This window comes from Leptodactylus fuscus, chromosome 7 (genome assembly GCF_031893055.1).
Source record: "Leptodactylus fuscus isolate aLepFus1 chromosome 7, aLepFus1.hap2, whole genome shotgun sequence".
NCBI lineage: Eukaryota > Metazoa > Chordata > Amphibia > Anura > Leptodactylidae > Leptodactylus > Leptodactylus fuscus.
In genome coordinates, this window is record NC_134271.1 from 49,893,314 (window position 1) to 49,965,402 (window position 72,089).

Here is a 72,089-nt window from a genome sequence, read left to right on the forward strand (position 1 = left end):
TCTGCAGCCAGATAAAATGCCTTGTCTCCATGTACATATTTAGTTGGTAGTCAGGCTAGGTTCACACCTGCGCCTGTATTCCATACAGGGTTTCTGTCCCTGAATCCACTTAAAAAATGCAGAGAGAAAAATCTTGCAAGCAGCGTTTTTCGGGCGGAAATACGGAATTACAGTCTATTGGGTCTGCAGATAACCGCTTTTTAAGCTGATTAGATTTCCGTTCTTTGGGTCCCCAAGCAGACCAGAAAAACGGAAACCCAGGTGCAGGTATGAACCTAGCATAATATGTCCCATATTCCCAAAACTGGTGCTTGTCTATTGAAGAGTAAGGTTAGGGTTATAAGGCACCTTAGACGCACAAGATCTCTTTGTCGCACTGTTTACATAGCAAGTAATGAAATTAAATGTGGTCACAGTGCAGGTTTGGATTCCTGGTCAGTGTCACAGTGTCATCTTTAGTTGTGGTGCAGGCGGCGGGATGTCGTCCTGTAGCCCTTGCCTAAAGCTCACAATACTAAGCTGCTTGCATCTGACTTACAAATTGTGGGGCATTTTTATATGGAACATTGCATTACCTGACCAGGTGGCATAATACCAGGGTTTGCTACCGTGTGACTGGCATGTATGGCAGCTGGACCCCTGACATTACCTATGACAGCACTGTAGCATTTGGTCTGTTCTTAGCCTTGCTTGACTTTTTCTGAGTGGCCACAAACTTGAGGGGGTGCAGAAGGTCCCAATATGAAGAGTACCATAATACCGAATATACTGTATACTGAATATATTGTATATACTGAATCAATGACACATTCCTAATATACTAAAATAACTGCAAAGGAAAGTGATCTGATATTAGACACAGCCTGTCCTGAAAAGTATCTGCCCCTCCCCCATATCTCCAGTATGACAACCTCTAGAGACATTTCCATACATATCAGTTGCTCCTTTTTACAGTTTTCACTAGATTTGAGCTCTCTCCTCCATGAATCATTTCCTGACAGTGAATATATTCTCTTCACAGCCATCTGTAGTTCACAGTACATGTTCTAGCCCTGGCCTTCTCTCCTCCATCCCCCGCACTCCCTCCTCCTGCCACTAGGCGGAGCTAAGTGTCACTTTACGGCTGTTCTCTTCAGAACCGGAAGTTTTGCAGCAGCGACCGGGAGAAGAACATAAACAGAGGTGAGAGCTGTGTATTCTGCGGGGCATAGACTGTGTATGTGGCGGCTCCTTACACACGTACACCGGGCAGGGAGGTGACGAGTCACGTAGCCATGAAGACAGCTGACACAGAGGACATAGCAGGCTGCTGCTGCTGCAGTGGTGACATGGACAGGGAGCTCAGGCTATGCCGGAGATGTATTACACAAGAGGCTCCTTCCCATAGGCGGCGAGTCCCATATTGGCGGGGATAGGGCTGGAGGGTGACTACCTGTGGCTGCACACCTGTTGTAGTACTACAAGGCCCAGCCTGAAGTCAGGGCTTTCCTGCTCCTCTGTCTGCTTTGTAAGGACTGTATTGGGGCTTACAGGGGGATGGTGTGTAGACACATCATGGCTCATACAGCTGCCACACTCAGCAATATAAACATTGTGCAACCTCCATCATGTGACCAGACCACCACCATTATTGTCCAGCACTGGCCCTTAGGCCACATCACTTTGTAAGTTAAATAACTGACTAGGACTGAGTTCACATTTGTGCTGAACATCCGGCACTGATCCATCACGAATCGCTGAGCTTTTTCATCTGGTGCTTTCAGTGACAATAGCGGGCGCCTGACACTTCCCATTATAGCCAACGGGTCCCTTGGGATCTGTATGTGTCCATCATTAGAAATTCCATTTTTCCTTTCTTCTGATAGAACAGAAGAATGAATTTCTCAATACAGATGTGACCTTAACACTATTATCTGCATCTCTTAAGGTATGTTCACACAGTGGAATTTGCAGCTGATTCTGATCTCAGCAGGACTCTGTAAAAAAATCAGTGGCGGAAAGCCACGGCAGGTGAAAGGGGATAGACAGTGAACTGGATGACCACCTCAGATTCATCTTCATTTTCTGCTGCATGAACATATCTCTAGGTTTTTAAATTTAGTCTTGTAGGCCGCTAGCAGTCTGCAATGAATTCTGGCCAGGAACAGGCGACAAGATAGCTATCTCATTGAGTGACATACACAATGGTGGGCATCTAATTGAGTGACATTTACAGTGGCGGGCATGGGGTTTTTCCTGCCACTATATCATGTTTTTTTTTTGTTTTTTTTTTTCCTTCTTATTGCATTTTGAAGCACCTTGACACTTTGATTTAGGTTTTGTCCACAGAGGCATTGTTGTGAGGCAGCTGCAGAAATCCTGCTACATCTAATGTCATTGTTCCACGAATCAATAGACATTATTGTAGGTCATAAGACCAGCAATATGCATCAGATTGTAGACAGCCATTTGAACAATCCCACCATTAAAGGGGTTTTCTGGGCAAAAAAAAATATTTTTCAAAAAAGGTCGGTTCAGCCAAATACCTTTAGCAGTGTTTTGAGTTCTCTGGGAGCTCCTGGCATTTTCTGCTTTTGTTTACTTGGTGTAGCTTCCTGTTCTGTTTTCCTACAACTACCATGATGCCTTGTGATTCATTTAGAGCTGACTCCCTCTTTCACTGTACCCCGCCCCTTTCACTCACACACCATCACTGTTTTCCTAGCTAGCCCTAACTAACTCAACCGCATCATTCTTCGGGGCAGGACCTTCTGGGCACGGGACTTCACTTGTTCTGGGTGGCCAGCCACACCTACACAATAGAGCCGGAGTGCCAGTTTGGGCGGTTGGCAGACCTCAAGAAGAGGATGTGTCGGTGCCCACAAGTGATATTCTGTGGCCAGAAGATCCGGACAGGATGACTGGTAAGTATGATGGGGTGGGTTAGATTCACATGATAGCCTATCACTTTTTTATGGCCAAGTGCACACCCGAGGTTAATCCAATTTCACAGATCTCTCAAGGGCATGAGTCTAATGAAGGATCTGTGAACAAAGGCCAGCACACGGCAGAGGAACCCTGTCATGTGTATGAGCCATTACGACTGATCTGGTTTGGGCAGACTAAAGTCTGCCGTTAGTTGGTTGTGAACAAATGTCTGTGACCAACAAAAATATAATGTACATGGCCAATCTAAAGCTCTGTCAGGTGCTGGTGGTATATCTCGTATGATGGATCCAGCACTGCATTGGAAACTAGGATGCATATATGAACAGTTTCCTAGTTTTAGGGTGAGTGCACCAAAGGGATTGTTAAATTAAAGGATATAAAGTTCCAGTCTCTCCGGTAACCTCTATTATTCAATGTCTGATAAGATATTTCTAGGATCAGGATATTCATGACCTATACTTAGTGGTCCAGTGCTGGGCCCCTCCTGGTCTACTTCATGTGTCATGGCCTCTTCCATGTGTACCTCAGTCTGTCTGCCATTTTCTTAGTGCTGACAGTGTAAGGTATTTGTTCATACCTGCGTGCCAGATGGTCCCATAAATACTTAATTGGCTATTAATATGGAGACCAAGCAGGCCAAGGAAGTGTTGCAGATACATTACCTGGAAGCCCTTGCTATATGGGGGTGAGCATTATACTGTTGAAAAATGTCAGATGGAAGCCCTACCATGAGAGACAACATGTGGCCACTGGATGTCCTGCACATAACACTGAGCGGGTAGTCTCCCTTGTATCACTACTAAGGTGACTGGCTGTTGTATGTGATGGCTCTCCAGATCAACACACCAGCAGTTGTGGCAGTGTGTCTCCACATCAAAGGCAGGATTGAAGCTCTCACCATGAGACCTCCAGAATAGAACCTGATCATTGTTGGACCCCAACAGGACCTGGATTCATTGTTAAAGACTCCACAGTTCCAGTCTTTAGCAGTCCAGTTTTCTTATTCACAATGTCAATGGCAGGACTTATCAGCTATGTGATAAAAATTATCTTCTGGTAACTGTCAGGAAAGAATCAAGGCAGAGACAGGAGTATGTAATGAAGATGTCACCGGTGTCTGCAAGGTGGACAAGGAGTTGTGGGAGTTCCTTGTGCTTGTTGCTGGAACAAATGATCTTGTAGTCTGTCTGTGCCATCTGGATTCTCTTTACCATGTGTGCATGAACTCGCATAACCACTGCTCCAGATATGTGCAGAGGGGAAACTGCTGAAAACTGCAGAATGTAAGGGTCCGTTCACACAATGTAACGCGCCGTTGATTCTGACACGTAAACTCATGTCAGTGCTGCAAAATAGAATCCCATTGACTTCAATGGGTTCCGTTTACCGTGCGTAACACATTGAAATCAATGGGAGGCTTTTTAATGTGTTAAGCGCGCTAAACGAAACCCATTGAAGTCAATGGGATTCTGTTTTGCAGCACTGACTCTGACACGAGTTTACGTGTCAGAAGCAACGGCGCGTTACATCGCGTGAACGGAACCTAAGTCCTATAATGATCATTGCTACACGCATAATGACTTTATTCTGTAAAGTCAAATGAAAGGACACGAATGGACAAGTTTGCTTTACGGTGCTGTGTCAGGACAATTGACAATTGACACAGGAAATTGAAATCCTCACATACCTTCAAATGCATTACTAGTATGACTTTTTTAGGTACTTTTCTGCCCTTTCCTTCCCTTTGAAAAGGAACTTGCAGGAGGAGAGACCTGTCTGTCAGTCAGCAAAAATCCTCCAATCGCTGAAGAGCATTGTTAGAGATCGACTTAGCGACAGGACCCCGTCTGAAGTACCGCCAATGCTTTGTTCATTGGTTTATGATATGGTATGCAATATTGAACCATATACTTACTGTATAACAGGACATATGGGGACCATATTCTCTGCAGCTGTAATGTAAACCATTACTAGCGGATGATGTAATCCAAGTATCAAGCAATGGAATATATCCCCACCATATTATTCAGGATCTATGTGAATGGGGTTGTAATAACTTGTGATTTCTGGTGCTGATCAATATCCTGAGGCTCGTGTTGTCCTCTACCACAGACCTTGCTTTAGTCACAATGTCACCTGATACATCAGTGACTTCTATGGAGTGTCATATGATGGGTGCATTGCATAAAAGTTTCAGGTCACAAAACTGTTCACTTCAAAATTCAGTTTATACCCAAAGACTAGGCAGCTCCCAAAATAATATCTCATGTGCGGCTAGAATGGCCAACTTTCTTGCTAACATATGGCACTTTTTGCTTTCATCACAGGACAGTTTCTTTGCACTGAGGACTGTGAGATGTGTCAGGATTATTCCTTACTGAGCCTGAATGTTACATTGGCTGTTTCAACATCTCTCATTCACGTAAATAGACAGTGAATATGTGGCACTCTGGGCAAGAACTGGGCACTTGTATTCAGGATCAGGAGTGAGAGTCAATGTCGCCCTATTGTGCAAATGATTGATTTTGCCTAGGAAAACTGTGGTCACCCAGGCACAGGCGCTGCAGGGGTATCGTAGTATTATATGGGAGACACTCATATGGCATTCTTTGCTGCAGAAGAAGAAAAATCTTCAGCAGAGGCTGAGGCCACACAGTGGAAAGTTGGGGTTTGTTGTAGTTTGTTTGTTTTTTTTTCGTTTTTTTTTTTTTTTTTAAAAATAACCAAAGCTAAGAGTGGCATTAAAAGGATGGAAATTATAAAGGATTCTCTTATCCTTCTTCCTACTGCTAAATTCTCTTCTGGTGATGACAAAAAAAAAACCCCAAAACCCACGGCAGCGTATGACAGGAGGTACGTACCGCTCTTTTTTTGTAACACTTTAGGACCGCATTCAGGCATGGTAAAATGTCTGTGTATTGCACACAGGAGATCTGCAGCATATCACAGTGTAATACACACAAATGGGTTTTAAAAAATCTACTTCACATGTAGCCAAATAAACACTGTACAGATTTCAAGGCATACTGCAGATTTTTTTTGCGTATTGTTTGGATCTTCACCACCGATTTCACACAATAGAGGATGAAATCCCCTCCAGATCTGCATGTAACACATACAAATATGGCCACAGATTCACCTCGCGTATCCTCCTTGAACATTTTGCTATGTATGCAGATGGTGAGAAGGACGGATAAAGAAGCTGACCCTGCAGCCTTCAACTTTCCAGGTCACATCTATATTTGCCAATCATTTAGTGTTGACGTGTAATGTCTGAGAAGACTCAGAGTTTGTGGTCAGATTAGAAGATAAGATAAACCTTAAGCCTGCCTGTGTCCCTTGTTTTGTTTTTTTTTTGTTTTTTTTTTTTAAGTCTATTAACCTTTAGTTAGTTAGTTTCACATCAGCATTCCGGTAGTCTGAATAAACCTAATTTGCTTAAAAAAGCGGTTACCCGCGGACCCCATAGACTATAATGGGGTCTGCGTGGTTTTAATTTGGCTTCCGCCCGAAAAGGGCGATAGATGTGGAGAGAAAAGTGCTGCCGCGGTTCTTCCTGCAGCGCTTTCAACAGAAAGTTCACAGTTTTCCCCCGCAGACTTTCTGTTACAATTATATCTATAGGAAAGCTGCCGACGTTTCCGTAGATATAATTGACATGCCGCGATTCTCAAAACTGCAACGGTTTTGGAAATCACAGCGTGTCCGTGCTGAGATTTATTTTTTTCCGCACATTGGGCATGGGATTCGCATGAATCCCATCCACTTTGCAAGTGCTGTAAAACACCTCAATTTTTACCATGGCGTTTCCGCCGTGGCCAAATCGCGGCATTTCCAGCCAGTGGGGCCCCGGTCTAGCATTGTTGTCAACACGCTAGCTCTACAACCACAGGTGTGAATTGTGTGCTTGACCTACTACTAAGGAACGACTCTACTGTCAGACTGTTTGATAAAGGGGATGCCACTCTATGATTTGCAAATATACAAGGGTGCTGTGAAATGGCATCTCCAGTACTCGCGGTGCGAGGGTCACAGCTAGCGAAGAAGAACACTTAATACAGTTAGGGTGCATCTGCAAAGGAGATATATAATATATTCACAATTTCATCCAATATTCCTGTCTATTTGCACAGCTATTGTTGGTTCTATAGATTTGTCTCATGAAAGTTTACTTTGTCTTGTACTTTTAGACAAGGCTTTTCTAATCTAGAAGACACAGAATTTCCTATGCACAAGGCGTTGTAGTTGCAATCATGGTGTTTGTTGTGGATCCTTATTCCGAAATCACACCTTGTGACTATTGCTTCCGGAGGGGGAATACTTCCATAATGCAGCACATGGGCTTTTGCAGTGGTTTCTGTTTTTGCCACTAATCTCCATTTACACTGCCCCACTGGCAATCTCTTGGGTGATAGTTGTAGAAATGTCACAATGGCTTTTCTATTTGGCCAGTAGGGACCTAAAGCTTTGGCATCAGACATGATGATAATTGCAAATGCTGGAAAGATCTTTTAGCTATACACGCCTATTAAAACATATTTTCATCTTCTGACTTGTGCCATTGAGTAGAGGAGGCTCATCACTAGGATAATGGGTGATAACTGGATTCTGCATGCACTTTGCAGTACCATTAGCTTCAGTGGGAATGTTGTCGACAAAACTCTGAGATAAAGATGTCTCCTTGGTTGTATTGATCCCATCTCCCAGACACCAATGTGCTGCTATGTCTCTATGACAGTGAAGATAAACTGCAGCTATAACTTAAAGGACCACTTAACCCCACAAATAAAGGCAAATCTAAAAAAAATAAGTTCCTATGTGACTCCTCACATCAGGTCTTTTACTTAGTTATTTATTTTTGTCTTTGTATTTTGTTGGATGGAATTCTTCAAATAGCTGACAAATACAATAGTACCAGCAGTAAGTGTGCCAGCCATAGATTTGCCATTTAGGGTTCTGGAAAAGTTGGGTAACATACTAGGAAATGTAGTAATAGGGTTTGTTGAACTATAACTAATTATAACTATACCTAAATAAATCCCCTTGTTTGCTCTAAAATCATGTCAAAGCTTTCTAGCATGCCTTACAAGCTACCAGGAAAGTTGGGTATCAGGCTGTAATGGTGAGTGCTGGATACTAAATATACCTACCTCCTTGTAATTGTTACTTAACAGATATGCCTTTCAGGGTCCCAGGAAATGTAACATACTAACTAGGTGACATACATAACATACCAGTTAGTGATAAGCTACCTGAATAAACACCTCTCTGATATATGACACAATTACCGTATTTTTCGGACTATAAGACGCACCTAGGTTTTAGAGGAGGAAAATAGGGAAAAAAAATTTTGAAGCAAAAACTGGTAAAATATTTAATATATGGGAGTTGTAGTTTTGCAACAGCTGCAAGGCCACATTGACAGGTGACCCTGCAGCTGTACGGGGATGCATAGAGTGTTTTTTTTTTTGCGGGGCCAGAAGTACTTTTTAGTTTATACCATTTTGGGGAATATCTATTTCTTAGATCACCTTTTATTGAAAAAAAAAACGGTGGTTTATGATATATGATTTTCTACTTTTATATATATATTCTAGGGACAGGAGGTGATTTAGAGCTTTTATTTATTTCATATTTTTATTATATATTTTTAAAGCTTTTTTTTTTTTTTTTTTTTTTTTTTTTTTTTTTACTATTTTATTCCCCCCGGGGGCTTGAACCTGCGGTCGCTTGATTGCAAGTCCCATAGACGGCAATACAACTGTATTGCCGTCTATGGGACATTCTGTCTATTCGTATTACGGCTGGTCATAGAGACCAGCCGCAATACTAATACAGCAGTGACAGGCCGGGGAGCCTCATTAGGCTCCCGGCTGTCACCCGAACAGGTCGGCTCCTGCGATATCGCCGCGCAGGAGCCGGCCTGCAACTTTACAGGTACGGGACCGGCCCCGGGGGAGAAGGGGCCACCGATACTGACCCGGCATCCGCTGTACTAGAGAGGCGGATGCCGGGGAGGGATAGACGCCAGGGCCTGAGACATCGCTGCCCTGCCCTGCATGAAGCCAGCGGCGGGGGGACGGAGGCGCGGAATAGCATCACTCCTCCCGCTGCTGGCTTCATGCGGGCAGAGGAGCGCAGCGATGTCGCAGGCCCCGGCACCTGTAATGGCGTCTATCACTTGCCGGCTTCCGCCTCTCTATTACAGCGGATGCCAGGCGGCCACATTCGGACTATAAGACGCACCCTTCTTAGGTAGATAGTTTTGCTTTTCAGAAATCTGGGAAAGCTGGGTGATTTGCCAAAGTAGATGAAATCAACAAGCACATAATCCACGTCTTTCCCTGGTGCAATTCATGCCCTGGAGCTGCACTATTTCTATCATATTCAGTAGCGCTCCATTGTATTATTATAGTGAATGGAGGTTAAGCTTCTTTTCGTTAAGTCCCAAACTTCTCCAGCCAGTAATGGAAAAGCAGTGTCTGCATGATGTCCTCCAAACTCCTCAGAGCATCAACTTAGGCTAGGTTCACACCTGGGCTGGGTTCGCAGAGGCCATCTGGTAAAACCGCGGTTAGATTATAATGGGTCTGTGGAGTTTCTAGTCTTGCAGAAATAACTAGAGATGAGCTACATCAGTCCAAGGAGCACTCAGACCCTAATATCTCCTTGCCTGCTTCATTCCATACAGTAGGAGTTGATCCCTTATTCTTATAAGAGTGCTAAGAGTATTCAGTGGAGACGACTACATGTGAATGAGGCCCTGTTTGGCCACACACTACAGCATTTGCCGCTCGTAGATTTTCCTAGTGATGTTCCTGGGGCAGAATTGGCGGTTCGTTTTGCAACTTGCTTTTGTTTCAAGTTGTTGGTGGACAACAAGCAAAATGGTAGGAAACTGTTTCTTTTAGCAACAACTTTCACAATCCTATCACTTTGCATTCACTGTTGTGACAGATCCCAGGGTTTTGTCAAAAGATTAGTGTGTTATGCAACATTGCATCATGATAGGTGGCCTACTGGTTGTGTAGCTCTTCCCCTACCCAGGTCACATCACACGTGTCTTTGACATGCCGTGACCAGTTCAGGCCATTTTGTTGACAGTTCCCTGAGGATTTATTCACATGATGGAGATGATTTGGAACAACTTTACTAATTTGTTTGTCAGATTTAACAAACGCCCCTTAAAAACATTTTTGACGGTTTTCTCTATGATGTCTGTAAACTTCTGTGCAAGCAAAGTTTGATCCCTTGTCAGAGGTTTACATGAGGATGGTTTCCTGATGACTGCAAAGGACATTAATAACGATAGTGTGAACGCAATCTTAGTCTCTCAGCAGAACTCACTATTGCGTAGGTTTTTATTATCACCTATCATATTTTTGTCTTTTCTTCTGGAACTTCTATGGAGTGAAAAATGCAAAACAAGGTTTTACTCTTAAGCTTAGTTATCTGGCTCACATTAAAGGGTTTTCCACAGATTACAGTTCTGCGCCCGCAAGCCAGGGAAGGTTAAACATAAAAACATAAAGAAAAACCATACACGCCTGTCCCCAACTCTCCACTGTCCCCTGGCATTGTCCGATCCTACATCTCCCAGGGGCTTCTTCCAGCAGAAGTCTTCACCACATGTGACCACTGAGTCGAATCGGTGGCCTCAGGAGTCACCAGAAAGGTCCCCGGATGTCACTTGCATACATCACCTGTGACATCCCGGGTCCTTTCCTGTCACCGCTGAGGCCACTGATTTTCTTTTCATACCTTCTTCAGTCTGCTGTCTCAGTACTGTAGTTCCTGGACAGCCCTTTAAGTGTATAAGAAGTCATTTGGTCTAATCTCAGTATTAATTGCTATCCTGTCTGCCTCCACATCTTCTATTCTAATAAACCCATTAGTGGCTGGAGCTGATCACCGTGCAGACGGATAAGTCGTCCATACAGGAGCCACCATGCTTCCATTACAGACGCTATAATTAGAACTGTGATAGAAATATAACAATATTTAATTACTGACGATAATTAAATCTAATCTCCAGCATGTCAGTAAAAATAATGTAAATCATTAAAGATGAATGAATTGCTTTGTAGCGTACATCAAGCTTTAACAGAATGTAATCTGAGATAAGTGGATACTTTCTCAGTTTTTAGCTGTGTTTCTCTGGATCCTTTTATCTGAACAAGCTTCTGGCTCTACAGAACAATGAGAGAATTTATCAATGTCCACTATAATGATCGCATGATATAAGTATCCTGTTATTCTTCTTATGTCTTCGCAGGTTCAGACGTGGTAACATTCTGGATCTCAGCTGACCTCCAAGAATCTCCCTGCCCTGAGCCAATGCTGGATCTGGAGGTTGTACCAGAGAGATCCCTGGGCAACCAGCAATGGGAATTTACATTAGGTAGGAATTATTGTGAATTTTATTTATTGCGTTAGTGACCAGAATCAGGTTCAGCAGGAATTAGTAACAGTGCCAGTAACAGCAATGTGATCACAACCTGTAAATACACCATTAGGTTTGTCCTGGGTCCTTTATGTCATACTGTAAAGTTGCTGTTGAGGATAAATCCTTTTTTTCTGACAGTAACAGAAAAATTGTTGGTGGATCTAATGAGAATATTTATGGAGATATTAAAGTGACTGTGTAAGTATTCATCTCTCCTCTGTCCCCCGCGGCTCCTCTACTTGTTTGCAGTTTAAGCCTACTACAGTCATCACTCATCACCTTTTATACCCATCATTGCCTTGTATATTGCCGCTGAAGGAATGAAGTTTGAGAGTCACAGCGACATATTTCATCATAAGTATTATTGGTACTAGTGTGATCCTAGAGAAGAAGGGATTTTAGGGTTGAATATCTAAAGTGACTGTCATATTGCACAGTTGCTTCAAAGCAGATCTCTTATCTTAAAATGCTGTCCTGTGTAGAGGTAGCGTCATTTAAACTAGAGATACATAGTACTTGTAGCCAGAAAAGCTCAAAATGTGCTGTGCGTTTTGACTTTTGACAACATTGATAGAATACATGGGTCTCATAGTTTGGTTGTTGTTCTTGCTTCCCTTGCCACTTGGGACATAATAAACAGGCTGCTGTGCCTGTACTTAGATATGGCAGCCTGTTAGTCACTGTCCTGAGAGCCGGGGTCAGAGCTCTGGTCATGACTTCAGTCAAACAAACTGCGAAACCAATATATTTATTCAGTACTGCTCAAAGCCAAACCTAGAACCACACATCAAATTTACTCCTCAGCCCTTTATGTATAGGCTTAGTTATATCATTCTGCATTACTTGAAGTATATACATAACAATTAGGGAAGTAAAATGATAATTACTGCATATATTCAGATGGTGAGGCATGTAGATGTAATGCATAAGGAACATAAGTTATGTATTATTATGTGAACAGGATCCTGATCATGTTTGTTTATGAACTATTTTGGCACGTCTTCTGCCGTCACCTGATTTAAGGACTCTGGCCTCCCATTTCCTGTGTAATTGTGACACTAGGAACATCCTAGACCTAGAGTGAGTCATTTTGGGAGCAGCCATATCCCCTCCCCCCCTTTTTTAACCATTTCATGATTCTAGCGGAATTTTTAGCACCTAAGAAATTCCCCTTTGTAAAAGAATACCTTATCTCATATTTGTGTACTGAATGCAATTACTCTCTGTCCCTCTCTCTAATGCCTAGTCATGTATGTGTGTGTATTGTATATGTACACACATGCTTCATGACTTTCATTGAGCACATTGAGTAAACATCAGCAGTGCAGTGAGGTAAGAAGTAAGAGAACTTCTACGAAAAAGATCAAGTGTTTCAGATAAGGAGTGGAGACTAGAAGTAAGGGTTTCACAAGTATTTTCCCAATAAAGGGATTCTACCATTAAAATCAAATTTTTTCTCATTGACACGTAGGAATAGCCTTAAGAAAGGCGATTCTTCTCCTACCTTTAGATGTCTTCTCCGTGTCGCTGTTCGGTATAAATCTTGGTTTTCGTTGGTATGCAAATGAGTTTTCTTGCAGCACTGGGGGCGGGCCCAATGCTGCAAGAGAACTCTTCAGCGCCGCCTCCATCTTCTTCCGGAACGGCCTCTTCACGTGTCTTCTTCCGGCTTGGGCGGTCAACTTCTAGGCTTTGGGCCTAGGGCAGAGCTGACTGTGCATGCCCACAGGCCACAAGAAAATGGCCCCTTACTGTGTAAGCGGCCATTATACTTGTGGCACCAGCATGCGTAGTCCGCTCTGCCCGAAGTCTAGAAGTTTGACCGCCTGCGCCAGAAGAAGACGCGTGAAGAGGCCGTTCCTGAAGAAGATGGAGGTGGCGTTGGAGAGTTCTCTCGCAGCATTGGGGATGCCACCGGTGCTATTTGAGCACTGGGGCCCGCCCCCAGTGCTGCGAGAGAACTCATTTGCATACAGATGAAAACTGGGATTTCTACCGAATGGCGGCGCGGAAAAGACATCTAAAGGTAGGCGAAGAATAGCCTTTCTTAAGGCTATTCCTGTGTGTCAATGGAAAAAAAAAATTGATTTTAATGGTAGAATCCCTCTAAATAAAAGGACAAACAGTCTAGCTACTGATAAATTTCTTCTTGTCAAGAAAGGTTGTTTAGCCCTAACCACTGTTTCAGACATGCTACTTTTAGAAAATGTAAAAAAAAAAAAAAAAACCTTTTATAAGAGAGACATGCAGCTCAATAGGTTTCAGTAGCATGGCTAAAGACCTGGGTATACAACAATCTATGGTTGGGCATTTTGTCTGACTGGAGTTGTTCAAGGGAGCGTCCTGTTAGGGGCACTCAAAGAAAACAAGCAAGAATGGTGTTCATGGAAGGATATAAAACATTACGGATAATCTCATGGGGTTTTTTGTGTGTGTGTGGCGGCAAACACAATTATAAAATAAGAATAAAGAATAAATGCTTTTTACGGAGTGATACAAACACAGTATGATATGTACAATTTAGGTAGTTATATAAATAGTTACTCTATGAGATGTCGCAATAGAAAAATATGCTGCCATTTATGTATTTAATAAAAGGGAGGATTCCCTACAGGGGATTACATGTAAACCGTAACGTGAAAAAGACAACAAGCTAGAGAACACAATGTTACTAAAGTGGTGTGTACAGTGCGTCTAGTCATACAGAGAAGTACACTTAAGGGTCAATAGCGTCTGAGGACATGACAGAGAAATCTACCCTGGGGCCCCAAATTACAGTGAACATGTCAGGCAAGTCATCAACCATGCCAAAAAGATAAGCATGGGGAGCACTCAAGTGCAACTCCATGAATTCCAGGATGTCATGACAGTAGTCTTGAAGTACCCTGCAGTCCCTGTACATGTGCAGCATTGTTCAATCCTCCACCTAAGGACTCATTCACACAACAGGGTGTGCTAACCATTGTATTAATGGCCAGAAAACAGCCCCGTAGACATTAATGGATCTATTCGCACAACTGTTGTTTTAGCAGTCTGAGTGTAAGATCTGAGAAAAAAAATAGAACTTTCTATTTGTTGAGCTTTCACGGATCCTTCAATAGATTTCTGTGAGATCCATGAAATCATATTAGCCTCGGATGTGCAGTCAGAGCCATGCACTCGACTACCTCTTTTATGGCTATCTTATGACTGTAGCCGAACACCTCAGACACTCTAGGTAGGGGATCTATCCATAGCAAATAACCTAGCAGGGCTATAATAAATGCTGTACAAAATACTGACCTGTATTACTTTGTCTGGGGCACTGGTGAGGGGAGGGCCAGTAGCAGCAAGGATGCCGCTATAATCACCAGGCTCTAGATCTCGGGATAGGCCCTCCAGCAATGGAGGGCCCTATTCTTCAGGGAGACAAGCAAATTCCATCAAGTGTCTGTAGAAATTAGAGAGTAGATTCTTGAGGTTAGCAATCTGTGTAAGACTCTGTAACCTGGTCAGATTGAGCTAAATAGAGTGCTCACCAAGTTGCTCCCTAACATTATGTCACAGCTGGAGATATTGGAACCAAGAATAGTTTGGGAGGTTAAAGATCAGTTATAGCTGTTGAAAAGTACAGAAGGTTCCCTGTTCCAGTAAAATAGTATGCATAGTAATGTCATACAATTTCCAGAAGTCTGATCCTGGAAGACCCTGCAAATGGGAGAGGCATAGATTACTCCAGATGACCATATATGAATTGTAATCTTCATGGGGACAGCGAGGTTAGATCTGTAGACGTTCGGCCCTCTTAGCAAGAGGCCCAACTCTGAATAGGATCCTCTACTTTCCGCTACAAGACTACTGCTGCATTATATTCTGTATAGGACAACCACTAGCCAGCATAAACTAGGTGACTGGCCAGGTAGTAGTAATAGTAGATGTTTGCCAGCCCTCCCCAGTCCACAGGTAGGCAAAGGGTCTCCAACTTTATTCGGGAAGATGGGGGGGGGGGGCAGAGCCTATCAAAGGCATTTAAAGGATCACCCTATGGATCTCGCCAAAGAAGCTCAACAGAATTGTGTAAACCGAAACTTTGGGAGCAGCAGCTTCATTTTAAGCACATTAAAGGGGCTCTATCACTGGAAAAAGTCATTTTTAACTAATCACATTCTTGCATAGCCTTTAGAAAGGCTATTCCACACCTACCTTTTGTATGTAAATTGCTTCAGTAGATTTTTAATAAGTTCGGTGCACCCCGGAAATCTCTTGGTGCACTGTCTCCTGTGTATACAGTACAGGCTGCTGCTGCTGAGTCCTCCTCCCTGCTCTCATACACAGCATAGAGAGGAGAGCTGGTGACATTTTCCTGTGCATGCTGGAGCCTAATTAGCATGTGAATAAACACGGACTTATTCAAGCACTGAGGTAATTTACATACAAAAGGTAGGTGTGGAATAGCCTTTCTAAAGTCTATGTAAGGATGTGATTAGTTAAAAATGACTTTTCCCAGTGATAGAGCCCCTTTAATATGTGTCTGTAGAGCAGTGTTCTGCCCATTTTTGTGCTGCACTTTTAGTCAGACTAAGAAGAGGGGCATTTCAGCACTAAAGATAAGAAAATTGTACAACTTGAAGTAGTCTTTTCTCCAATACTCAATTTGAGGAGCTTCTACCCTCACCTCCAGCTTATCTGCTGTTTTTGCAATGAAACCCTTGTGGTAAGGTTCACTTGTACAGTTCCCTGGAAGTTTATGGCACTTAAATATAAATCCTATTTCTATTCCATGGCTAAATCTTTCATATTTCTGAACACATTTTCTGCCATTTAAGAATAATTTTATCAGAAATGTTTTTGGGTTTGTCATCAGCCAGTCTGATCTAACCTATGAATGATCTATGGTGTGCCACCTACCTTTGTATGTAATGTTTATCAGAAACTTTACTATTTTCCTTGTGTTTTATTACTTAATTACTTATTACTTTATTATAGGTGAAGTGCAGAACTGAGTCTTATGTAATATTTACCTAACACAGACTAATGTAATCTCTCTCTTACAGGAATGCCCCTGGCTCAGGCAGTATCAATCCTCCAGAAGCATTGCAGGACCATTCGGAATGTGCAGAACCTCTATAGCGAGCAGGTAGCTTACTCTGTTTAGGAACTGTTCCTAGTGGGTTGCTTTTACTGAAAATATGGTACCTGGCTAATACTGAAAGAAAATTGTGGCTGGAGCACATTTTACATTTTTCTCAGACTGCAGCAGTCTGTCTTCTCCTAACCATTGCTGCTGCTGCTACTACTACTACTACTACTACTACTACTACTACTACTACTTGTTTTACATGTAATTCTACCAGGAGTAAATGTAAAATAGCAAACAGATGAAAAAAGTCCAAGCGAACGTAGTAAAGGAGTCCAGGACTGGAAACACAGTAGACTTTTCTTACATTTGTAAGGTGTGAGGTCTCGCTCCAGTGTGCATGCAAGGAAAGCTGTTGAAGGTGTGTGTGGAGGCTCTGAGGAAAACTAGCCCCTCTCCTCTACATTCACTATGTGGAGGGAAAACAGACCCCCCCCCCACCTCCTCCACTCAATGTGAGCCCATCTTGTTTTATGTTGATAACTAAGGACAGAAGTTCCCTAGTAGTAGTTAACAGTTACTTTATTATTTAGCTAGCTAAATGAGAGCCACCTAGTGGCAAGAGCTTTAGGATTTATTCACATGCTCCCGAGATTCTGCTCCGAGAATCTGCCTCCCATAGAAAAAAATGAAAGGCAGAGATTGCAGCAGGGCACAGAAAACATAAGCACCCTGCTCAATCTTACTGTGAATTCTAGCCAGAAACAAAGAACAAAAGTAGACGGCACTGCTCACTCCAAAATAACGGCAAAAATAATAATCCACTATGAAGAGTAAAAACTCTTGGGTTGGGAATTTCTTCTGACGAAAAGTGGTGCTCACAACCCTTAGAAAAAACAGTAGCAAAAGTAGAATAGTAAAGATATGGGTGGGCACTCACCAATCAGTAGACGGCAAATCTTTTCTTTGTATAAAAAATAATTCTTTTATTTAGAACATAGTAAAATAAGTCCTCAGGGAGGGAAAGATAACATAATTGGCAAAGAAAAAAAGGCAACAGCCGTTTCGCGTTATCGAACGCTTTTTCAAGCCTAATATGCAATACCATATGTTACACTCCATGTGCTTTAAATATATCACTCAAGTCGAATTAGATTGGAAAACTCCTATGTCAATCACCAGATAGACCAATCACAGAAACGTCCCAATGCCTCAGGACGGACCTGAAGGAGAACTACAACATAAACAGATGGAGAAGTAAGTGACCAATCCGTAACACGCCGACATTTACCTGTACAACACCTCACCTAGCCCAGAAGCAGGAAACCTCCAATCGGCATCCTGCCGACGCGCATAGCTCTCCGTGACCTTGCGCAGATAAGATGTAGGGTAGTGCGTAATCCGTGCCCGCCCGGACAGGGAGATACAGACGGACACCTTATCCAACCCCAATGTAGGGAAAACCAATCAGAGTCCTGCCGACGCGCACACCTCTCCGTGATCTTGCGCATAGAGTGTACCAAATAAACAAGCTGCTCTTTCGCATAACCGCGAGACTCTTTCTGACGCCCACCTAGAAAGAGAAAAGGAAACACCCAGTGGGCGGTGCGTCAATTGCTACTCCCTATTCAATAGCCGGGGGGTGTGTCCAGAGAGACAGATAGAACCTACACCCACCTCAACGTACATGCCCAACTGGAACATATATCAACAAAGGATGTGCGATCATAATCGCGTCACCTACCGGCCGCATTAAAAAGAAAGAGAAGCAACATACAGAACCTATAACAGGTAAGTCAATATGTCCATAAAGCATTCACGAACCTGGCTTGAGGAAAACACAATTTACACTAATAAATAGAGGAATTACCCCTTACATACATGTATTCAACTAGAATAACACCATTCTAATCAAATCGCTTTGAGGTCGGATAGTATAATGGTGAGTAAACATTGAAAAGAAACAAATTTGTGTATAACAATGTGCACAAATATATCTATAATCGGTCAACCAATAGCAAAATAGCCATAATCGCAAGATCTAATAAAAAAGATGATTAGTTGGTGATTGACATAGAAAAATAAAAAAACGTTTTTAAGACAATTTAAGAATTAGATATTGTATATAAGGAGATAAGTATAATATCAATAACTAATGTTAATAAGGACAGACAGAGAAAAAAACCTTATTGCCGATGTAATTACAAAAAAACACTCATGTCTGTTTTGTCATTCAGACCTAAAGGTCCCATTGCTTCTGTTCTTAATATCCATTTGGCCTCTTGTTGGAGTAACAACTTGCCCCTATCACCACCACGCAAAGGCAATTTGACATGTTCAATGCCCGCAAAACGAAGACAATCGGCATTGCCGCCGTGTGCCTCGTGTATATGGTCAATAAGGCGAGGTGAACCCTTCCTAGATGTAATAGATTTATAATGTTCGCGAAAACAAACATATAGGGGACGTATTGTCTTACCAATATAAAAGCGACCACATGGGCAGAAAACCACATAAACCACAAATTGTGTCTTGCAGTTCAAGAACTGTGTGACTCGATGGCTGACCTTGCCCAATGTCAAGACACTACTTTTCTTATTGAATCTACAGAAGTTGCATCTTCCACAGCAAAAATTACCCTTAGGGGAAGAGGAATTCAACCAACTACTATCCCTCTCAGAAAATCTGCTAGAGACCAAAGTGTCCTTTATGGTTCGACTTCGCCTAAAACTGACCAAAGGTTTATTTTTTGCTCTCAGCGAGAGTACCGGATCCGACTCAATAATACCCCAATTTTTAAATATAGCCGTCCTAATCTGATCGGCCATTGGGCCATATCTAAAGGTAAAACTAAACCTTTCGTTGTTATTATCCTGTTTTTCCTGCTTGCTACGACTCCCTGATAGGAGTCTTGCTCTATCAATCGATTTGGCCTTATCATAAGCCTTATCAATGTTATTGATGGGATAACCCCTCTGTAGCAGTCGTTGTCTTAACTGTTCTGCTTGTTCTTCGAACACAGCAGCCTCGCTATTGATCCTTTTTAACCTAATGAATTGGCCATATGGAATAGAGTCCTTCACTGTCTGTGGGTGAAAACTGTCATAGTGTAGAAACGCATTCGTGGCGGTGGGTTTGCGGAAAACTTCTGTAGTTAAACCCCCCTCTCTCTTTCTTATTAGAACATCAAGAAACTCTAGGGATTCCTCATTGATCTTAGCAGTAAATTTCATATTAGAATCATTATGATTCAAATATTCAACAAAACCAAAAAAATCATCATTGGAGCCCGACCACAAAATGAAAATGTCATCGACATAACGTAAGTAAAGGGAAATATGACTAGTAAAATTATTGTTCAGGGAGAAAACATATTTGTCTTCAAAATCAGCAAGGAAAATATTTGCGTAGGTACATGCTAAAGGCGTCCCCATTGCTGTTCCGTCTATTTGGTGGTACCAACGATCGTTAAATACAAAAGCGTTATTACCTAAAACCAACTCAACTCCCCTTGTAATAAAGTTGACCAGACCTTCATCTTTCCCAGCATACTTCAACAAACTCTCTATTGCTCTAACCCCTTGTTTCTGTGGTATCCGCGTATATAAGCTTTCCACATCAATAGATGCCAATTTCATATCCCTACAAGAGGGAACACTATTTATTTGATTAAGGAAATCATTGGTATCTTTTAGGTATGCAGGGATCCTTGGGAGTAGTGGCTGTAACAGCCAGTCGAGATATTGGGATAAAGGCTCAGTAGCTGAGCCAATTCCCGACACAATCGGTCTACCAGGTGGATTCGTCATGCTTTTATGTACCTTGGGAAGAAAATACCAACAAGGTCTTGTTGGTTCATTCACAAAAAGCCTCTCCGCAGTTTTTCTAGATATAACATTACTCTCCACACTTTGTCTTAGGAAGCTTCTGACCTTGTTATTAATAGATACTATCGGATTCTTCTCCAACAATTTATAGGTTTTTCGATCAAAAAGCTGCCTTTCCGCTTCACTAATATAATAGGTTTTACTCATGACAACGGCATTCCCGCCTTTATCGGCCTTCTTTATTACTAAGTGCCGCTGTCTCTTTAGCCAGATTAATGCATTCCTCTCCTTAGGTGTAAGATTACTTCTCTCCCTTCTATACATTAAGGCCTTAACATCCTTTAGCACTTGGTGGTGAAAAAGATCTATTGTACCACCCGGTGCTATAGGCGGGTTAAAAGATGATTTCACACCTCCTTTAAATGTTTCATAAACTATATCATTAGGGTTAATATTTTCTGAGGGTTCATCCAGGAGGTCCAAAAGGGCCTTCTTTTCCTGCTCATTAAAAGAGCTATTGACAAAAAACCCCAAAGGGCCTATATCACAAGGTGTTTCGCCCACCAGCGGCATTTTACCAGTAACCTGTTGGCTACTGAAATGCTTAAAAAGATTAAGTTTTCTGACACCCTTGAAAAGGTCTATTTCAAAATCGACCTCATCAAAAGGGTCAGCCAGGCAAAAACCCAAACCTTTCGACAAAAGAGATATACATGCAGCGTCCAATGGTGTATCGGTGAGATTGATCACCAATTGTTCCTTTTCGGTTTTTAATTCCTCCATGAGACCTGCTTCCTCTTGGTTCCAATCCTTATTTCTTCTTTTTCCTCGTCCTCTTCGGACTTTCGATCTCGATCTAAAGGGATTGGTTGTTCAGAACGTTTTTTTGCCGGTGGATTTCCCCCATTGTTGGAATCCGATTGCTGCTCGTCAGACGTATCAGTATCCGAGGTCCAATATTCCTTTACTTTTTGTTTTTTGGTGTTAGGATCCTTCGACTTGAAGTTTCTATAGGAGCCACTGTTTTTATTCCTTCTTCTACTCTGCTGTTGTTGTCTAGACTTTTCATTCCAGTCGAAGATTTTTCCTTGTTCGAAATCATTCTTATCTCTAATAAATTTATCTCGTTTACGTTCCTTTATTTCAGCCTGAACGGTAATAATCTTTTTCTCCAACCGCTTGGTAGTTGAAGTCAGCTGTTCGTCACTTAGTCTTGTTCTAAGCTCTGTCTTAGCCTTACACAGCTCGGCGGTTACCGCCTCATATTCCTCCTCGTTCCTTTTAAGAACCAATCGTAAGACCTTCTGTGAATGCTCTAGATGTAACTGTTTCCAATCATTCATAAATTTGACGTCGTTTTGAAAGATTGACGGTTCCTTATAAATCCTGAGTCCACGTGGTACTCTTCCACTAACATCATATGACTTCAAAGAATTAACCGTCCAAAAAAGACGAGTTTCGCGTTCCGCCAAACTTTGTATCTTCTGTTCGAGTGTCTTTATACTCAAGACCTGGAGCTCATCTTTTTGGTTACATAAGTTAAAAAATGCCAATGCATCTTCCCTCCCATTCCGAATTACGGATTCATCAAATGCCTCCATAGTTATGCAATATAACCAACCTTTTATAAACGAGTGGATGGTGGAGGATATTATAACATATAGAAAGTCCTGTATTATCCCCTTTATGACAAAAAGGAAAAAACCTCCATAAATAGCCAAAAATTGGAAGAGAAAAAAGCGTGCTCAGTCACAAAGACAACAATTTTAGCCAGAAACAAAGAACAAAAGTAGACGGCACTGCTCACTCCAAAATAACGGCAAAAATAATAATCCACTATGAAGAGTAAAAACTCTTGGGTTGGGAATTTCTTCTGACGAAAAGTGGTGCTCACAACCCTTAGAAAAAACAGTAGCAAAAGTAGAATAGTAAAGATATGGGTGGGCACTCACCAATCAGTAGACGGCAAATCTTTTCTTTGTATAAAAAATAATTCTTTTATTTAGAACATAGTAAAATAAGTCCTCAGGGAGGGAAAGATAACATAATTGGCAAAGAAAAAATCTTACACCTAAGGAGAGGAATGCATTAATCTGGCTAAAGAGACAGCGGCACTTAGTAATAAAGAAGGCCGATAAAGGCGGGAATGCCGTTGTCATGAGTAAAACCTATTATATTAGTGAAGCGGAAAGGCAGCTTTTTGATCGAAAAACCTATAAATTGTTGGAGAAGAATCCGATAGTATCTATTAATAACAAGGTCAGAAGCTTCCTAAGACAAAGTGTGGAGAGTAATGTTATATCTAGAAAAACTGCGGAGAGGCTTTTTGTGAATGAACCAACAAGACCTTGTTGGTATTTTCTTCCCAAGGTACATAAAAGCATGACGAATCCACCTGGTAGACCGATTGTGTCGGGAATTGGCTCAGCTACTGAGCCTTTATCCCAATATCTCGACTGGCTGTTACAGCCACTACTCCCAAGGATCCCTGCATACCTAAAAGATACCAATGATTTCCTTAATCAAATAAATAGTGTTCCCTCTTGTAGGGATATGAAATTGGCATCTATTGATGTGGAAAGCTTATATACGCGGATACCACAGAAACAAGGGGTTAGAGCAATAGAGAGTTTGTTGAAGTATGCTGGGAAAGATGAAGGTCTGGTCAACTTTATTACAAGGGGAGTTGAGTTGGTTTTAGGTAATAACGCTTTTGTATTTAACGATCGTTGGTACCACCAAATAGACGGAACAGCAATGGGGACGCCTTTAGCATGTACCTACGCAAATATTTTCCTTGCTGATTTTGAAGACAAATATGTTTTCTCCCTGAACAATAATTTTACTAGTCATATTTCCCTTTACTTACGTTATGTCGATGACATTTTCATTTTGTGGTCGGGCTCCAATGATGATTTTTTTGGTTTTGTTGAATATTTGAATCATAATGATTCTAATATGAAATTTACTGCTAAGATCAATGAGGAATCCCTAGAGTTTCTTGATGTTCTAATAAGAAAGAGAGAGGGGGGTTTAACTACAGAAGTTTTCCGCAAACCCACCGCCACGAATGCGTTTCTACACTATGACAGTTTTCACCCACAGACAGTGAAGGACTCTATTCCATATGGCCAATTCATTAGGTTAAAAAGGATCAATAGCGAGGCTGCTGTGTTCGAAGAACAAGCAGAACAGTTAAGACAACGACTGCTACAGAGGGGTTATCCCATCAATAACATTGATAAGGCTTATGATAAGGCCAAATCGATTGATAGAGCAAGACTCCTATCAGGGAGTCGTAGCAAGCAGGAAAAACAGGATAATAACAACGAAAGGTTTAGTTTTACCTTTAGATATGGCCCAATGGCCGATCAGATTAGGACGGCTATATTTAAAAATTGGGGTATTATTGAGTCGGATCCGGTACTCTCGCTGAGAGCAAAAAATAAACCTTTGGTCAGTTTTAGGCGAAGTCGAACCATAAAGGACACTTTGGTCTCTAGCAGATTTTCTGAGAGGGATAGTAGTTGGTTGAATTCCTCTTCCCCTAAGGGTAATTTTTGCTGTGGAAGATGCAACTTCTGTAGATTCAATAAGAAAAGTAGTGTCTTGACATTGGGCAAGGTCAGCCATCGAGTCACACAGTTCTTGAACTGCAAGACACAATTTGTGGTTTATGTGGTTTTCTGCCCATGTGGTCGCTTTTATATTGGTAAGACAATACGTCCCCTATATGTTCGTTTTCGCGAACATTATAAATCTATTACATCTAAGAAGGGTTCACCTCGCCTTATTGACCATATACACGAGGCACACGGCGGCAATGCCGATTGTCTTCGTTTTGCGGGCATTGAACATGTCAAATTGCCTTTGCGTGGTGGTGATAGGGGCAAGTTGTTACTCCAACAAGAGGCCAAATGGATATTAAGAACAGAAGCAATGGGACCTTTAGGTCTGAATGACAAAACAGACATGAGTGTTTTTTTGTAATTACATCGGCAATAAGGTTTTTTTCTCTGTCTGTCCTTATTAACATTAGTTATTGATATTATACTTATCTCCTTATATACAATATCTAATTCTTAAATTGTCTTAAAAACGTTTTTTTATTTTTCTATGTCAATCACCAACTAATCATCTTTTTTATTAGATCTTGCGATTATGGCTATTTTGCTATTGGTTGACCGATTATAGATATATTTGTGCACATTGTTATACACAAATTTGTTTCTTTTCAATGTTTACTCACCATTATACTATCCGACCTCAAAGCGATTTGATTAGAATGGTGTTATTCTAGTTGAATACATGTATGTAAGGGGTAATTCCTCTATTTATTAGTGTAAATTGTGTTTTCCTCAAGCCAGGTTCGTGAATGCTTTATGGACATATTGACTTACCTGTTATAGGTTCTGTATGTTGCTTCTCTTTCTTTTTAATGCGGCCGGTAGGTGACGCGATTATGATCGCACATCCTTTGTTGATATATGTTCCAGTTGGGCATGTACGTTGAGGTGGGTGTAGGTTCTATCTGTCTCTCTGGACACACCCCCCGGCTATTGAATAGGGAGTAGCAATTGACGCACCGCCCACTGGGTGTTTCCTTTTCTCTTTCTAGGTGGGCGTCAGAAAGAGTCTCGCGGTTATGCGAAAGAGCAGCTTGTTTATTTGGTACACTCTATGCGCAAGATCACGGAGAGGTGTGCGCGTCGGCAGGACTCTGATTGGTTTTCCCTACATTGGGGTTGGATAAGGTGTCCGTCTGTATCTCCCTGTCCGGGCGGGCACGGATTACGCACTACCCTACATCTTATCTGCGCAAGGTCACGGAGAGCTATGCGCGTCGGCAGGATGCCGATTGGAGGTTTCCTGCTTCTGGGCTAGGTGAGGTGTTGTACAGGTAAATGTCGGCGTGTTACGGATTGGTCACTTACTTCTCCATCTGTTTATGTTGTAGTTCTCCTTCAGGTCCGTCCTGAGGCATTGGGACGTTTCTGTGATTGGTCTATCTGGTGATTGACATAGGAGTTTTCCAATCTAATTCGACTTGAGTGATATATTTAAAGCACATGGAGTGTAACATATGGTATTGCATATTAGGCTTGAAAAAGCGTTCGATAACGCGAAACGGCTGTTGCCTTTTTTTCTTTGCCAATTATGTTATCTTTCCCTCCCTGAGGACTTATTTTACTATGTTCTAAATAAAATAATTATTTTTTATACAAAGAAAAGATTTGCCGTCTACTGATTGGTGAGTGCCCACCCATATCTTTACTATTCTACTTACTGTGAATTCTGCTGCTGCTTGAGACTCCTTGCTGATTGGAGCCATTAATTTGTTTTGTTTTTTCAAGCAGAAAACAGCAGAATTTTAAGATAAAGTATTGTTATTATTTCTTATGCTTACTTGTATAGCGCCATCATATTCTGCAGCACTTTACAGACATTGACAGTCACTGTCCCATATAGGGCTCACAATCTACAGTCCCTATCAGTATGTCTTTGGCGTGTGGGAGGAAACCGGAGGAAACCCACGCAAACACGGCGAGAACATACAAACTCCTTGCAGATGTCATCCTTGGCAGGATTCGAACCCAGGACTCCAGCGCTGCAGTGCTAACCACTGAGCCACCGTGCTGCCCTACATTTCCTTTTAATCCAGAATCACCTGCTTGCTTTATTAAATGTGTTGTCTGAAAAGTTATTGATCATTTTAGTTTGGTTAAAATTCTGTTCAACCCATTGTTAGGTATAAATGTGTTTATAGTAATATTACTAACATGGCATCCATATTTTAATATCAGATATGTGTATAGTTCTTTACTTATACCTTTATTTACAACTTTGTTGATTTATTTCTGAATAAATTGCAGGAAGATATTTTTTATATTTCATTTTATATTCTATTGGGTCTACCCAGAGGATAACCTGTATGATTGTCCTGGTGTCTGAGCATATTGTAAGGTGTCGGAGATTTTGGTTGTCTACTCTCCTGAACTTCTGTCTATTTTTACAGTGTCCTCTTAATCATGACCTCATCCTCAGCCTGACTCAGGACGGGATCAAACTGCTGTTTGATGCTTATAATCAAAGGCTAAAGGTGAGAGGCTTGTGAATATCCATTACTGATGGGAAGAGGCTTCCAGTTCTGGATCACACTGACATCCCCAATCTTTATCTGCCCTTTCAGGTGATAGAAGTCTATGATTTGTCAAAAGTGAAATTAAAATACTGGTGAGTGTTCCAATATTTTCTTTTACTGTGGTTTTTTTGGCATGCTTTGCCCAGTGAACTTTTTCAAAGGATCTTCTTTACAGGGGACAACCTGCATAAGCTCCTGGACATCAGATGGACACTTGCTTTTGTCTTATATAGACTCTTGCCTGTAGAGAGGCAGGTCAGCATTTATAGTATTACTAGCTGGTACCCGCGACTTCGTCTGCGGTGATTGTAGAAGTGGGTATATACAGGCGCGGGTAAGGTTTTCGTAGTGTGTATATGGTATGGGATATGAAATGTAACTTTGTATCTTGTTTTTGCTGTAATTCAGAGAATACGGGAGACTTTTGTGTTGAAGTTAATTTGTATGTGAGCTGCTATACGGTGTTGTGAGAAACTTTACATAGTGACTTTGGGACAGAAGTATTTGAAGTTAACCCTTGGCATTTTTTGATTTTCGTTTTTGACTCCCCTCCTTCTAAACCCCATAACTTTTTTATTTCTCCGCTCCCAGAGCCATATGAGGTCTTAATTTTTCCTGGGACAAATTTTTCTTCATGATGCCACCATTATTTATTCTATATAATGTACTGGGAAGCAGGGAAAAAATTCAGAATGGGGTGGATTTGAAGAAAAAATGCATTTCTGCGACTTTCTTAAGGGCTTTGGTTTTACGGCGTTCACTGTGCAACCAAAATGAAATGTCCCCTGTATTCTGTGCTTCGTTATGATTCCGGGGATACCAAATTTATATGGTTTTATTTACATTTTGACCCCCTAAAAAAAATCCAAAACTGTGTTAAAAAATTATTTTTTGAAAAGTCGCCATATTCCGACAGCCGTAACTTTTTTATACATGCGTGTACGGGGATGTATAGGGCGCCATTTTTTGCGGGAATGGGTGTACTTTGTAGTTCTACCATTTTCGGGAAATGTTATTGCTTTGATCACTTTTTATTAAAATTTTTAGCAGAATCAAAACAGTGAAAAAATGGCAGTTTGGCACTTTTGACCATTTTTCCCGCTACGGTGTTTACCGAACAGGAAAAATATTTGTATAACTTTGTAGAGCGGGCGATTTCGGACGTGGGGATACCTAACATGTATGTGTTTCACAGTTTTTAACTACTTTTATATGTGTTATAGGGAAAGGGGGGTGATTTGAATTTTTTATCCTTTTTATTTATTTTTTATATTTTTTTTTACTTTTTTTAAACTTTTTTTTTTTGCATTTATTAGACCGCCTAGGGGTATTGACATGGGTGGGCGGTGTCGCGGATTGTCAGAGTGGTGGGGGTCGGCAAACATGGCTGCTCCGGAGCATTAAAGAGAGCCTCCTGGAGTATCGTTAAGGTGAGGGGCAAAGTGGTAAAGTATATGTATATGAGATTGTGTGGGGTTAGGGGCGAGGCTGTAGAGGGCAATATGAATTTTGTGGCTTGCTATGGTCCAAAGTGTGTGAGATTGCAGTGTGAGATTGGTGTGAGTTTGGGTTTTGTGGGGGTCCTGGCACAAACGTATGTGCGCTATTGTGACGAAAAGTAGCCTATTGTTTAATCGAGTGTAATGACTATGTTTGTGGAAAATTTCAGCCAAATCGGTGGAGCGGTTTTTCCGTGATTGAGGAACAAACATCCGAACATGCAAACATCCAAACACACAAACCCACAAACTCACAAACTTTCACATTTATAATATTAATAGGATAGAATCTGAAAAAGTTTAATAAAAATGTGAATTGAAAAAAAAAAATTGCCGGTGAGGCCAAATACTGAGACCTAACTATAAAAAAAAAAAAAATCTTTTTTTATTATTATTCTATTTCAGTCTTTGGAGGTATAGCTTAAAAATGTTGTCTGACTTCCAGAAGTACACAGTAATGGTTAGAGAGACAGATAATTTATGCAATTTTTGTAACAGAAAATATATTGTTGGAATTTTTTTTTAATACCATAGGACATATGTACTAATCTTTCATAAAAATGAAACAAATGCATAAATAAATGTGACATTTGGCATTTATTGGTTTATTTAACTTGTTCTGTACAAGCATGAACAGATTTGTGGGCCGCCTTCTTGTACAGTAGGCTTGGTAGTCACAATATTGCAATCTGTAGATCTGTCCGTTACGTTAATTAAATGTTTCCCTGTCTGATGGCAGATCATCACTGCAGCTCAGCTCTCTTTTACTTGAACTGAGCTGCAGTACCTCTGCATTCCCACTGTATGGAGATCAGATCTGTGCTTCATTCTCTGTATTGGTTCCAGCAATGGTGGAACATGTCACCAACACAATTCTGATATTGATGATCTTATCCTATGGGTAGGTTGTCAGTATCTTTCACCCAGGAAACCCCTTTAATGACACAATAAAAAACAAGAACGAACAGAGAAAAAGAACAAGAACAAACAGATGCAGTTCCGTGCTATCTGCCCCTGGTGGGTGAAGCTAAAGCATACATGTTTGTATGTTGTTTGTACACTGATGATGGCTACTGAGGACATCTGGGTAGAACAAAAAAGGACGTATTTCTTTCTAGACCCCAAACATCTACACGCTTTCTTCACTGTCTGGATGTGGTCCAGACGATCTGGGTCTATTTGTCTCTCATGGACCCCTTCCATCATTCGGACACCTTGTTTGTTCTTCCTGAGGGCCGTCGCAAGGGCCTGGCTGCTTCCAAGACTTCTATTTCCAGGTAGATTCGGTCTGCTATCAGGGAGGCTCAAGGGTAGACCGTCGCCTCTCCGGGTGACAGCTCCCTCCAGTGGAGCTTTCGGAGCTTCCTTGGCTGTTTGGCATCAGGCTTCTAACGCCAAGGTCTATAAGGCCGGCACCTGGACACACTTTCATCAAGTTCCACCAGATCCATTCTGTTACCTCTGATTCCAGTTTGTATTGTAAGGTTTTGCAAGCAGCTGTATGCTAGGTTGCTTGCATGGTTGTGTAATTCCCATCCTCTGGGATTACTTTAGGACATCCCACATCCCATGGTGCTGTGTGTCGTCCCCCCCGAATTTTTTTTCTTCCTCTTCCCGCCCAGGCTGTTTTGGTTCGTTTTTGGGTTCAGGACATGTTGTTCACTGTTAGTTCCATGTTTTGCGTTTTTTTTGTTTTGTTTTGTTTTGTTTTTTTAAATCTGTGTCTCTCTCCAACTGCTGTGCTACAAACTGGCTAGCATAGTGTCTGTGGAAAGGGTATAGACCAGAGGCAGAGCGACCATCTTTTGCTATTCCTAGTGTTTGCCTCCTAGTGGCCAGCCCTATACCCATAGTGCTGTGTCCCCCAATGAATACAACAAGAAAAGCAAGTAAAATGAGTAAAAAAAATCCAATATTTGTGTGCATACTGATGGCATCATATCTGTGCTCTAACTGGTATTAAAGAGGTATTCCAACCCCCAGGTGTTTGGTTTTTTTTTATGTAGATTGTGAGCCCCATATAGGGATCACGTACTTTTTTTTTTTTTTTCCTATCAGTATGTCTTTGTAGAATGGGAGGAAATTGAGACTCCTTGCTGATTGGGCCCATTCATTTGTTTGTTTGTTTTTTCAAGCAGAAAACAGAATTTTAAGATAAAGTATTATTATTATTTATTATGCTTGCTTGTATAGCGCCATCACATTCCACAGCGCTTTACAGACATTGACAGTCACTGTCCCATTTAGGGCTCACAATCTACAGTCCCTATCAGTATGCCTTTGGCGTGTGGGAGGAAACCGGAGTACCCGGAGGAAACCCACGCAAACACGGGGAGAACATACAAACTCCTTGCAGATGTTGTTCCTGGCGGGATTCGAACCCAGGACTCCAGCGCTTTAAGGTTGCAGTGCTAACCACTGAGCCACCGTGTTGCCCCTAGGTGGTTTTTAGTACTTCTTATTTCAACTAATGATACTTGTTTGTATTGTTCCAGTGGGGTTCACTTCAACTCGCAGGCCATAGCTCCCACTATAGAGCAAATAGACCAGTCATTCGGAGCAACACATCCAGGAGGTAAAAACACCTTTTATACATGAGGAGCTTTTAGATACATTTCTATAATAGCTGTAGTCTACATGGAGGTAAGACCTGAGTAATCTGTGATTCTATTTATTACAGTTTATAACTCAGCAGAACAACTGTTCCACCTCAACTTCCGTGGTTTATCTTTCTCTTTTCAACTGGATTCTTGGACAGAAGCCCCCAAATATGAGGTAGGAAATCTTATTTCTGATTCCTTTTAATGTATGTTTGACAATAACTAAAGGGAATCTGTCACCCGCATTTTGCCCTCTCCAGAGGTTATGAAGAAAATGACATTCACATTGATTTTACGGTCTCTGTTATATGTGTTTTTTAGGCCGGGGCCCCATGTAGCATAAACACTGGCAAAACGTGCAGGGTTTTACTGCGCCAATCCCACCTACAGATTGCAGAAAAATATCTGTTTCGGACATACTGCATCACTAAATCATAGCATGTCACAGCATGGCGTTTTCCATATACATATAATTGAAGAAGTCTGCAGAGGAAAACTGTGCAGACTTTCTGTGAAAAGCACTGCGTGAAAATTGGCAAAGCGTTTTCCCCCGTGGTGTTTTGGCTACGGCTGCTACGTGAGACCTTAGCCTTAAGGAGATTTTCCTGTGAACATAGCTATATTTAAAGGCTACCTGAATTTTCATCAAAAGTTTACATGTCTGCAGGGTCTAGCTGGGGAGTCTGTTCTATGGCTGTATACATCATCATAAGACTATTCTACTGCTGATAGTTCTATTATGGCTGCAGCACATTTTGTATTTCTAGCTGAGGCAGGAAGCCTTTACAATCAGTGAAGGAACTTTTTATGGTCTGTCAGAAATCCAGCCATGGTTTCCTTATGGTCATCAGGCAGGGACAGTGCATGATGGGCCAAATGATGCCTGGGTTTCAGAGAAGTCCCAGACCATAGGAAGTTTCGGCATACATCGTTGTATCTGTTGTACATCTATCAAGACAAAAGACTGTCACAACTAAGTTGGTTGCAGAAAATGTTTAACATTCTGCAAATTTTTTCATTATATTTGCTAAAATGTTTATCTTTTAATTGTCTACAAATTTAAATATGGTTATATTTATAGGAAAACCCCTTGAAGCTTACCTAAAATGTTTTTTTTTTTTTTTTTTTAATTCCATACATCAATAGTGTAAGTAAGATTAGTAAACTTTAATAAATATAAAATACATATGTAATATATTTTATTAAAGAAAATTACCTGATGCGTCACTCCTTCTGTCCCAGAACAAATCTGTATATGCAAGTCTATTCAGCATTAAGTGGCAGGCAGTAGAAGTCTATGGAGGGGGAGGGCAGCTTCTAGGGACAGAGAGATAACCAGACCTTTTTGCACTATACAGTGACGGTTTTTTCTCAACATATAGCCGGATTAACAGTTGTCCAGCTCTTTTAGGTGTAAACTGAATTTTATTGAAATTTTCAAAATAAAGAAACAGAATCACAGTACATTACAAAATAACAAAAAGAAGACGAACCAAAAGCAAGTTCAATAACAGGAAAACGGCAAAACAGTGCCCTAAACGGGCCAAACAAGAGGCAGAAGTGCCAGAAGAACACAAATCAAAACAAATCAAAAAGAAAATCTGCAGACACAACACGGCCCCAAGAGCGATACCAGAACAACACAGAACTAGGGGAAGACAAGACACCACGGTCCAGCTCTTTTAGATTCTCATTAGATGCTGTAGACAGTCCTCCCTGTCTGCCCTCTATCTCCCTTGTCCTCCCTCTCCATAAACTTCATTGTGTGTATAGGCATAATCACTCAATGCTGTGGGTGATAAGAGGAAGGAAATAATTTAAGAAACCAGCATTTTTCTTTTCTAAAGCGTATTACAAAGAATACTTCTGCTGCACTATTGATTTATGAAAAATAAAAGTTTTGGTGTGGTTTCAAGTACATTCTGCAAACTGCATACCATATGAGTTGTAGCTCTCAGGTTATACTGGGAGGAAATCCATGCTTAGTGTTCAGAATCTTCAGGGCTTGCCCCAGCCACCCCTTTAAGCACATTATAAGGGAGAAAGCTGAAAATCGGAGGGCAGGTGTGGACAGGGCCAACCCCACAGCTCATGGCTCACATTGTGCTCTATTATTTACTCCAAATGCTATGTGAGCACTGCTAATAAAAATACAAGTATTTCTCAGAAAGTACCTTGCTGTCATAATGCTGAAACCAATGTGCCGATAACTATTGACATTGCTCTACATTAATACTATTACTATGACCAGATCTGTGTATATGGTTACATTGAGAATGAAGGCAAATTATTTTCTTTCCTTTAAAGCCCAATTTTGCCCATGGACTTGCATCAATTCAGATACCACACGGAGCCATGGTAAAGCGCATGTACATCTACAGTGGTAACAGCCTCCAAGATACAAAGTAAGGAAGTGTTTTCAACTTTTACTTGCCTTCCTTTTTTTTTACAGCGGATATACCATGTTATACCCTGATTTTTATTCCTGACAGAGCCCCTCCTATGCCCCTGAGCTGTTATCTGGGCAACGTGTATTCAGAAAATGTTGATGTTCTTCGTGATGCATCTGGACCTTTAGGACTGAGACTCCGTCTGATCAGCACAGGTATTCCAGAGTGTAGAATTCATACAGGGATATACACAGTGTTTCCTTGTACTCAGCTGCCTGCAATGCAAAAAAAAAGTAGTGCAAATTCTAAAAAATAAAATCGCCTTTCTAATTTAATTCAAGCCCTATTGTGTATTTTATATTCTAGTTGGGTTATTCTCTGATGGCACTTATGGCAGAGGTGGGGAAGCTTTTTCAGACTCAGTAGAGTCTGGAATATTAGATGAGCGGCAACATCAGCAGCTCTCCCCAGGAGTATCTGTTCCTTGTGCTGATATGTGCTTTAACAACCTGATGCTGGCACATGTGAAAACTTCACTATTTCATAATATAACATAAAAGAATCTCTTATTTATTTACATTGTCACTGAATATATATTGAAGTGGTGTAGAATGTTAACATTGGTATCCTCTGTTTGTTGGCAGAATATAGAGGCCATGAACCTGTATATTCACTTTAAAGTGGGCGGGCATGGTGGCAAATTCTGCTTAATGAAAACATTTTGCAGGCAACAAGGCTGCCATCTTTCCTTGTCTTTGCAGGTTGTGGTCCTGGAGTGATGGCCGAAGCAAAGACACGATTGTCTGAGCGCTGTGTATATTTTGGAGATTCCTGTCAGGATGTGTTGAGCACACTTGGTGCTCCACACAAAGTCTTCTACAAGTCTGAGGACAAAGTAAGTAGTACTTAGATGAATGGGATGTCTTGAACCATGGACTTTGCAGCGAGAACGAGCAGGATGCCCATTTTTTCCATGTCCTCTCCTAATCTGTTCAGGCAGATTCTTCCTGAAATTCCCATTTGGAAGACAGATTTTTGAACTTTTTTTATGCAGATTTTGAAGCAGACTTTCAGAAGCTGCATCTTTCAAATTCCCAAAACAGACTTTTTTTGCCTGACCAAATTTCTCTGGGTACGTTTGAAGATACCCCCAACTTCAACTTCCCTTTTTATATAGGAACCCATACTCCCATGAGAAGCAGTGGGAGAAACAAGAGAAAGCACACAGAAGGGGCAGAAAGTGGATTTCAGTGATGTGTTTCACTGAAAGAAGCAAACATCAGTTAATTAAGTTTATTATAACATTTAATGTAATAAATTCTGACAGAAAATCAAAATTTGTTCAGAACTTTCGGTATGCGTTATATTCAGAGCAGTTACATTCTGTACTTGTAAGCTAAGACTACACCGTACAGCTGAATGTACCAAACCATACCCACATGGGCAGGGAATTGACGGTATGATTTTTTTTTTGTGAATTGTGCACCCATTCTCCACTTGATGTTGCAAAATTATAGGTTGCTGTTAATAATACTGTAGATTTTTTTACAGGCCAAAGCATGATTGGTGTGATAGGAAATCATCTCACTACTTATTATGTTAAAGGAGTTTTCTGGGCTAAAAATATTGATGATGTATACTAAAGATTATGTATTTGACACCAGGCACATACATGAATCAAATGTTCTCATTAGCCGATACACAGACAGTAGAAGAGGAAGCAGACAGCTCTGTTCCCTGTCTAGTGGCCAGACCAGGGTATTGCAGATCAGCTCCCATTCAATGTTAGTTATTGCACAGTGAACAGATCGGTGGGGTGCTGGGCCTTGAACGCTCATCAATCTAATATTGATGTCCTATCCTTGTATATTCCAGTAGTTTGTTTTGTGTCATAGTCAAGTGATGTCACTTGTTTGGTACATTGATTAGATCTCATTATATAAGGTGAAAAATTCTTCAGCATCCCACTGAGCGCCAGGTATCATAGAACTACAGATGGAAGTTATACTGGGCATTGATGAAGACATGGAAAACACAAGCATTTTGCTCATTGATTCTAAATTGTATGTTGTTTTCTTATTGAGATATATATAATCTATATATAATATTTAGTATGACGCTTCCTTTTCCTTCATTGATCTGTGTTAATAAATTTGGTCAGGAAGTAGAGGATGAAGCCGCAGTCATCTTGACAACCTATTCCTTCTCCATTAACTCTAATGGACAGTTTCCAGTTTATTCTCTTTAATGGCCGAAGGGTTTGAGGGTGATTACATTTGGCGTCTTGGATGAGAAAAAGTCTTTGCCTTAGGCAGCTATTCCCTTATTGTCTTTGCTCAGACATTGAACACAAACCTCATGGCTGCTCTACATAGGTTAGAAGCATAAAAGCCATGAGTGTACTAATACTGCATACAGACACTTCTGCCAGCACAAACTAGGTAATGGCTGCTGCATCTTGTCCAATTGTGTGGTCCCACTACCCCCCTTGGCAAAATTGTCTTGGGTCTAATTGGTATAGTGATGAATATTGTTATGCCATATGTTATCTTCTGAATTAATAACATAAATTCCAGCACTTGATTTCTCATGTATTTTCTTTCATGTTTTCAGATGAAGATTCATTCCCCGTCCCCCCACAAACAGGTTCCTGCCAAGTGCAATGATTATTTCTATAACTATTTCACCCTGGGAGTGGTGAGTATTAATACCTGAAGCAAATACTGCCAAGTCTCCAGCTATTTTTATAGGGCCGGTCTGAATTATTGGTAAAGAGACGCGCAGAAGAATGTACAGAAATCCTGTATTCCCGTTATAGGAATAAGGAATAAGATTTATCATCTAGTTTGATCTTTTCTCCTTTTAAAATAGTATCAAGGATTAGCCTGCTGGAGCAGCTTTTATTAGAAATCCATATTGTGATGTTCCTCTATTACTCCTTCTGGAAATGTATGACTATGTAGACACAAGTTTTTACTATTCCCTTTGTCAATAGATTACTTCCCTGTACACCCTGATACTTTCAGCCCATTTTGTGAAGTGCATAGAGACACCCCTTGTTAACAAAATGAAAGGTAACAACCAGTTATCAGTTTGTTTTTACATTTCCAGGAGGAATAACAGAGCAGCAGCACAACAGTAGAAAATATGCTTCAGAATGATTGTTTTATGGGAAATACAAGTATTTACTTAAAAAAAAGTCAGCTTTTTAATATTTTTAACATTGCTTACTTGTTTTTTGTTTTTTATTCTTTGTCTTTATCTGACGTTTCCAGGATATTTTATTTGATGCAAATACACACAGGGCCAAGAAATTTGTATTGCACACAAATTACCCAGGACATTACAATTTTAACATGTGAGTAGACTCATTATTTGTTGTTTTATTATTATTTTTTTGTTTTATTGTGTTTTATCGTTGTCGTCATTCATCGTAATGATGTCATAACCTCCCAGTCAGGTGCAAGGCTGTCAATGTGGTTGTGACCAAATATTCACTCATGACCTGGGAAGCTTTCGCTCCTGCCTTAGTCCAATGTAAATAATTACTGGTCCTCATGGTATCTTGTAAGTGAATGACTGATGCCTAGAAAGGGTTCCTGTCTTTTGATTCACTGAGCTTGTGTGAATTATTTGTACTAGGATGAAAAAAGACAGATGCCTATAGGCAACTATACAGTGACAGGAGATTTAGGCAACACATATCATCATGATTTAGGTACGACATATCAACACAGCACAGGATCTTGTTTATAGACAGAGGTGGGGCCTGCACCTACTAGACCTTTATAGCGTATTTTGTGGATATGCCATTTATGTCCCAAGTGGAAATACCCCTTTATTGTGTTGTGACCAGGGCCTAAATCTGTGGCTATGTGTATCTGATATACAATTCACATACATGCATCTTCTAGCACATTAGAAGCTATGCATTAATTTGCAAAGGGATATTATTTGCTGACTGATATTAATAGCTATTCTGCTATGAACACGTGAGATTTATAAAGATGGAAGTGAAAGAATAAAGTCATGTAGTACTAGTAACAAAGATAATAGAGATGAACTATCTGGCCTATCATTATTGCTTAGTCAGTTTTCAAGATAAAGTATTGTGTCAGTATTCTCAGAAGTATTTCTAATTCATATCACGATTGTCTTCTTTAGTTATCATCGTTGTGATTTCCGGATTCCGTTGATAGTGAAGAAAGGTGAACTGCGTATTCTTTTGTGGTTACAAGTCCATATTCTTTTCCTTTCCTTTTTCTCAGAGCCTCTAATGTTATAACATGACAGTAACATCTGTTTTTTTAATACTTAACACAGACAACTCTGAAACACAGACAGAAATCTGCACCACCTACAGCAAGGTGAGATACATAGATTACTACTTGTAGTGTGATCATTGCAGGTATTCATCCCACTAAGGCTGTATTCACATGACTGTCTTTTTCTCAGCTGTGAACAATGGACAAATTGTTCTGTTTTTTTTTAATGGCTGCTTTGCATCTGTTAAAAAAAAAAAAACAGATGAATTTCATTGTTTTATACATTTTTTGACCCAAACCTCTGCTCTGTTTTGAGTGGGTGTAACTTGGAGCTCAGTCTGTTTTTAATGTTTGTTAAAAACTGACCCATTGCTTTCTATTGGGTCTGTGTCTCCATCAAAATGGACAAATGTAGAACATGCCAGTTTTTTTTAACTGTCCATTAAAAACCACACGTGTGAATACATTCATTCACTTTTGTTGTTCTAAAAGTGGATGTGTACTATTATGGTGGATGTTGGGAAGTGGTTTTGCAGTTAGTTATTATTGATGACCTATTCTCAGGATTGATAATTAGTAATTGAGTTCTGTGACCTCTTCACTTTTTACATTGCATGCATTTATTTCATTCTGACCATCCAATGTAATTACAACCTCTTTGTGTAGAAATTGAATGGAAGTATGCTGTTATTACACTGCATGGCTGCTATGAAACAGATGATATAAACAGTGAAGACGTCACAGAGCTCACCCGAGAACCGCAGGGTCTTTAAACCAGCTGATCATTGGGGCCCCAGATTTTGGTGGGAAATAGTAATGGTTTATCCTTCATAAATAGTGTCCTCTTAACAATATGTATACCTACATATTGTTCATTGGCATTACCACAAATTTCATTCCCCTTTTTGGCTAGAAATACTCCTCAAAAACGATAGGAAAGTGCGGTGAACTATAAGGTGGGGTATGATCTAATGGAATGTTATGTTCCTTCTTGTTCAGTGTCACAAAAATTCTAGTCCAATACTTATCTGTCCATTCCTGTTTAGAATTTTGCGACATCCTCCTCTGTGGCCTCCCAGCTTAGCATCTTACTTCCCTCCAATCTATTCTTTACTCTGCTGCCTGATTAATCCTCACTTCCCCTGGTTATTCATCTTTCTCTCCCCTCTGCCAGCCCTTCGAGTGGCTACCCACTCCCCAACAAAATCAATTCAAGATTTGATTTGACATACAAAGCAGTTCTCAACCTGTCCCCCTCCATACATCTCTGACCTAATCTCCCACTACTTACTCACCTGAAATCCCTGATCCTCACAGGACCTCCTTCTTCACTCTGCTCTGATTCCTTACAAACGCCTCAAAGACTTCTTCCGTACATCTCCTGGACTCTGGAACACACTACCATGATTCATAAGACTGTCCCCACAATCACAACCTTCAAGTGCAACCTGAAGACTTATCTTTTTAGAGAGGCATATAACATACATTATCCCTGCTACCACTATGGCACCCCATGAGTAATTGTGGGTCTCACTATTAGGTTAGATTACCTAATAGATCTTATTGTAAAACTGCATATGATTATAAAACTGGCTACTAGTGTAACACCTTGAAAGTGTTTTGATACTTTTTTTTTATTATTATTGTCTTTTGCAGTGGGACAGTATTCAAGAACACTTGGGGCACCCTATGGAGAAGCCAGTTGTTCTTCACAGGTAAAATAATCTGTATTGACTTGGGCTTACAAAGTTACCTATGAAAATCTTAGTATATATTTATATAAATCTATATAAATATAAGGTGGCAAAAAATACTTGTCCATGAATTGCAACCAGGGTAAAAAGACAGAAGAGTCCTTAGTAATTGTTGGTACAGGCGTGGTTATATCTGTATGATTATCATTTGTCCTAAAAGAGAAAAAAAAAATCTCAACTATCACTAAAAATCAGTCGGGAACCGTTTTTTTTACTTATTTAATAATGAGTACCCTGTATTATAAATAAAGGGGTTGTACCACATTTTTCTGGTGGATAGGTGATACACTTGTAACTGGTGGGGGTTCAACTGCTGGGTTTTTAAACATTTTGAACCTCTGCTAGTTTTTACATCTTTTAAATAAATTTTGTGATCTAAATGAAATAAGAAAAATTCCCATACCACTCAGTACTTTCTAAACAGATACTATAACGCAAGTTTGCCAAAAAATATATATATATATGTGTGTATATATATATGTGTGTGTGTGTGTATATATATATATATATATATATATATATATATATATATATATAGTAAACAAATTAAAAGTTCAAGATGTGCCTAGCCTTTTCATATTACTTATGCCTATGTTCATTTCTATATAAAATCTCCAGAAATAAATAGACCAAAAATATGGTTTTAACCTGGATTTTTTTAATAACAAAGTGCACCTTGAACCCTAAATAGATAGATAGATAGATAGATAGATAGATAGATAGATAGATAGATAGATATTTCCTGAAAGCAGACAACTGACCATTGGACTCTCTTGATGTTCTGTTGACAGCCATCTTCACTTTCACTTTGTATCAAACAGAATATATATATTTTTATATATGTCTACAATATTCACAACCCAAAACTGGGATTGACCATAGTGTAACATTATTGCAAAATTGCATAAAAATAATAAAATAAGCAGTACTTTCCTTCTCGATCTCTTGCTGCTCTTGTGTGAAGATGTAATCACAAAAAGATGGGTTTCCTATTATTTGTACTATATTCAATGATCTTGTGTTCAGAATGAAGTGTAATAATACATTAACCAGTTTTTATTTATTTTTCAGATCTTCCTCGCCAAATAACACAAACCCATTTGGATCAACTTTTTGTTTTGGTCTACAGAGGATGATTTTTGAGGTTAGCATATTGCATTTCTGTTATGGTTAACATTTACAACCTATTAACAAGTGTTCGGTAACAGTTCATAACATCTGTCCGCGACTATGTTGATTGATAGTAGTTATTTGAAGGATATCTGCTATTAAAGGGCTTTTCTGGACCCAAATAATTTCTTCATATTGATGACCTAACTGCAGGATGGGTCTTCAGTATGTGGTCTGTTTGGGTCTGGCTTCACTCCTGCACAAGTCAAAGTAGTGATGCTTCAGTTTCCTGGTAGCACTACTATGCAGTGGATGGGGCCAATGCGCTCCAAGTCCACGAGCAGCTTCTAGCACCCGGAGGCTGCTGCAACACATGGTCTGTGAGGGGTCCAAGTTGGTCTCTCCGAAACGCGGAAGTGATTTTTATACTTATACCATGAAGATTTTTTTAATACAAAATGCTATTATCTTTTTCCTTGTGATATGACCCATTAAAAGTTTAAGTTTTAATATATTTTTGATAACTGGTCTTATTGCTGGATATATACAACAGAAACGTTTTTGTTTTTCTATGCTGGACCACACATGATTTTGGTCTGGAAAACTCCTTTGAGATACACTAGTATGTAAAGGTGTCTATGAGCTAGTACAAAACAGTGTCTGAAAGCAAGTGCCCTCTGCAAATGATACTCCATAACTGTACGTGACATTTCTGGGATTTAGTTTTTATTGCTTTTTGGTTGATAAGATATTTACCACTTTGGCTAGATGTTAAATTATAGTGAATGGTATTAAAGGGAGTTTGTCATGTCCAAAATACCTCTTAAACCAATAGTAGTGCTGTGTATGGGCCTAATATTAGCATACAGATCCACATCATGTCAGACTGCAGATCTGCAGCACGTTTTTGAGATAGGAAAATCATTCATCATTTCCACAAAACTGAATATGCTTAATATACATGTTTTTCCCAGTACAGAGGTGGTGCTACTGATGAATTTATCTTTAGAGGTGGGGAATCCTTGACAAGAAGCCTTCTTGTCAGTTCACACTGGTTGAGATAAGTTATGTGCATATACCATAGGTCTCATTACAACTCTTAAAGGGGTGATGTCGCCAAAGACACATTCCTTAGCTACAGGAAAGGGAAGAGAGTCAGAGCACACAACATCTGAATGTTGGGACTTCCAGTGATCAGGAGAAAGTTCCCCTGAATGTCCCATGGGGCTGCTGGAGATCACCCCATAGCAAGAGCCACCCTAATAAGATTCCCCTTTATACATCCATGTTTTGCTTTAAATATTTGTTTGTGTTTTATGTTTTAGGTCATGCAAAACAACCATATAGCATCAGTTACCCTTTACGGAGCCCCAAGATCCACTGTGCATCAGAAATCATCTGAGCTGAGCCAGTAAGCACGAGAACAGCGGGTGAGGTTGTACAGCCCAGCGTGCCTTCACTTGCTGACAGATACCCACAGTGAATACAGCCGTATGTGCTGTTGGCCATGCAGCAAAGAGTTGCATGGAATTTGGGTGTCTGCGGTCGTCGCCTCGTTTCCAGTTCCTGCCAGGCATCCTTCTTGCAGTCAGCGTGCCCTCTGTGTCCCTGTAACCTCTACTGCAGAATGTCAGGGCCTCTGCTGCGTGTAAAAGCACAAACTGTCTCGAGCCACGTGCAGGAACAGGGCAAAAGAAGCCTTTGTGTTAGTGTTATTGAATTCACGTGGTAGTCACATCTGTATATATTAATATCCATGGGTATGTAAACACATTAATATTTCTGTGGTGAAGGACAGTCTGACATGTAATTGGTGTGTTTGTATATATGCATAGATTTATATATACAGCCACATATTCAGGTACCACACCATGTGACTTTAAAAATTCAATTACACACAAACTACCATCAGAATCTGTGTGTTGTACATATAAGATGTATGCTTTTTTTCCCCTGTATGGCAGAGGTGGTTGGCACTGATGCTGTTGAGATTTTTCAGATCATTGTATTCTGCTCCTGAGTAATTGCTACATTTAAGCAAGTCTGAAAGGGAAGTATTCATTTTTACAAAACATTTTTGTACTGACAGGGTTTCATCCTAAATCCCAGCAATGAAAAATTCCTAATGCACACATACAGGGGTGTCCAATACTATATGTCTCGTAGACAGTTTTGGGAAAGAAATATTGTACTTCCATTATACCATGTTCTATGAAAGTAGCTATACTTGATAAGAATTACAACAGATTTAAAGGGAATCTGTTCGCTACTTTGAGCCTTTACAACTACTTACAATGCTATATGGAGGGCAGAGAGAGCAGTGTTAACATACTTGGGGTGATGTTCATGTATGACAAATCCTCATTGTGCTTCAATGCCGTGTGCTCAGGAGGCTTCTTCTTTAGGTGCATTTTTCCAGGCTCTCTGCACTGAACATTCTCCAGGCCCTCCCTTCTACTCTGAGATGTAGCCGAAACCATCTCCTGATTGGTTTAGAGAAATCGCTTTGCATATAGAGGAGGGAACAGAGGGGGTGTTAGGTGCAATGGTCTGGGCACTGCACATATAGGAGCTGCATCCTGGTCATTTGCTATTCAGAGGGCCTTAAAACATGGATTTCTTTGTGATTGGACGTGCAGGTATGTTTACACTGCTCAAGCTGTTCACTATATAGCTCTGCCAGCAGTTACGCTTTGAGGGGTCAAACATGCTGCAGAATCCTTTTAAAGTGTTTGTCCACCATGGAACTTGATAGTACAGTTCAGAATTAGTTTAAGCAATTTTTTTTGCACTTCTAATTTTTTTACTGATCCTGATTTATTCCATATTATACGCCAGAGTTTCATTCATAGTTCTTCAGAGCTGAAATCTACCAGCATTCCTTATTGGATGATTGTATGCACAGAGCTTGTTCTGGTGATTCGTCCTCTAGGAAGTGTAGTCTTTACACCAGACACTACAGTAATCTTATGTGGGAAGAACTAACTGCCCTCTTGTGTAATAGGATCTCAGCTCAAGATGATAGTGAATGCAGCTCTATAATACAGGCTGTAATCACGGATAAGCACAGGACAAGTAATGAAATGGATTACGTAATTTTTATGTATGTTATAGCTAGATGTTAACAGCTGAAAGTGATGAACAAACATGGACGTGTCCTTTACGGACTGACACTTAGGAGCCTCTCTACATTTGCTGCCAAACAGCATTGCCGATATTTTAGGGAATTGGAATTCTTACATGGGGTATTGGTACCTCTGTACTCTGCACTTTGAAGTGGTTCCATCACCTAGATTCAATGGAGGGAGTGATTCTGTGGGTTTCTGAGACTAGTGGGAACGAGTGATAATGTCCTTGCTTCCTAGTAGGTTTTCTCACAGAATGGCTCTCCCTGTTGTTTCAAGATTTTGGGCGCACTTTAAAAGGGTGTTTTGGGTTTGTATTCACCCTGTGAGCAGTGTGTGACCCACACAAGCCTGCTGTCTGTCAGTGTTTGTGGCCTGCCTCATTGGTGAGGAGAAGCACCCGATATAATGTGCTCTTTGCCTATTTTTTCTTTTTTTTTTTTTTTTTTATAGTTTTTTTTTTTTTTTCTAACCATTTGCACTACATACACTTTACTTGATCAGTCAGTGCGTTCACTGAACAGCATCACTGAGAGATCTTTATGGATGTTCAGACATTGAGCAAAGCAATTATTTATACAGTGGGAATTAACCCTCTCCTCCCCATTTTCCTTCGCTAATAATTACTTGACAAACTAATTCTCTTTTTATAAAATCCAGTTCATCTCTGCTTTTGATTTAGCTTTTGCGTCCATTTAGTTGTTGTTTTTTGTATACTTTTTTTTTTTTTTTTTTTAAAGTAATTTTGTCTTATGATTATGACTAATTGATGTGAAGTTATATATTTTTTCTTAAGGGAAGCCTTGTTATTTTTTGTTAATGGGTACAGCTGCATTAAGACATATTGCCGGATGTAATAAAATATATGGGTAACGTCTTATATACATTGGTACAGTGTTTCAGACTGAGGCCAAACATCCCAGAATGCATTCTTGTAATGTTTTACCCTTTCTTCTAGTCAATAGCCAAAGACTTGTTCAGCATGTGTGTCATATGTTTTGCCTGAAAATTTGCAATGACGTTTGTATCTGTTATGTATTGATCCAGATTTCTTTGACGCAACAATAGATTAATACAGATAAGAAACATAAATAAGATGATAAAAAGGTAAATCAGGTACGGAAGACTTTATAAGGTCTTTGGAGCTTTTTATTTCTATTAAGCCTTCCTTGCCTGTGTCTTCAAGAAATTCTTCAGCATCATGTGTTTTTTTTCCCCAGCATGTTACAGGATGCTTAAGCCCATAGTGTAAGATATTGGGGCATGTAAATTCTATTATGACAAAATCAATGTTTTACAAAGAACTTGGCCCAAATTACCCTAGGAGTAGTGGGAAGGGGGACAGGGGAGAGGTTACGTATAGCTAGCTATCCCATTTATAATATTTTGCTGTAACAACTTGTGATATATGGACAAAATTTTGTGTGTTTTCCACAAAAAAAAAAAAAATAGTGTACAGATTTTTGTATATATGATCTTTTTTGTAAGACTACTTTGTGTGCAGATGAAATCAATTTCAGCGTAAGAACCAGAAAGAAAAAGAGGAGAAAATCCCCAGGACATTGATAGAGTGCAGAAGTTTTCCTATGTGATAGTCTTCCTTTATTCAGGCAACCTATATGCCAGGATCAGGTTTGCATTGATTTTTATGTCACTTGTACCAATGGCTGCCAAAGGCTATATGCCTCTATACAATTCGAATATTCCCTACTCTAGAATGCAAAGTTATACTGACTTATCTTGTGTATCGAATAGGTTTTCACAAAATGTGTTAAATTATGGTTAGGTGACCAGCATTGCTTTCTACTCTTTATTTGTTTTATACATTGGGTATTAATTCTCCTTCAGCCACTGCCACACTCTCAACTCAACAGCTAAATGTGCTGCAAGCAGGTCAGTCATTACCAGAACTACTTTAAAGGGGTTCTCTGGGATTTGGGTTATTTGTGAGGTGTGGACCCCTGTGACCCTCAATGATCAGTATATTATATACTATAATATATATATATATATATATATATATATATATATATATATATATATATATATATTATAATATCATGGTTTGATAAACACTGCTGCCCGTTTGTCCTTCTCATGGGGTCTGGGAGGTGGAACCTACCAATCATACAGAGGTAACTTATCCTAAAATTAAGGCATCAATTGAAATCGTTGAACTACCCCTTTAAGATGGCCTATGCAATTTTGTTGGGTTCTGAGGACAATGTAACGTTTATGATGTGGTTGATGATTATGATAATTTGGTTTTAAATCCCACCAAATTTGGTTCATGGTATATTCTTTTTTTAGTCAGTGCCTATTAAAGTTCTCATACGGGGGTCCCAAAATAATAGCTCCTCCTCTATCCAAAGGACCGCTAGGATCCCCAATAATCAGATTAATGTGGGGAGTCACTTTTTGAACAGAATGATGGTCAGGCATGTATACTTTCATTCTATTTAAAGTAGGATGACTCTCTCTGTCAGTCCCATGTGCAGCTGTTGCTCCCATCAAATAGGCAATAACAGACCATCATTCTGGGGTTCCCATTGGTCAGACCCCATTAACCAGACCTCAGTATTCTGTGGGACAACCCCTATCAATAACTGTATATTAGGTCCTGTTCACTTTAAACTGTAAAAATGGAAGCCATGACACCTTTTTGTTATTATTGAAGAGAGAGATCCTGATGATTATAAGTTAACAGCAGACATTTCCAGTTTTTTGTTGTTGTTGGGTTTGTTTGTTTTTTACTTTAGGGTCTTTGTAGACATATATCAATCGCATCTGAAACCACGGCTGTTTTCATGTATTGAATTTCCTTTTTTACCTTTAAGTTATATCTGCATTGTTTGCCTGAATAATTGGGTGTATATTAGCTGACACATGAGTAAATCTTCCTAACAGATGTCCAATCTTCAAGTGTCTTTTAGGACTGGTAGACACATAGCCAAGGTGTACAATAAGGGCAAAACAAATCTAACTACTTGGACTTTTTCCTACTGAATTCAGTTTTTTCCACCAAGATAAGTGGGGGCCTACTTATCTCTGCCACTAATATGGCTGAGCCAAACCTGCTTACAAATACAGGGGCAGAGGCAGGAGGGATCTTAAAAGTACCTCTTTTATTGTACGTGGAGAGAATAGGAGTAGCTATAGACTCTTGTATCCCCATGATCGGTGGTGTACACTAGATTATGAGGTATGGCAGTCATATCCATACATCGGCATTCATTTAGAAAGTTGTAATATGTCCAGTATGTACCTCAGGATCATTTCTGACCTCCTTGCAGACAGCTGGTCGAAACCTTCTACTCGTCTGCGTTTTCTACAAGGGGTTCTTTACATCTCTAGACTGCTCTTATGGTTTAGGGCTCACAGCTTGGATTCCAGTACGCATTGTTATCCATACTGAACAAGGGGATTTAACCTCCCAAAACTCCCCCTTACTTCTGAACCTCACTGCCCATGACATCACTACCTAGTTGACACACTGGCGAGACTCAGACTTGTAAGAGGTGTTGTGTATATCCTGAATTAATACACATCAGCATCTCTACATGTGACTACAACTATATAAATCTGTTATGTGATCATTGATGTGGATGGTGATCTGGAACTAAAGCCTTTCCGGTATTGTTTCCTATACACTGAAGCCCTTTAATATAACATCAGAGTATTTCAAGGGTTTGTAGCACACCACGTACTGCACACTTCTGGTCCTGGGGCAGTCTCCTCTGGTAGCATATGTGCTGCTCATGTCTGTTTTTGTTTACATTGCTCATCCCTCAAAGTATTATGTCCCGTAGGTCATGGTGACGTCACCTGTCCATGTAAGATAAAGAGACTAATGTACATGGGGGGACGGGGAGCATCTTTTGGGCCAAGAAACAGAATCACTTTGTGGATTTAATAGACATTTAGAAATTATTGTGGGGTTCACAGCCTAAGATTTCATCTTGTACAGGTTTATTTTTCTGTACAGGGTCAGTTCAGGAATTGTTTCATTACAATTGAATATAAGGGTGTTTGTGATCATGCTTTTCTTTGTTTTACGATGATATATAATTTTTTTTTCTTTTTTATAAATACTCTGAAATCTGATCTGTAGCCCCAAACAGCATGTGTATCCACTGGTCAATAAAGGGAGACCCTTGGTCACAATTCCTGCTCTTGCCAGTGATTTTTTTTGTATGTGTGTTGTTGTGAGTGGACAAATATTCTACCAGGTATTCAAGGCACATGTTTTTTTTTAGTTGCATAAGATTTTAGTAGGTCTGCCGACTTCTCCATGATTTTACCCCAAACTCATATATAAGCTACACAGTCCATCACATACAGCCAGTATTTGTAGTCCTGTTTTGGATAAAAAACCTTAACTGCTACAGACAGGAACTGTATCATCTTTTGGGATCCATTGATGGTTGGTGTGAGTATAGAGGCCTTGCGGTGAGCACTTTCATCCTTCCTTTGCTGAGGAGCAACACACCTGCAACTGTTGCTGTGATAATCTGGAGAGCCATTGAGTATGACAGTCAGTCACCCCCTAGCAGCAATACAAGAAGGACTGAGTAATAAGTGGCAAGACGGTGGCTCAGTGGTTAGCACTGCAGCCTTGCTGCACTGGAGTCCTGGGTTCGAATCCTGCCAAGGACAAAACATCTGCAAGGAGTTTGTATGTTCTCCCCATGATTGTGTGGATTTCCTCCCATACTCCAAAGACTTACTGATAGGGAAAAATGTACATTGTGAGCCCTATATGGGGCTCACAATCTACATTTAAAAAAAAAAAAAAAAAAGAGGACTTGGTAATAACTCGAAAAATAACCAAAACCAAATGTCAGCTCAATTAATAGATGTGAACTTTCGTACATGGATTATTACAATTATTTACATCCCATCCTGTCATTAATTGAACCCTATCCAAATGGGATTGCTAATGTGTGAATAACAAAAATTCAGTGGCATATAAATGGAGCGTATATAAAAGTGTCCTAAAAATTGTCTATTAATTATAATTGAGGCAAACTGCTCATTTTGATCACTTGACTGCTCTGTGTCATGTGCAGGACGTCCTGTGGCCATGTGTTGCATCTCATTGAAGGATTTCCAGCTTATTTTTTTTTTTTTGTTTTGTTTTTTAAAGCACCAACACACAGCAAGGGTTTTCCAGGAATGTGCCAGCCACACTGCAACACTTTCTTAGCCTGCCTGATCACCATATTTATCGTCAGTTGATCATTTATGAGACCAGCTGGGTTGACACCTTAGGCAACATATGAATGTGAAGATGGGAAATGTGCCATAGGAATCCACGAATTCCTCCATGATACTGTATCTCATCTTGTATCCAGGCTAAAGTTGGCCTAACAGGGTAATAGAGCTTCCTTTCAATGGTACAGGTTTCCCCAATAACAGATCATGTCACTCTAATATTGTAATCACTTACATACATCATTATATATAAAATCTCATTTGATTCTAACAACACCGTCTTAGTGGGTTATATTTTCTTTTGACATTGAGTGTATTTCCTTCTCTCTCCGGTCATTAAAATTATATTCAGCCACTTGTTTCTGGGACAGAACTATTGTGGATGCAATGTTTCCTCAAATTTTGCATGAATAAATAGTTCAGGTGAATATAAGTAACTTTGTAATATACCTTATGAGAGAAGATGCTTCTTTCTCCTCAGGCTCTTTCCTTGCTCCACCTCCATCTGCTTAATTGACTTAAAATGTACATGTGACTTTTTAAGTTTATGAAGAAGGGAGGGGGAGAAGTGAGCACAAACAGAGTTAGAAGTGGAAACAGATGTATTCTGATGCTGGAGATAAATAGGAACTCTGTGTCACAATTGGTGTACTTTGTCACTTCAGTAGAAGTCAGTACTTCGCTATATGTGTCCTATGAGTTTGTGAGAGACACCATTATAGAATAGATTATTCCCTACTTACTGTGAGAAGTCTCCACTCACCTCAGGTTGGGTCATCAGTATCTGGTCTGTGAGGTCCAACACCCAGACCCCACAGAGATCAGCTGTTCTAGTAGCTTCCAAGTGACAGAAACTAGTGGAGTGGGCAGGGAGTGGAAGTAAAGGTGACTCCTGTTCTAGAAATAGGACCAGAGCTGCAGCTCCACTCCTACTTGAATAGAAGCAGAATTCTTACACCCCTGTCCACTGCAGTAGCTTTCCGCACCTGGAAACTGTCCAATTATGGAGGAAGCCAGCAAAAAAAGGGAAGGTTAAAATACCCCCTGCAGTGGGCCATTATGACCTTATGGGACAGCATGTAAGAAAAAAAATTATACCGACATCAAAGTCTCTAGCCCTGCCCCCAGCAACACAATAATTGTTACCTCCATAAAAATTATCGTAAAAATAGGGGGAAAACTATTTTAACAAATTGACTTAGTGATAAAAAAAAAAAGAAAAAATGTGAGATACCGGAATAATTGACCCCCACCCCCTCTGGATTTATCACTAAAAAAATAAAACCCTCAAAACTGCATTTACAAAAAAAGAAAAATGTGTCCAGTCCTGACCAAGGGAAACTGTCTAGGTCTAGAAATGGTTAAAGGAGTCTTCCCTCAATCCCCATTCATCATATAAGCTATAGGATAGATGATAGATATATAACCTGTTGAGGTGCCATCACTGAAACTCCCACCAATCTACCACTATATTGCCGCTTCAGCTCTTTTATCACCTCAGTCCAGTATGTGCTGAGTGCCCTACTATCTCCATAAGCCTCATGGACTTCTAGCTCCGTGCATATGGTCGGCTACTGCTTCTTTCAACCTCTTCACTGCAGTCGCACAGGAAGGAGGAACAAGCAGCGGAGGACTCTGCAGTGCGCTCCACCAGTCACTACCCAAAATCTCCTAGTGTGCCCTATGAGTGTGGTCTCTGTCACTACACGAATAGTAGATATCCAAAAAGGACTTTATAGGAGAACAATGTTGCTAAATGGCACTTAGTTGTAGGGTCACACATTGAGTTTAGAAATGGTACAAAAACAATTTGACTCAGATATGAAACGGAAAGCCACGAGTCACTGTATTTATTGCATTTTTCTGCCAAACAGAAATGGATTACTGAAAGTGTTAAAGTATATTGTGAAGCCTGCTTGTATGGCTTGGACTACACATACACATCTATGTAGTAAGACACACAGTGAAGGGTCTCTGTGTAGTCCTAGCCTCAGAGTTGTAAGTATGTGTGTGTGAGATTACATCAACCTCTTAGGATGTCCCTATAACCGCTTCATAGCCTGGACCCCAGTTGGCTCCAGGCCATTGTCCTGGGACCCTTTTGTCTATGTATTATGTTAAGACAGCTTAAGATGAAAGACCCAAAAACATATTGTTATCCTTGATGCTGTTTTAGCTGGTTACAGCTTTGATAGTTGGCTTTGCCTTCTTTCTTTTCCAGTGGAAAGGTTTTTTTATCCTCTGCCTTTGAGAACATGGTGGTTGTTGGCTATGGAGAAGATTCCACATCAGCCATATCTCGGCCGCCTTCAGACTGTGAACTACCATTAAATCTCGGTAGAAGCAGGGATCGAATGTCTGTAAATGGGGAGCAGCAGAGGGCTTTGTAATACCAAATGTTTTAAACCCAGCATGTAGCACTGGCGTAATATTAACCCTTTGCAAGCACATGCCCAAAAACACATCATCTATAGGGAAAAGCTCAACTTCAGTGCAGGACTTGGAGAGTTTTTTCATTGTGACACCTGACATCAGGAATCCTCCTCCGCCAGCATATGCTGGATACATTCCTAACCCGTACATTGTCTCTGGTATGTAATATTTGCTTTTCTTTGATCGTATTGGCTTAGCATTGTTTATAATGTCCCCAACAAATAAGTCTGCCGAGGGGTCCTGAGACTGCAGAAAATGAACCAGATTCTCTACATTGACAAACACATCAGCATCACCTTTGAATATAAATTTGACATTGCTGCAATACTCCTCGGCCCAGTTAAGGAAGTGAATCTCTTTCAAGGTTAAATTGAAGAAAGTATCAAGAAAATCCCATAGTAAAATATCTTTGTAGTAATGACTTTCCTGTTGCATGAGAGATTCCCACATAGACACTGCTGTTTTATTTCTGGGAGTTCCCAAAAGGAAGACTCTTCGTACCCTGGCGCCATTGATGACCACTTCTCTTCCCCAAGTCTTGCGGACACTTTCACGTCGATCAAAATCTTCCACAATGGATTTCACAGCAATAAGAAGGAAAGACTCTCCTGATGGCTTGTTACATTTATTTGGCTGATTTATCAGTAGGGTGAAGTTGCGGTAATCTTTATTCCTAAGGTATTGTCGAAAGTCAAAAGGTGGCAATGTCACTACAGAAGGAGGGCTGGGTTTTACCTCTTCACTGGCCTCTTGGGCATTGTACACATCTGAGAGTAGTTTGGCTTTACTCTGACTGTCCTCAGATTCCAAGAAAGTCTTTGGCTTTACTGTCTGCAATGAGACAGTAGATTTCTCCGGCTTAGCTGGAGATGGTATTTGTGTTGGTCTTAACAAAGTGAAGAGTAAAGTGCAAAGAACAAGTGCCAGGAATAAGGTGCAGAAGACATCGCCCTTCAGTCGAACTCTCATTGTTGTCTAACCATTGAATTGCATTAGTTTCTCAGGTCATGAACGGTCATTTGAACCCATCTGAAATAAAAGAAGAGAGTCATTTGGAGAATGCAAAATAAGCGTAGCGTTCAGTAAATACATACAAATACTTGTCATGTATCTTAGTAGTTAAGAGTCATAGTAATGAGTAATGGAAGAAGCTTCAACCTTATACCCACTTGGTTGAGTGACTTCATCCACTGTTATTGATGACATAATTCTCTATAATGACCTTACAGTTATGGAAAATACCATTCTGGCTTGGCAAGTTGGTAGAGTTTACTTATTGTACTGATGTCTTGTATGACAATGTGAGCCATAGGGGGGGGCGTTCACACTACCGCTACTGTCCAACCCAGGGTTTCCATTCTAAACCCTGGCGAAACTGGACAGGGGATGGCTTGCCGGAGGTCAGCTTTAAAATCCGTTCATTTGAATGGGTTTTTAAAGGTAATCTCCGATGTCCATATGCAGCTTCTCCGCCTCAAAACCGTTTTTTTTTTTGTTTGTTTTTTTTTGCTTGGACACAAAGTCCTGCATGTACGACTTTGTGTCCATGTAATAAATACAGGTTTCCAGGCAGTGAGGCTGAATATGGACATTGGCAGTTACCATTAAAAAACCATTAAAAGGAATGGATTTTAAAGCTGACCTCCGGCAAGCCATCCCTTGTCCAGTGGCGGTAGTGTGAATGTCCCCTTAGTTTTCAACTTTTTCAGTGTATTCTACAAATGTACTACCAAATTTTAGCCACTGTCAAAGAATACTTTCGTACAGGGGTCTGCAAACTTCAGTACTCTAACTGTGGTTTAACTACAACTCAGTGTGCATAATTGGAACTGCAATAGAAGTAAATAGAGAATGCTGGGAGTTGTAGTTTTACAGCAGTTGGACTGCCGAAAGTTGCTGACCCATAATTTTAGTACAAGAAGAAAGTGAAGAAACTTTTCTGTCCAGGATTATATAGAGCAATAAGAGGATCCAAATCTGCGTGACAATAATCCATAGTTGTCAATTCTGAATTTTTAGTGTCTGGCAAATGATAGACTTCATACCACATTGATGTATGGTGGTGGAATACAATGCAAGTGCCAAGCTTAAATACTACTGTAAAGCTATGCGAACTATAATCCAATATGAAAAGGAAGGACGTATGATAAAATATAACGTCTTACTGATTTATATCATTAGATTAAAGCATAGAAAAAGTTAATTTTACATGACATGAGTAACATGTACATGACATGATCCTCAAGGAGTCTCTGGTGTGTCGGGAAATTAAGAGAATTAAGGCAGACAAGGCCGGCGGACCCGATGGGATAAGCGCAAGAGTTCTTAAAATGTGCAGTGACCAGCTGTGTGGTATTATTACGCACATGTACAATATGAGTCTAAAGCTAGGAGTGGTACCTCAACTGTGGAAAACATCTTGTGTGGTACCAGTCCCAAAGAAACCCAACCCGATGGACTACAATGACTACCGAACCGTAGCACTGACATCTCACCTGATGAAGGTCCTAGAGAGACTGGTCCTGACACACCTACGCCCCCTAGTGAGCTCCGCTCTGGACCCCCTCCAGTTTGCCTACCGGCCGGGCATTGGGGTAGATGACGCCATCATCCACCTTCTTCATAGAGCTCTCTCTCACCTGGAGAAACCAGGGAACACTGTGAGAATAATGTTCTTTGATTTCTCCAGTGCGTTCAACACCATTCAGCCAGAGCTACTGAGGGAGAAGCTGAACCTTGGTGGTGTGGACCATCACCTGTCCAACTGGATCCTAGACTACCTGACAAACCGCCCTCAGTATGTGAGAGCCCAGGACTGTGTGTCTGACACTGTGATCTGTAGTACGGGGGCACCACAAGGTACAGTTCTTGCCCCATTTCTCTTCACACTGTACACTGCTGACTTTAGGCACAACTCATCCAGCTGTTACTTACAGAAGTACTCCGATGACTCTGCTATAGTCGGCCTTATCACTGATGGCGACGATAGGGAATACAGAGACTTAAATCGGGATTTTGTTGAATGGTGCCAGCAGAACCAGCTCAGGATTAATGCTGGGAAGACCAAGGAGATGGTGGTGGACTTTAGTAAACGGAGAGGTGCTCCGACCCCGGTGGAGATCCAGGGGACATGCATTGAGATAGTCAGGACCTATAAGTATCTGGGTGTGCTCCTCAATAATAAACTAGACTGGGCTGATCACCTGGAGGCGCTGCACAGAAAGGGCCACAGCAGACTCTACCTGCTCAGGAGGCTGAGGGCCTTCGGAGTCCAGGGGTCACTTCTTAGGGCCTTCTTCAACTCTGTGGTTGCCTCAGCCATCTTTTTCGGTGTAGCCTGCTGGGGGAGCAGTATATCAACCAGGGACAGAAATAGACTTGACAGGCTGATCAGGAGGGCCAGCTCTGTCCTGGGGAGCCCCTTGGACCCAGTACAGGTGGTGGGTGACAGAAGGATACTGTCCGTGGTGACCTCCATGCGGGAGAACAAATCCCACCCCATGTATGGGACCCTGATGGGACTTGGCAGCACTGTAAGTAACCGTCTGCTTCACCCCAAGTGTGAGAAGGAGCGCTATCGCAAGTCCTTCCTTCCAACCGCGACCAGGCTGTATAATCTACATCAGACCAAGCGAAGATCCAATACAGATCTAGGTCAATGGGTGCATAATATATAGTACCATTCCCATGTCCTGGGAATAACATGCTCAAAGATACAAATAAATTTTGTCAAGATTCAGTTAACTTCTTTAGTGACCACCTTCGTAGCTATCATGTATCTTAATATAAAGAAGTCTATGGAGACTGTCTCCTCACTTCTTTTAATATCATGATGTCCTGTCATGGAGAATGATGGGAAAATCTGAATGTGGTTTGTGCAGCTTGTACCATATCCTTTAATAAAGCCTTTCAGACAGTTTTAAGACTCCCCTGATGTAAATAAGAAAACTTATAAAAATATAGTGTAATGAGTTCAGATTGGTCCCCAGGAAGTGAAGGGTGAATGTTTTATGTGAGTCAACCTTAAAAAGCTGCAATTTCAGTTCTGGCTGAAACAGCTGGGAAGTATCTCTGGAAACCAGCCTGTTACGGAAAGTTGAGTTTCTTAAACTTCTAAGAACCAATTGCCAAAATTGCAGATTTTGGCAATGAAAATCCCGTTCTCCTGCGTTTAATAATTTTCTCCAGTGACTTATTTCACAAGCTTTCTGGGAGAATACTTCTGTGCACAATTAGGCATATTAGGGTTAGTGTATTGGGTGGAATATCATCTATGTGGAATAGAAGACTTCAGAAGAACAATGAGCGTTTATTTTCCAGGTCTGGGGCTTAAAAGCAAAGTGTGAACTTTACGAGTGTCTGAGAGCTGGAAGTATTGGCCCGTCCCTGCTAGTCTCTCCAGAAGAGGGATTCCCGCAACATGGATAGAACAGAAATGATTATCATTTCAGGCACGTCTTTCATTTGTCCAGTGGGCACTTTCCATTGGATTTGGGATGACTGTAGCTATTAGGACTGCAAAACTGCTTTCCTTGTGGTGAACAGCAGCCATATGGATTCGGTTATGGAGAAGCTCACAATTTTGTATTGCATTTAACCCCTCAATTTACAAAAAAATGAAAAGTTTTTTTCTTCTATCAAGTTAATTGAAATTCTATTCCTCTATATATAGTTATTGTATATTGATTTTAGGGAAATCTGATGGGCAGCTAGCTTGGCTACCCCTACACTGTCCGCTAGTTTGTCAGGGTCTATAAGGAGGGACAAAATGCTTCACAATTTGGGCACCAGGTAGTGAATAAAGTCCCATTCTACTTGTCCCATGGTAGGATCACCAAGGAGATCATCAAGAGACTGTGAAAGCTCTTTGAGATGACCATTATCTAGCAATAGAAAAATTTACAGAAAAATATGGTTAACAACTGTGATCTGTGAACTTTACTGTACATTCTTGATAGTAGAACCTATTTCATTATGTCGAAGGTTATATGTAGATATTTTAGAACATGGATTTACTTTACCAAATATATAGAGTTGCTTGAAAATTTATTAACCCTTCAAAATTGTCACTGTTTTAGAGATGAGCGAGTAGTATTCGATCGAATACCTCCCCGGCATAGATATTGGTGTATTCGAGGGGGCCACACGGTGGCTCAGTGGTTAGCACTGCAGCCTTGCAGCGCTGGAGTCCTTGGTTCGAATCCCGCCACGGGCAAAAAAAACATCTGCAAGGAGTTTGTATGTTCTCCCCGTGTTTGCGTGGATTTCCATCCCCTACTCCAAAGACATACTGATAGGCAAAAATGTACATTGTGAACCCTATGTGGGCTCACAATCTAAAAAAAAAAAAAAAAAAAGATATTGGTGTATTCGGTCGAATACCATGTGGTAAAAGCAGTAAAAGTTCGATTCCCCTCTCACCTTCCCTGGCACTTTTTTACACCAATAACTATGCAGGGGAGGTATTCGATTGAATACTACTCGCTCTTCTCTACACTGTTTCTGCATAAATTTGATCTAAAACTACATCAGATTTTCACAAAACTCCTAAAAGTATATAAAGAGAACCAAATCAAACCAATGAGTCAGAAATATGTTTGGAGAAACAAAAACCCTGGATTCCAGCAACAAATCACGTTAGTATAATGGTTTGGGCCTGTTTTGCTGCATCTGGACCAGGATAATTTGCGTTCATTCTTGTAACAGTTACTTCTGAATTATACCAAAAAATTCTAGGAAAAATCTGGGCATCTGCTCGAGAGCTGAATCTTAAGAGAACATGGGTAATGCAGCAAGGCAACGATCCTGAGCAGAGAAGTCATTCTACCAAAAAAAGGAAGGACCTGAAGCAAACAGTTCATGGGAGGAAACCCACCAACATAACAGAGGTATACCTGTTTTATATGGAGAATTGGCCTAAAATCAGATACTCTAAGACTCACAGATATCTGATATTGGACAGTTTTCTATAAGAGAGCTCTATAATGATTTAAGTCTATTTTAGAAGAAGTGTGACCAATATGAGTCTTTATGATGATGCTATCTAGACTGTGTACACTACAGTGAAAGTTATGTAAATGAAGCTTATGCATAAAAATGGAAGGTACTATAACTTTGTAATGTACTTTGTGCTTCAATACTTCGCCATTGTTAAGCTATTTCTTTGCTGTCAGTGAATGAGAACAAAGGTTCACTAGCCACAAGTCTCCAAGCAACTACTAATCTGAGCAGACTTTTAGGAATGGAAAACCCTGTCAGGTTTATGATATTGGCAGCTACAGACGTCTGACTCGATAGTCCTAGACTTAATATGGAATGCTTTGGATTTTCACATTCTCATCTCATTGGAAAGATGTATGACATTCATTTTAGTCTTTCATTACACTATTAGCCCAGATGTTCCTGTTTCTTTGTTTGCTTATAAACAGAACATATGGCCACAAGCCATAACCATTACTACCACTACTACTAACAAGTATAGGAAAACTTAGCAAACACTGTATTAAACCATCTCTGTGACTATACAGCCAGTCCCAGAGGTGTAACTAGAAGATACTGGGCCCCAATGCAAAGTCTGTAATGCTGTCCCCACTTACTGATATCTATAATACTTGTGTCTTCTTATATGACTCCCTCAGGCTCTGGGATCCAGTAGCGATTGATACCTCTGCTACACCCCTGGATAGTCCTGATGTCAGCTGTGAAGTGGAAATAAGTGTATCCCGTCTAGGCAACGCTCTGTGAGTGCAAGAGATCAGGAGTAGACAGAAAAACATTTATGTGTTTAGCATCTACTTCGAGTCTTGGCTTTGACAAATTAAAAATATTGATCAAATACTGAAGTGTAAAGGAACCTTAAAGGGGTTTTCCTGGGTTATGATATATATGATAGATATATATGTCCTACTTTATTCTTAGTATAGATCATCCATATCTGATCAGTGAGAGCTACTAAAGCAAATTCCAAGCCCTGTTCTCAAGCCACTGATGTCACATTCATTGGTCTCAGCTCAGTCCTATTTCAATAAATGGTACTGAGCTGTAATATTAACTGTTTTCCAAAATCCACTGTACTGGTACGGCATATGCTAGGTGTTTAAAGATGGTGGCCACTCAGGAGCCAGGCAGGTGTCCGCTGTTTTATACTGCTCGTGGGCATTAACCCTTCTGGAGCCTCGGTCAAAGCTGGCCGAAGCGCCATTTTACCAGTGGCACATGGGCGGGGATCGTCAGCGCCCAGAGCAAGCTCCAGGGTCGGCATCCCATTCCTATAACACCCGGGAGCCTTGTGAAGGCTCCCAGGCCTGTCTTTCATCATGTTTTGTTGCAGGCTACTCTATGTAGCCTGCAATTGAACAGCCAAATTTTTGCATTGCATTAGTATTGCAATGCATTGCATTAGTGATCAAGCCCCCTGGGATTCAAAAATTGAAATCACTTCCTTTTCCATAATCATGCACTGTGTATCACAGGACCATGGACTGATTTTTATCCACTGGTAGCAATTAGAATAAATAGCAGCAAGTAGAGATCTAGAAAGCCGTAAGGAATTGATACAGAAAGTATATTGGAAAATTGTACAACTTTTCACTATAGAAACAATAACATTTATTTGCTGAACTGGACAACCCCTTTAAGCTCTAATTCTGCTCCCCTTCAGCCTCAGGTTGAAAATAAACTATCCCTGTCTATCCCTACAAGTATGCCAACATGTTTATTTATTCCTTTTTCTAATTTCTGGAGAACCCCTTTAGGTCTGGGGTTCCGACTATACAGCTCATAGAGCATTATCTAGACTAGTTTTATCCTTCTGAACATAAACAAGGTTATTTTTATTAACTGACAGCAAACAAAAATCTTAAGAAATGAGTAAGAATTGAAATATAAAGAATATTACAAGATCTTTGCTTTATGCAAACTTTTACATAAAACCAAAAACTCCAGGTATTTATTATTGACATTCTCCATAATTCAGTATCCCCTTCTGCTCTTTGCAAAAGTATTGAACAGGGCTGTGGGGTACCAGGGGGTGCATTAGTAATAACAGGGAATGTGCTGGTAACCACCATTACGCCCCAGATAACCCCTCAAAAGGGAGTCTACCACCTTTCCTAAGCATATTCAACAGTCACTACCCTGTTACAGAGCACATTACAGCGATAAACAACATACAATTATGATGTATGTCTCTGTTGTAGATTTGGAGAAAAACTATGTTGAATTTGAATGCAAATGAGGCAGTTGGTGCACTGGAGGCGGGCCTTTGGCTCCCTGGGGCTCTGCTCTTTCCACACAGACCCCTCCTCTCTGTGCTGAGCAGTGAGAGTAGATTGACTACAAGAGCAGTGCTCCAGGAGCTGAAGGCCCGCCCCCAGTGCACCAGCTGCCTCATTTGCATATCACTTCAAAGTTCTTTATTCTCCAAATCTTCAAAATTGACATGTATAACAAAGATATGTTGTTTATCACTGTAATGTCCTCTCTAATACGGTAGCAGTTGAATATGCTTGGAGACATTGTAGACTCCCTTTAAGGCAGTAGTCTGTAACCTATGGCTATCCAGATGTTAAAACCACAACTCCCAGCATGTCCTGACAGTTAAGACATGCTGGGATTCACAGCTGGAGAGTCACAGGTTGCAAACTATAGCCTAAGGAACAAATTCCCAAAGACGTTGACTCTTCAGGACTGCTATTTCCTGTTGTCTCTTTTGTATCACATATTTTACTAATAAAAGCAGCATCTGTCTGAGCTTATCGTCCTTAAAGCAGGTCAAGACAACAGAAGAAGTTCTCTCAAATATTTCCTTGCGGTTAAAAAAATAAGCTGAAGCACAAGATATAGATTATGATGTAGATTTTACTTATGGAGCCCAAATGTCATCTGTGATATAAGTTTCTGGTGAGGAACCTTAATAAAGAAGTGGTGACCAGGCCCATTTCACCTCACAAAGTGTGACAACATAGAAGATGTCCCAGTAGGAGAAGACGTGCCCTTAAATCTCTGTACATCTAATTTGCATGAGAATAAAACATTAAGGGTCAGTTCACATGGAGATTTTTGACATGGTTTTTCCGTGTGTAATTTGGCCTCCAGCCCATTATTAGACTAGCCAGCCCACTGGGCATGGCCAAAAAGCACATCCCTTTATTTTTTTTCAGGAGCCATTTTCACTTGGAGAGTTTGGATGGTCGTGGTTAACTGCATCACCCAGCTGGATATTATGGCAGAAAAACGCAGCTGCATCATCTTCACAGCCGAGCCAAGAGGAAAGTGAGATGCGGATTCAAGTCTGCCGCCGACATATGCCACTAGTCATGTTGGTGGTGGTCAGTATGTTGTAGTTAACACCCCGGACCACCCCTTTTGGGATGTAAGCCAAGAAAATGGGCTGAAAAATGCCTTGCGGTTTTGGGCGCGGTTTTTGCCAGTTCAACGTCAAAATCCGCGTCCAAAACCGCAATGGGGATTTTCCACCTTCCATTGACTTGCGTTGGTTTTTTCAGGCGGAATATGCCTGAAGAAGAGTCATGCTGCTTTTTTTCCATTAGTGGAAAGAATCTGCTAGCAGAAAAAAAGAATTAGTGGAATACATAGAACTCTATTGGGAGGCTTTTATTTTTTTAGGCAAGTTTTGAGACGGAGTCAGCGTCAAAATCCGCACCAAAAAACTCTGTGTGAACTGACCCTAAATCTTCATTAAAATGGAGCAGCACGCAGAATAAGAAAAGCATCTTTGGAACATTTGGTGTCGAGGCCGCCCTACAAAGTACTATCATTAGGGCTCGTGCACACGGAGTTAACGCGAGCATATTGTAGCATAATACACGTGTATAGAATGCACATGTAGAAATAACACTCCCATTGACTTCAATGAAATCTTTTACACGTGTAAAAAAACACGCTGCTGACAGACGCCCTTTAATGTGCATTTCCATATTCTGAGTTGCCTTATCACTGACTTGTGCAAAAGGAGATAAACGCTGCTAACTACAACATCAATAACTACATCAGAACACTGTAGCAGTCCTCCAACATCCCATACTTAATTTTTGACAATTGTCATAACAGTATGAGACAGAGGCATAACTTGAGGGGGTGCAGTGAGTGGGCCCAGGAGCCTTAGGGGGCCCATAAGCACTGACATCACTTAAATGGTCTCATCTACCACCGGGTCCATAATCCTGTGTGTGTGTGTGTCTGTGTGTGTGGTGGGGGTGGAGGGGTGTGTGTACATAACCCACACTCACCACATGAAGGCTGATTAAACTTCTTTGATCACCTTTGTGAATCCCTCTGATCACTGGAAGTGAGTTCATTGGAAATGTATTCCCCCTGTCCTCTGATGAACTTGTTTGAGACAATTTATGATACTTAGCCTTCCACTGTCAATAAAGAGAAAATTAACCTTTTGATGCCAATTAGAGAAATTGTTCAGAGTATAGTCAAGGACGGACTCTGGGGGGAGGTTGTTGCACAAAAAGGAAGAAAATTGCTGTTGGGGTCCTAACCTGGGCTTTTGGACCATAAGCCTCTAGATACAGCACTGGTCTGAGGACATATGCCTATAAAGAGGTTATATGCTAAATGCTCAGAAGTCTTTATGAAGAGCATGGCTTTGCTTGCCCCTGGTCCATTGTGGAAAAGTGCTTGTGTTTTTGCCTCGCTGGCCATTATATGAACATAGTCACATTTGATTTACCATTTGGGACATAGGATGCATAGAACGTAATGCATTGTGCATTGGTAGAATATAAACTGCTGCAAAAATGTACAGTATGTGTAGTCAAGATGTTAAAATAATGTATGTAATTTGATTTACCTTTAACTTAGGGAATACATAATAAAGACAGAACTGTTACAAGGCCCACGAGGAAAGGGGAGATAGATTGAGCTCACACAAGGCCAGCGACAAGTTATGTGATACCAGCTAGTCTAGTCACAAGCATGCAGCTCTGCAAGACATAGGAAAGAGTTAGCAGAGAGCAATAACACTAGGTTCACACCTGCGTTCATGTCTCCGTTCTATGGTTTCCGTCTTCTGCATGGCAGAAGACGGAAACCATAGACCGGGTCCGGCCGTGCGCGGCGGTGAGCGTTTTAGGCTCTCCGCCGCGAAACCTGATTTTTTTATCCGGACACAGAGTACTGCATGTCCGACTCTGTGTCTGGATTATAAAACCCGGTTTCGCGGCGGAGAGCGCAAAACGCTCACCGCCGCACACGGCCGGACATCTCTCTCACCCATTCAAATGAATGGGTGACAGAGACTCCTGCAGGTTTCCGTATCCTGCCTCTGTTTTAGGCAGGAAACGGAAACCTGAACTACGGAGAGGGCGACGCAGATGTGAACGAGCCCTAAGCAATGAATTGCTGTGTTCCAGGATGGTGACGACATGACCCAGCTCCAGCAGGGGCTCCAGTTTACATTTTTTCTATAGGTCCTCTCTGTGCTTTGTTTTTCCCAGTTACATAGCTTTATATGTAGAGGGCTAACGTACACACCCAAGCTACACAAAATTGTCGCAATCTCACTCCAGGGGGAAGTGTAGAAAAGGGAGTAATAGGACAGAACTTAAATACATAAACACGTGCCGCATTTACCAAGCAATGTGCGGCATGATCAAATTTGCACAAATGACGGAAATGGAGACTCCATCATAAATAACTAAACTAGATCCCCTATGGGAGAAGAACTTCATAACACGGCATCTGATGGAATATGGAAATCTCTGCTTGCCTTGGTGGAGTCTAAGCCCATTACAGTCCATGGTTGTCAAATTACGCATAAAAGTCTAAATAACCTTCCTGTGAATGTGTGAATTTCTTAAGGCGCTATGAATCCATATACCCATCTGTATTTTCTCCATTTTCCTGTATACCAGAGAGTAGTACAGGATGGTCTCATAACAGTAGTATGTATGAGGTCTTCTACTCCAACAGCTAAAGCAAGGAGGTCTTTAGCTGTTGGGGACTGTTATTCTAAGCAGTATCCAAATAGAGTATTCAAGTAAGTAAACCTTCTTAAAGAAAAGAGATGTTAATGTAAAATGTATATGCTGAAGACTAAGCAATGGTTGAATTGTTTCGGTGGGATAAACAGTTATTATCCTTCTTTCTAACCGTACATGTAGCAATGTTTATATAACCGACTTTCTGCAGTGACATCACTTCGCGTCTTTCCAGCCTCGGCCGTTTTATTTTCGAGTTAATCTGGCACCAACTTCTCATCTGTGAAGCAGATATTCTTTCACAATCATCATGAGAGACTCAGCCAACTGGTCCGACATGACTGAAGTGGAAATTATTCATCTGCTGAGTAAGTATAATGACTAAATGCGGATGAGGGTTTATATATGGAGTGTTACAAGCAGAGGGGTAGCATGGAGCAACAGGCTAAGAGAACAAAGCTGGCCATGCATATACAAGTCCTCTCGTCCTTCTCATACACATGTATACTCAGCTCATCTGATATGTCTGATCTTTCATTGGGGAAGGACACCCCCCTAAAAATAAGGTAGTCAGCCAATCTCACCAAAATCTGCTCTTCAGCCATTTTCTATCCAATGAATATTAGAACCTTAAGGGTCCATTCACACAGAGTTTTTTGTTTCTGATTTTAACGCTGAATCCGCATCAGAATCCACGTGGAAAAAGAGGCTCCCATTGACTTCAAACCCAGTTAATGGGAGGCTTTTTTTCCACGTGAGTTCTGACACGGACTCAGCGCCAAAAAACTCCATGTGAATGGACCCTAAATGGGATACTCTCTTTGTTCCCTATTTTTAGTGTTCACACTTCTTACTTTCTGTTGCCAAAAATACTTACTAAAGAGTTACAACAGATTAAATATAAAATTACATAAAATACATCATTTAGATAAATTGCACATAAGAAACAACTTCTTGATATAGCATTATAACATGCTAGCTACCTATTCTCTTGTAACCACCTCCTGAAGCGTGAGAGAAAGCAAACCATGTGTTCCTATGAAGATCTATACAGCAAATAGGCCCCAACATAGATATTTGAAACTTATAAGTCATTTTTATGTCATATCCAGATCATTTCAGGAAAATTTAAAAAAAAAAAAAGAAAAAAAAAAGACTTTTCTAAGAGTAAGAACAGACTTTCTAGACTTTCACCTCTTTAGAGGCTGGGGATTGTGGCTAATGGCTATGTGACAGACTGGTGAGGTGGTCAGTCTTCTGAAGATAATGAACTACTAGTTGCCTGCGCCAATTAACCCCTTTTGTGCCTTGTAAAATACATCCAGTGTTCCATAGAGCCTTACAACTCAATGTGTGAACTTTATAGAATATCTCAATGATTTATCACCTGCCTTTTTACAAACTGAGGATAGACCACACATTTTAAATGGTCTGACTGTCAGGACACCCACAGAGCAGCTATTTCCTGAGCATGTGCTATTGTTTACATGCCAGGAGCTGTGCTGCTCATGTGCCACACAATTGGTACTGCAGCATTGTCCCATAGACTTAACTAACTTAAAGGGGTTGGGCGCTTTCAGACCAATATTGAGAGAACAGTGTTACTTTTTCTATAATAAAAAAATAAATAAATAAATAAATTCCAATATACCTTCCGTATCAATTCCTCACAGTTTTTAGATCTCTGCTCAGTGCCATTCATTCTGCTTATTCCCAGTGGATAAAAGTCAGTGCATGGTCATGTGATATACTGTCTATACTGTCTATGGTCATGTGATGGAAAAAGTTGTACAATATTCCAATATACTTTCTGTATTAGTTCCTTCCATTTCTAGATTCTGCTTACAGTCATTTATTTTACATACTCCCTAAAAAAATAATAATAAAACATAAAAATCAGTCCATGGTCATGTGATATACAGTTTATGGTCATGTGATGGACACACAGGTGCACAGCTCGTTACCAGGCAGATGTCTGTTTACTGTGCTGTGACTATAACAAGCTGTGCACCTGTTTGTCCATCACATGACCATAAACTGTATATCACATGACCATGGACTGATTTTTATGTTTTATTATTATTTTTTTAGGGAGTATGCAAAATAAATGACTGTAAGCAGAATCTAGAAATGGAAGGAACTAATACAGAAAGTATATTGGAATATTGTACAACTTTTTATTATACAAAAAATAACATTTGTCTCTCAATGTTGGTCTGAAAGTGAACAACCCCTTTAAGTAAGGTACAGTGTTGGCCAAAAGTATTGGCACCCCTCCAATTCTGTCAGATAATAATCATTTTCTTCCAGAAAATGATTGCAATCACAAACTCTTTGGTATTAATATCTTCTTTTAATTTGTATTCAATGGAAAACCACAAAAAGAATTGTCAAAAAGCCAAATTGTATATAATTCAACACCGAACATAAAAAAGGAGTGGACAAAAGTATTGGCACTGTTTGAAAAATCATGTGATGCTTCTCTAATTTGTGTAATTAACCGCACCTGTTACTTACCTGAGGCACCTAACAGGTGGTGGCAATAACTAAATCACACTTGCAGCCAGTTGAAATGGATTAAAGTTGACTCAACCTCTGTCCTGTGTTCTTGTGTGTACCACATTGAGCATGGAGAAAAGAAAGAAGACCAAAGAACTGTCTGAGGACTTGAGAAGCAAAATTGTGAGGAAGCATGAGCAATCTCAAGGCAATGCCAATACTTTTGGCCAACACTGTACACAAAGCACTATTAGCACTGGTCACCTGCATTTGCAGCCTCGTCAATCTTCATGGACTGTAGCCACAGAGTCAGAGGTGGGTGTTCAGCATTACACTTCACAGTTGTGGCAATGCTCTGCACTGTGAACAGTAGTATATTTCCATATCACAGAAATAACAACTGGGCAGCACTTGTCAAATTGTGGAATCAACTTTATTCAGGCGCAGCTAAACAGGACTGGGGAGCGATCACCAATGTTGATTGGATTGCCACATAATGGACACTGCCCACATATAAATTGCTCTGCTGGGCATTACAACTATAAAAGTCATCACTGCTCTCATCTAAAATCACCCTTGGGTGCCGATCTATTTAGCCATATACACCTATAAATCCCATACCCGCCACTACAGAAGTAGAAATAGTGTGTTGCATAGTTCCTGTGTTCTGCTACATACAGCTGATGTACAGTGTCCCGACAACCACGCCCGTGGTTCTAAAATTGACGGACTATCCTAAAGATACATTTCCATGGCTGTTTCATTCATCTGAAGGGGCTTATAAACTGATGCATATATTACAAAAGCAATCTTTTTCGGATCAATGGAATAGATTTTTTAGTCACAGACATTTCTGCAAGAAATCTGCTGCAAGTGAATATAGCCTTGGACAATAGTATACAAAGACAAAGACAATTTACATAAATATATCTTCATGATTGGCATATGACATATGATTGGCGACCATAAAATCCCCTAACACAAGGGGGCTGAATTCTACAGAACATCCAAACTCTACATTTCACTCTCTGAAATGTTCCCTTCAATGAGCCTGAATTCTCCCTTAGATGTGATGCCCCATATCTGTATCCAAGGAGTACAAGGCATTGTTTTCTTTTGGCAAGTAGTGACTTGTATGCAGATTGATTTTAGAATTATAAGGGCTAGTTCACACGTGAGTATAAGGGGAGGTTTTTGACAGCGGATTTCGCGTCCAAAACCTCCCCTTATAATGGTGGTCTATGGAGACCGCCGGTCTTCTGTTCTCCGCTAGCGGCGAGCTGCTGCTAGCGGAGAAAAGAAAGGACATGTCTGTCCGCCCCCAGCAGCTCCCTCCTATGTCGGCTCATTCATTTGAGCCGACAGCAGAGGGTTAAGCCGCGACAGTGATGGTCGCGGCGGGCGGGTTTTGACAAGAGAGAGACGCGGCTCGCCGCGTCTCTCTCTGTGTCAAAACCCACGCGGGCAGTTCACGTGTGAACTAGCCCTAAGATGAAGATCTCAAGACTCTTAGAGAACTGATCATCCAAACTTTATGCTTTTCTGGTTTTTAAAAAAGCTTCGTAAAACTGTAAAAAAAAAAAGAAAGTTCAATTGTAAGGAAAAGTTAAAGGGGGTGTCCAGAAACGTGTTTTGGATACTGATGACCTGTCAATATTGTAATAATTATGTTCATTTACTAAGAAACTGTAATGATAATTGGTCAGTGAAAAAGGGGTTTTCTGGGAACTAAAATATTGATAAGTCATCAATATTAGATATTGGGGTCTGACACCCAATACCCCACCAATAAGCTGTTTGAAGAAGTTGCAGTGTTTGGATAAGGGCTGTGGAGTAGTTTCCTCTTCACTCGCACAGACTTCTCACTGTTCCCATCAACCCCTTATACAGAAACTTCTTTTCAGTGCATGTAAATGGTCAGATTGGTTAGAGAATCAAAACTGCATTGGATACAACTTTCTGCTACTTGATGTAGGTTTTTAACTTTACAAATGAAAAACATTTATTTTAACATATGGTTAACTAAACTTACCTATTCTATCTCCCAATTACACTGCCGGTGCCCCATCAGGTCACAACTAAACTGCCTGATTGGGGGAAGAATAGCAAATCTGTACAAGTTGATTGACAGCTTTTCGATGATCATACCAAACACCGGCCAAAACACCGATTGATCATGTCAATCACTTGGCAAAACACCGGCTGATCATGCCAAAAACTGACCAAAACACCGGCTGATCATGTCAATCACTGGCCAAAACACCAGATGGTCAAGCCAAAAACTGGCCAAAACACCGGCTGATCATGCCAAACACCAGCCAAAACACTGGCTGACCATGTCAATCACTGGCCAAAACACCGGCTGATCATGCCAAACACCAGCCAAAACACTGGCTGACCATGTCAATCACTGGCCAAAACACCGGCTGATCATGCCAACTGCTGGCTAAAAATATCAAACTTTTGCTACTTTTTCTACATCCTAATGACTTCCGTCGGACCTGTGATCTATCAGGAGCACAAAACAGCACAGCACTCTCATCTATTGCAAGCATGGGGCAAGAACATTGATTGTTACCTTGCCTCATACTCTGCCCAGTGCGTCTGTCTGCCAGGTAGGGCCCCATCCTTTTGTCAATCCATAGACCAAACTCCTCCATCACCAAACCCCTGCTGTAATCTACAGAACCCCTATGTCCCCACATCCCTCCCACCTGGGCACAACTTCTGGAGGATCAGCAATCCAGCAGGAGGTAGCAGTGAAAATGTTTGAAAAAAATAAAAAAATTCCTCCTAGTAAACACCCCCCTTCCCCAACCATACAACCCGTTCCAAGTGCCTAATGGCAAATACAAGCACTGTGCTTGGAATGTAGTGAAAAGGCCATTGCACTTGTCCAAATACTGCAGTCTCTTCAATCAGCTGATCCTGATGTGTCAGGTGTCAGATCAGATATTGGTGGCTCTCCTAAGAATAGGACATCAATATAAGAGTCCCGGAAAGCTTCTTAACGTGCTGCTGTGATCACTTACTAGAACTTAGCTGCATTGCCTGTTGGGAGTTACATCTAGTCTGACATCAACCTCATGTCTTATCATTATTTCTTTGTCTCTTCGTCATGCTTTACACTGCAGCTTTAATTGTAAGGGTGAATGCACACAGAGTTTTTTAGCGAGGATTTTGACTCAAAATCAGCCTCATCATAGAGTTCTATGTATTCCGCTAGCAGAAAAAGGAACCCATTGAAGTCAAAGGGAGGCTTTTTTTTCCAGCGCTGCATCTGATGCGGATTCCACACCAAATTCAGCACCATTTTCCTCCATGTGAATGCACCAATGGTGAACAAAAACACAACTCAAGCTTACCAGGAGTCGGGTATATGGCGATGACTGTGAATTATTATCTATCTTTCAACTTGTAGTGAGAACTTGAGTATCAGCTTTGTATTCTTCAGCAAATAACAGCACATTTTACAGATATTTGGCAGCTGACCGACTTTTGACAAGAGGTGGAGCAGAATTATGAGTTAGTGGAGGAAAACATCTGTAACAACACAGTATCAGTCTTATTGGCATCCAATCAAATCTTTGTTATGCTAGGTTCACACATGCGTTGCATCTCCACTGTTCGGGTTCCCTGACAGACTGCTAAAACAACAATTACACACAGAACATAGCAGACCCCACTTGGCTATAATGGGGTCCATCAGGGGTCTGCCTGGTGTCCATTGTTTTTAGACTGAAGCCCCACGTTGCAAAAACACAGTGTTTTTCATTACTTGCAAAGTGAATGGTATTCTGGTTAATCCCATCCACACATTGCAGAAAAAAAATTCAATTCAATATTGCAGCATGTCATATACAGTCCTATGAAAAAGTTTGGGCACCCCTATTAATCTTAATCATTTTTAGTTCTAAATATTTTGGTATTTGCAACAGCCATTTCAGTTTGATATATCTAATAACTGATGGACACAGTAATATTTCAGGATTGAAATGAGGTTTATTGTACTAACAGAAAATGTGCAATATGCATTAAACCAAAATTTGACCGGTGCAAAAGTATGGGCACCTCAACAGAAAAGTGACATTAATATTTAGTACATCCTCCTTTTGCAAAGATAACAGCCTCTAGTCGCTTCCTGTAGCTTTTAATCAGTTCCTGGATCCTGGATAAAGGTATTTTGGACAAACAATTCAAGTTCAGTTAAGTTAGATGGTCGCCGAGCATGGACAGCCCGCTTCAAATCATCCCACAGATGTTCAATGATATTCAGGTCTGGGGACTGGGATGGCCATTCCAGAACATTGTAATTGTTCCTCTGCATGAATGCCTGAGGATTTGGAGCGGTGTTTTGGATCATTGTCTTGCTGAAATATCCATCCCCGGCGTAACTTCAACTTCGTCACTGATTCTTGAACATTATTCTGAAGAATCTGCTGATACTCAGTGGAATCCATGCGACCCTCAACTTTAACAAGATTCCCGATGCCGGCATTGGCCACACAGCCCCAAAGCATGATGGAACCTCCACCAAATTTTACAGTGGGTAGCATGTGTTTTTCTTGGAATGCTGTTTCTTTTTGGACGCCATGCATATCGCCTTTTTTTATAACCAAACAACTCAATTTTTGTTTCCAAAATGAAGCTGCCTTGTCCAAATGTGCTTTTTCATACCTCAGGCAACTCTATTTGTGGCATACGTGCAGAAACGGCTTCTTTCTCATCACTCTCCCATACAGCTTCTATTTGTGCAAAGTGCGCTGTATAGTTGACCGATGCACAGTGACACCATCTGCAGCAAGATGATGCTGCAGCTCTTTGGAGGTGGTCTGTGGATTGTCCTTGACTGTTCTCACCATTCTTCTTCTCTGCCTTTCTGATATTTTTCTTGGCCTGCCACTTCTGGGCTTAACAAGAACTGTCCCTGTGGTCTTCCATTTCCTTACTATGTTCCTCACAGTGGAAACTGACAGGTTAAATCTCTGAGACAGCTTTTTGTATCCTTACGCTGAACAACTATGTTGAACAATCTTTGTTTTCAGATCATTTGAGAGTTGTTTTGAGTAGCCCATGATGCCACTCTTCAGAGGAGATTCAAATAGTAGAACAACTTGCAATTGGCCACCTTAAATACCTTTTCTCATGATTGGATACACCTGGCTATGAAGTTCAAAGCTCACTGAGGTTACAAAACCAATTTTGTGCTTCAGTAAGTCAGTAAAAAGTAGTTAGGAGTATTCAAATCAATCAAATGATAAGGGTGCCCATACTTTTGCACCGGTCAAATTTTGGTTTAATGCATATTGCGCATTTTCTGTTAGTACAATAAACCTCATTTCAATCCTGAAATATTACTGTGTCTATCAGTTATTAGATATATCAAACTGAAATGGCTGTTGCAAACACCAAAATATTTAGAACTAAAAATGATTAAGATTAATAGGAGTGCCCAAACTTTTTCATAGGACTGTATACCTGTGGAAATGCTGGCGTTTTCCCTATAGGGATAATAAGGGCAGAAAGTCTACAGAAGAAGACTCCACGAAAACGCAATGAAAAACGCAGCAGAGAAAAAAAATGTGATGCTTTTCCACCAAGTTTTTTTCCACAGCTTTTTCTTTGCTGCATTTCGTTACATGGGGCCTTAGCCGTTAACTGAAATTGGCAGGACTTTTTCCTCCGTTGATTTCTAACAGAATCTGCGCAGATGTGAATGTGGCTTTAGCTGCCTTTCTTTATATAGAGTATTGATAAATGGACTCATAGACACATCACAGGTTAACTATGGACACGTCTATGCCATATAATGTGAATTAAGTATTGGACTTTCCCTACAGTTTTATATATAATACGTTGTATATAACATCCACCAAGTCACAAAGTGATCTCCGTTGATCCCACGTTCTGACATGATAATAGAGCTCAGTGACATTCAATAAGATCTAGCAGCAAACCATGGTGAGTTTGGAAATGAGCTCCACGTACTAAACTTATTCCATGTAGCTTAGGCCTAGCGGGCTGATTCACAATACTTTATTAAAGCCTAACTATCCCTTAAAGAGGACCTTTCACCATATCCGGGCACATGCAGTTCTATATACTGCCAGAAAGCTGACAGTGCGCTGAATTCAGCGCACTGTCGGCTTTCCCGATCTGTGCCCGGTGTGAAGAGCTTACGGTGCCGGTACTGTAGCTCTTCTATGGTCAGAAGGGCGTTTCTGACCATTAGCCAGAGACGTCCTTCTGCCTCGCGGCGCCAATCGCGCTGTGCTGTGGAGCCGGGAGGAACGCCCCCCTCCCTCTGCTCACACAGCTTGTCCGTAGACGAGCATTATCAGGAGCGGGAGGGGGCGTTCCTCCCCGCTCCACAGCACAGCGCGATTGGCGCCGCGAGGCAGAAGGACGTCTCTGGCTAATGGTCAGAAACGCCCTTCTGACTGTAAAGCGCTACGGTACCGGGACCGATAGCGCTTTACACCGGGCACGGATCGGGAAAGCCGACAGTGCGCTGAATTCAGCGCACTGTCAGCTTTCTGGCAGTATATAGAACTGCATGTGCCCGGATATGGTGAAAGGTCCTCTTTAATCTGAGACCTGAATTCACAGGCACAGGCATAAAGAATGCTAACATATAAGGAGGTCTGTGATGGGGTTTCTGTAGTTGTCACTGTGCCTGCTCGGGCTATGGAAAGATTTGTGACTTATTTTTCCAGACAAAATTTCTTTGTTTTATGTCGCATAGCTAGTATAACTATGAACTTGTGTATGAATGGATCCATGCAGCGGTGTAGCTAAAGTCCAGGCGAAGTCTGCACTGGGGTCCCCTACTTCATCCCTACGGCATATT

The 72,089-nt window shown here is 40.7% G+C and overlaps 2 protein-coding genes across 2 annotated transcripts in view; one reads left to right on the plus strand and one right to left on the minus strand.

Annotated features, from left to right (window-relative positions):
* Positions 1-1,133: 1,133 nt before the first annotated feature.
* On the plus strand, positions 1,134-43,882 carry PHAF1 (phagophore assembly factor 1). Its single transcript, XM_075281885.1, has 17 exons — positions 1,134-1,182; positions 11,204-11,329; positions 16,408-16,490; positions 26,274-26,357; positions 26,448-26,491; positions 30,394-30,473; positions 30,579-30,673; positions 32,806-32,903; positions 32,991-33,103; positions 33,650-33,783; positions 35,502-35,585; positions 36,164-36,246; positions 37,053-37,096; positions 37,212-37,255; positions 38,810-38,868; positions 39,979-40,051; positions 41,343-43,882. The coding sequence occupies exons 2-17, from the start codon at positions 11,266-11,268 to the stop codon at positions 41,430-41,432; spliced, it is 1,272 nt and encodes a 423-aa protein (XP_075137986.1). The 5' UTR covers positions 1,134-1,182; positions 11,204-11,265; the 3' UTR covers positions 41,433-43,882.
* A 6,326-nt stretch (positions 43,883-50,208) lies between these two features.
* The window catches only part of B3GNT9 (UDP-GlcNAc:betaGal beta-1,3-N-acetylglucosaminyltransferase 9), a 23,725-nt gene continuing 1,844 nt past the window's right edge, over positions 50,209-72,089 (minus strand). Inside the window, exon 2 of the mRNA XM_075281888.1 lies at positions 50,209-51,818. Coding sequence (XP_075137989.1) covers positions 50,529-51,758 — 1,230 coding nt within the window. The 5' untranslated portion in view covers positions 51,759-51,818 and the 3' untranslated portion in view covers positions 50,209-50,528. The remainder of the gene's footprint in view (positions 51,819-72,089) is intronic.

Coding starts and splice junctions, on each gene's coding strand:
- PHAF1 (XM_075281885.1), top strand. CDS start 11,266: ATGCTGGATCTGGAGGTTGTACCAGAGAGATCCCTGGGCAACCAGCAA. Junction 26,358..26,447: donor CTTATAATCAAAGGCTAAAG/GTGAGAGGCTTG, acceptor CTGCCCTTTCAG/GTGATAGAAGTCTATGATTT. Junction 30,474..30,578: donor CGGAGCAACACATCCAGGAG/GTAAAAACACCT, acceptor TATTTATTACAG/TTTATAACTCAGCAGAACAA.